At 44.4% G+C, this 72,089-nt stretch overlaps 2 long non-coding RNA genes across 4 annotated transcripts; both read right to left on the reverse strand.

The window, feature by feature from the left end:
• Positions 1-7,186: 7,186 nt before the first annotated feature.
• LOC141107253 (uncharacterized) lies at positions 7,187-42,950 on the reverse strand. 3 transcript variants are annotated; one of them, XR_012235839.1, is made up of 4 exons: positions 42,667-42,950; positions 42,043-42,144; positions 19,356-19,541; positions 7,187-8,029 (listed from the first exon to the last, which is right to left on the reverse strand). It is a non-coding gene; the product is annotated as an uncharacterized lncRNA (long non-coding RNA). The 3 variants fall into 3 exon arrangements; XR_012235841.1 differs by lacking the exon at positions 42,043-42,144; XR_012235840.1 differs by lacking the exons at positions 42,043-42,144; positions 42,667-42,950 and adding an exon at positions 25,456-25,596.
• Positions 42,951-44,329: 1,379 nt separating this feature from the next.
• LOC141108114 (uncharacterized) lies at positions 44,330-49,748 on the reverse strand. Its single transcript, XR_012236010.1, has 2 exons — positions 49,427-49,748; positions 44,330-45,653 (listed from the first exon to the last, which is right to left on the reverse strand). It is a non-coding gene; the product is annotated as an uncharacterized lncRNA (long non-coding RNA).
• Between the last annotated feature and the right edge of the window lie 22,341 nt (positions 49,749-72,089).

Genomic DNA, 72,089 nt, shown 5'->3' on the forward strand with positions numbered 1-72,089 from the left:
GTAAATCGTTAGTGAGTTTTAGTAAGGCAGTTTCCGTGGAATGCTGCGAGCAAAAGCCAGACTGTAAGGGGTCAAGAAGGTTATTTTCACTGAGGTAAGAGCTAAGACGGTTGTAGACTAGAAGTTTAGAGGTGAATGGGAGCAATGAGATGGGTCTTAAGTTGTTCAGGTTGGTGGGGCCCATTGAGGGCTTTTTAAGTATGGGAGTGATCTGCGCATTATTTAGAGGGGAGGCGAAGGCACCGCTAGAGAGGGAGAGATTGAAGATGCGAGTGAGGGAGCATAGGATAGAAGAAGAGGGTGATCTTAGTAGTTGTGAGGGAACAGGATCCAAGGGACAATTGGTTAGCTGGGCATCTGAGAAGTTTTGTAACCTCTTCAGTAGTAGCCAATTCAAAAAAAGGAGAGTGTTGAATGTGCTGTTAGGCAAGGTATGTTGGGTGGGGAAGATGTACGCACAGTGGAGGTCTCACGAATTGCATCAATCTTGTCTGTGAAGTGATTGGAAAGCTCTTGGGCAGTGAGTGAGTTAGTGGGTAGAGGGGGTGGGAGACGAAGCAGAGAGTTAAAGGTTGAGGAGAGCCGACAGGGACTGGATGACAAAGTATTAATAAGAGAGACAAAGTAGGCTTGTTTGGCAGCATGGAGGCAGGAATTGTATTTTAGAAGGGCAGATTTATATAGGGTGAAGTCTTGCAGGCATTTGGTTTTACACCACAGTCATTCAAGAGCATGGCAATGTCTCTTGAGATTTCTAGTGTTGTCAGTTTGCCAGGGTTGTAACGGTCAGGGCCTCATTCTGCGTGTGGTTAGAGGAGCAAGTGTATCTAGTGATGATGAGAGTGAACTGTTGTAGACAGAGGTAGCCAGGTCAGGACAGGGCAGGGGAGAGATTATGTCATATAGGTGGTCAGTAGCAGAATAGAGAAGAGAAGGGTTAAAGTGGCAAAGGTTCCTACAAGTAATTGTTTGCTGCTTGGAGGAATGGGTGGTTGGAGGCAAGAATACAGTGAAACTTATGAGGTTGTGATCAGAGAGAGGAAAGGGGGTGTTGGTGAGGTTGCCAGGATTGCACAGATTGGAGAATACAAGGTCAAGGGTATTACAATTAGAGTGAGTGGAAGTATGTGTCCATTGGGTTAGGTCAAAATATGAGGTTAAGTTGAGAAGTTGAGCTGTAATTGGGCTGTTATCATTGACAGGAATGTTGCCGTCACCAAGAATGACAGTAGGTATTTCAGAGGAGAGAAAGTAGGGTAGCCAGGCAGCAAAGTCAACAAGAAAGTGCGATATCGGTCCACGAGGCCAATAAATTGCTGCAATCCTCAGAGAAATAGGAAAAAACAGACAAATACAGTGGATCTCGAAGGAAGAGAGGGATAGAGGGGGAGGGATAGGAAGGACTTGGAAGGTGCTTTGTGGGGATAGGAGGAATCCAACTCTACCTCCTTTCTGTCTGTTGGGTCTGGGTGAGTGAGTCCAATGGAGACCACCATGGGAGAGGGCAGCAGGAGAAGCTGAGTCAAAATTTTGAAGCCAGGTTTCGGTTATGGCAAGTATGTTAAAGCCATGAGAGATGAAGAGGACACATGGATAAAAACTATGCCAATATTCTTTTAACTAAAAAAATATAACATTATGCAGGGCTTTTTTTCAGCGGGAACACAGGGAACACAGTTCCGGCACCTCTAGCACTGAATGTATGTAAGGGCAAGAGGTGCTGGGGTGTGCTGGAGGGTCCATTGCTTCTGGTTGCTGGGGTACCTATTGTTGCTGGTGGCGATCTATCTGATGTTGCTGGGGACAATCGTTGCTAGAAAGGATCTACTATTGAATGAGGGGTCTATTGCTGCTGGCTGCTGGAGGCTCTATTGATGCTGGCTATTGGGAGTCTATTGTTGCTGGGGGAATCTATTGTTGCTGGGGCCATTCATTGTTGCTAACTACAGGGGTCAGGGGATCTATTTTACTGCCTTTCTTGTCATCATTAACAAATTCCGTACAAATTACTTAGCACCACAAAATGATAGTTGGTTCTGTATTCTCTAAAAGGAGCATTACTGGTAGAAGGGTAGGGGTGGAACCAAGAAATGGTGTTCAAAATTGGGTAGGAGGTGGAAAAAAGAGGAGGCTCGGAATGGGGGAGCTCCTGTGCTTATTCGCTGAGAAAAAAAAAAAAATCAGCAGCTACAAATACTCACCTGTCCAGGCATCCAACGGTGTCCTCCCCTGACCCGATTCTTGAATCGGCTCTCGGTTGCTGACAATGCCATCTGGCTAAGGGAAATCATCAGTGAAGCCCTGAGTGCGCAAATCGTGTTGTGCTCTGTGAATGGGCTGGCTGCGGGGGAAGGGTGGAAGAACTTTCGGGTGATTTCGCTGTGGTGAACTGAGCCAGAAGTGGGAGCGGGTACCTGTAAAAACCAGGTACCCGTTCCCCCCTCCCCCCTGAAAGGTGCCTGTGGCAGCGGAGGGGGCAGACAAGCGAAGCTTCCTCTTTTGGGTGGAGCTCCGCTTTAATCTGTATATTTAGCTGTTTGCCTGGAATTTAAAGCACTTCAGCATCAAGTATCTGTGCCTACTCATACTACTTATTGGCATAAGAATCCAAACCCTTGTTACTCATTTCACTTATGCTTTGTAACTTTACATTATGAGCTCTGCTGATACAGCAGAGCAAATGATTGCCATTACATGCAGCAACGTGGGTTCATTCACTGCAGCCTGCATGATAAAATGTGTGTGCTGGTGTACGTTGTGTGGTGTGATGGTGGTGTGATGTGTTACAACTTGCTACTTTTTAAAAAAAAATGGATTTAAGTGTCACAAAATGGCACTTCCTCAAACTATATGCACTGTGCTATGTTAAAATACATACATGCTCCATTTTTTTTTTTTTTTTTTCAGCACACACCACCGCAGATGTATATGGTGAGAACATGGCACGTAGAAAACAATAAGTAAAAAAAATTCTTCCTTGCATTGAGCCTGCGTTGATCCATGTAGATTATTGCAGCTCAACTGTCATTGTGTAAGCAAGCCTTGAACTAACTGTCCATTGGCATGTAGGGACAAGCAAGGAGCATTCATGTCTAAAGGAATGCTAGGGGTGTCTTGTACAGCACAACACTGATGGTCTCAATCAGAGAGGGAGGGTATTCTAGAGAGTTGGAATATGGCGGCAGAAGCAGTGGGAGGTGCACACGTGTGGTTTGTGTGTAGTGCCTAAATAAAAGGGAGCACTTCCAAGATAACAAGCCCAATGTGATCACATCTACAGGGCTATTTATTATGTAAAAAGGCAGAGATGTGTGTAATATGCACAGAAATCTGTATTTTTGTACATTTATCGAAAACCTGAGTGAAACACATAATATGCCTGTAGCAGGTCAGCGCCTCCGAAAGCACAGAATCCAGTATGTCACAAGCAATAATAATAGCCAGAAAACTAGCATTTTTAGAAGTAATTCAGCAGAAGCAGCTCCTGTATTTCAATCATGACTGATTTTCATTGATATTTGTTTTTGATGAGCAGTGAGTGATTGCATGCATGAGATAAACTAGCTATGCCATTGTAACATGTAGAAGGGTGACACGGCCCATCCACACTCCTCCCCTACTCTATAGACAGAGGGGGGCCCTGCACATCACCCCACCACAATGCCCGAATCAGCTATGACTGCTCTTCCTATTGGGCAAGATCATTTTCCTGAATCCCTCCTCCTCTAGTGACTTCATGATGACTGGAACTGCTTGTCACTTCTTTAAATTGTGACAGAATATGTCCTCGCACTGGGATCATTCTGTATGCTATTCAGTCCCAACAGAGGACGCTGAGCTTCAGGATTCGATCATCAGTCATATATATGTATATCACTCCTATGATTTACTAGTTACAATGGTGTCATCCCCTATGCTATTAACCGCTTACTTTCTTTGTGCTTTTAAAGCAAGGAATTCAAAAAAGATAAATATAACTTTTACATTTTCTGGTTTATGGTTTTACGTGCTAAGACAGCTTTCAACAAATAGGAGCAGGGATGCAAAACTGTAAGGGGTTGATTTACTAAAGGCAAATAGACTGTGCATGTTGTACAGTGCAGTTGCACTCTGTAAGTGCAGTTGCTACAGAGCTTAGTAAATGGGCAGAAGCTCAGCTGACTTCCATCATCCAATCATGTGCAAGCAAAAAAGCCGTTTTTTTATTTTCCTTGCACGTGATTGGGTATTCTTTGCAAAGTGAAGTTTTGCTTTATTAACTAAGCTCTGGTGCAACTGCTCTTGCAGAGTTCAACTGCACTTTGCAAAGTGCACAGTCTATTTTAGTAAATCAACCCCTATGAGTCTATGCACACTGGATTAAAAATGGCTGCTTCTACAGGAGTTTTGTGTTTTTCCTGTAGAAGCAGCTCAATGTTACCCTATTGGGTTGATTTATTAAAGCCGAATTGACTGTGCACTTTGCAGTTGCACTCTGTAAAAGCAGTTGCTCCAGAGCTTAGTAAATGAGCAGACGCTCTGCTGACTTTCATCATCCAACCATGTGCAAACAAAAATGCTGTTTTTTTATTTTCCTTGTACGTGATTGGGTCTTTGAAAAGTGAAGCCTTACCTCATTTACTAAGCTCTGGAGCAATTGCACTTGCAAAGTGCACAGTCTAATTGCCTTCAGTAAAAAAAAAAAAACACAATGGGGTTGATTTACTAAAGGCCAATAGACTGTGCACCTTGGAAAGTGCAATTGCACTCTGCAAGTGCAGTTGCTCCAGAGCTTAGTAAATGAGGTAAATCTTCACTTTGTAAAGAATACCCAATCACATGCAAGGAAAAAAAAAAAAAAAAAACAGCATTTTTGCTTGCACGTGATTGGTTGATGAAAGTCAGCAGAGCTTCTGCTCATTTACAAAGCTCTGGAGCAACTGCACTTTTCAAAGTGCACAGTCTTTTTGCCTTTAGTAAATCAACCCCAGTGTCTTAATAGAACAAACATGCAATGGGGGTTATTTACGAAAGGCAAATCCACTTTGCACTACAAGTGCACTTGGAGCAGCATTTTAGCTTGCACATGATTGGATGATACAATCAGCAGAGCTTCCCCTCATTTCAGATCTACCCCTCAGATTTACAGTGACTGCACTTCCAAGTGCACTTGTAGTGCAAAGTGGATTTGCCTTTCGTAAATAACCCTCAATAGAATCCCAACTGTAGCTGGGTCTAGCAATGATATACAGTATGCCAGTGCTGCCTGAAACAAAGTGACACTACTCATATTTTTTTATAAAAAATAAATGAAATATATGTCTAAACATAAGCAGAATCTACCTTCAGCTCTCTCTTCCAACTCCCAAGTTCCCAAGTTCTGTTCTAGGGTGGCTACATCGGTTCTCTATGCCCCCTTGTGTATGTAAATGTAGCTACCTAACCCTCACCTACTTGCCCCTGAGATTCAGCTCTATGGGAAATATAGTACACATAAAGCAGAGTGACCAGAAAAAAACGACACTGCTCGCTCTACTCTAGTAGCAGTGAGGTGTATCAGTACCGAATAGGGAGAGTGCACAGGACAAAACAGAAGCCTAAAAACAATGGTAGGAGACCAGTGTTGCCAACCGTCAGTATTTTTACAGTAAATGCCAGTGACAAGTTGCTGGTAAAAAATATAGCTGTGACTGCTACAGTGTGTTTGGGCAGCGCCAGCGGATCTGGTGGAGGAAGTGCCTAAATGTGTTGGGTGATGTCATGGTGCAAGGGAGCCGAGAGGAGTGGCTGGAGCCTCGTCTGCGGGACAGGAGCAAGGCAAGCCGGAAGCGGGACTGTCAGTGCTGTTTGGACTGATGGGACCACCTAGCATGGATAGAGACTGTCACTGTGACTCAGGAGTGGACGTAACATGTCGGTGAGGTGTCACCATCATCTGTGCTGCTACACACTGCTGTCAGTGTCACTATGAGAGTCATTTCATGTGTGTGTGGGTCCTCTCCTTGAACTACTTACCTACTATATCAAAAATAAAATAAATATGTTTTTTGCTTTATTATCTACATTAAATCACATTGCTAATAGCATATTGTGCCTGTTTGTAATTCTAAATACTGAAATGTGTTCTTAAACCCGTAATTTTGTAACTTTTGGAAATGCCAGTAAAAACTTGGATGTGCCAGAACATTTTGGGTGACGTGTAAGTAAACTTCAATCTGGTAGGTTGACAACACTGTAGGAGACTTAAAAAAAAAAAAAAGCTATGTCCAGAGCCGAGTAGACTTGATATTTTAGAACAATCAATGTTAAAAAATGTTTGCGTTTAGTATCACTTTAAAGTGGCAAAACAATACTGTAGACCAGGTGTCTGGCAGCCCTCCAGCTGTTGCTAAACTACAAGTTCCATGAGGCATTGCAGGGCTGACAGTTACAAGCATGACTCCCACAGGCAGAGGTATGATGGCACTTGTAGTTTTGCAACAGCTGGAGGGCTGCCAGTTTGAGGCCCCTGCTGTAGACCTATCAGTCATACAGATCATTTGGTTCACATTCATCCCAAAGCAGTACCTTCCTGTTTTCTTCCTTTTCTTGTCAATTTCCATTACTTTTAGGAAGTCTCCCCTTCCAAAAAATACAGGTCATCAAAACTAAATTAACAGCAAAGACACACAGGGGTTGATTTACTACAGGCAATTAGACTGTGCACTTTGCAAACTGCAGTTGCACTCTTCAAGTGCTGTTGCTCCAGAGCTTAGCAAATGAGGTAAAGCTTCACTTTGAAAAGAGTACCTGATCACATGCAAGGAAAAAAAAACAGCATATTTGCTTGTACATGATTGGATAATGGAAGTCAGCAGAGCTTCTGCTCATTTACTAAGCTCTGGAGCAACTGCACCTGCAGAGTGCAACTGCACTTTGCACAGTCTATTTGCCTTTAGTAAATTAACCTCACTGTGTGCATATATATATATATATATATATATATATATATATATATATATATATATATATACATATATATATATATATATATATACACACACACACACACACACACACATACATATGAGTTATGATGGCCATACACATTTAGATTTTTTTTTTTTTTTTATCTGCTTGATTTTATTAAAACAAACAATCGAATAGCCATGATGTTGTATTTTTACTCATAAACAGACATGAAAGAGAGTAGCAAAAGAGATCCAAATAGCGTAATTCCGTTTATTAAAATAATTTGGAAAATTAAAAACAGTTACACTCACTTTTACATGGAGGAATGCAAGCAAAATACCGAATCAGCGTTAGCGTTTGTCTCTCCGGCCGTAAATGAAGTCACGATCTGCTGTCATCTGACTCGTTTCGCCCCTCCCACAGGTCGTTAGCAAAGGCCTTCCCTTTTATTGCTCTTTTATATGGGCGCTGTAAACTGCTGCACAGCTAGAATGAGCGCCTTGTTTAGGTGAAAGGAGCTGCGTGCAGACAGATCATGTTTCCGTATAGGCAAAGCTGCTTGTGCTAATGTTACAGGCATGCAGGGGGGGTTAGAATTTGATCTTCAAACCTTGACAGAAACTTTTTTCCTTATTCAGAGTCACATCTCTAGAACAGGTTGGGGACCCCCAGTATAGACAACATTAGAGCTTGCAGAAAAGATCCATTTATGTTGCATATAAAGCTTTACAAATCCTTGACCAAACACCGTATGCAATTATTGAAGTGAATCTAATGCCAAGACTCTTTTTTTCAGCTTTGGAGAGATTTTACTGAGAAATTTGTAACACACAAGGATTAAGGGAATCGTTAACTTTGCATCTCATTTAATATAAATGCAGACCATACCATCTGTCCACATTGGAGTTCCTATAAATCTTTATTACAGAAGTAGATATTTTTACACAAGTTTTGGATCTGTGCCTGCATTCATCAACTATTTTCAGCCCATTTATTTAAAACAATGCAGTTTTGCAGAATCTAGTTATTCAAACTGGTTGCTTCCCTGTAGCATTTTGTCTTTTGCTTCTGTATATGTTCTTCAGTATGAGCGCCTAAGCTGCAATAATAAAAAAAAAAAACTTTATACACTCATTCATTATGGCCAATATACCCATATTACAACTTTTTAAAGATGAGTAAGAAACTTTTACCACCAATGTCCTTGGACAGTATATATATTTACACTGTAGATATCTGCAAGGGTCAACATCAGCGAAAGAAGGACACTGGAAAACCACTTTTTCTTTTCAGAGCAACAGGTTTGCTTGAAAGTATATGTAAATCAATCATTTTTTTTTCTGATTTGGATAGAATAGGGAAGGGTTAAAACCCTTGTCTTTTTTTGAATCTATGTTGCATTGGGGTGATTTCCCTACACTTCCTGTCCTGTAGACGACAGGAGGTGAGAGGAAATCTCTCCAAGGTGAAAGAAATGCTATCTTAGACAGTTGTCACTGTAATATCTAGATTCTGTAATTTACTATCTTTTTTGTCTTTTTTTGACTCAAAACATTATTATTTTTTCCTTACTTAGGGATAACAAGCCCCCCACAAATGTTCTGTATTAGATCTGATCCAACATTGAGACCCTTCCCCCAACCTCACATACTGTAGCTGCACTTAAGTCTGACTTTTGGTGGGAAACAGGGAAGGAGTCAAGTGTTTCCCAATACCCAGAGGTACTAGGTTTTTGCTCAGTGGAGATCATAGCGCTAAGCAGTTGTGCCACCCTTCCTCCACCCAATGGACAAAGTACAGAAGCGCATTAACCCCTTCCTGCCGCCACCTCCCAGCCCTTTAAGAGGTTCTTAATGCCATGAGGCAGAGGCGGGCATTCTGATCATGACCGCTGTGATTGTCTTTCACATCGGTCACATGATCGGAAAGTTCCCGATCGCAAGTGGACATCGGGAGCTTTCTGGTGCCCGCAGTACTGCGCTGGAAGCACACAGGGCACACTCTCTTAGCACAGAAATGTTTACATTTGGGGCACATATAAGCGGTCTCTTGGCGTTAAAGCCCACTCGCTGAAATGCGGCATATATGCATAGGGCCAGTAGGAAGAGGTTAATAACAAAAGGTCAAAACTAGGCTGAGGTGCATAGATAGAGACAAGACCCAGTCCCTAATACAGTACATTTCTACATAAAAAACAAATGCCCATGGGTTGTTTAATGGGTCACTTCAAAATAAAGTACCAAAGTTACAAAAATATATAAAACATTTTTTACATCTTTATTTTATTATTTATTTGAAAAATAAAGATGTAAAATAATTTTTTATAGAATTTTGGTACTTTATTTTGTTTTCAGATATTTTTGTAACTGTGGTACTTTATTTTGATGCGACCCCTTAAAAGTTCAGTGGGAATTTGTTTTTTTATGTAGTTAATAACAAAAGGGCATATATTTGAACCTTTATAGTAGAGTATAAGTGTATGCCTTTATTTTTAGTAAATTACGGTAAAGTGCACATGCACAACTCTCCTGGCATGCATGTGTACCCATTTAAACACTCACGCCCATGAGGAGCAAACACATAGATCCATGGAAATGCATGTGGCTATCACTAAATGTGCTGGAGTGTTCATATCAAGGGTGTCAAATTCAATTTCATCTTGGGACGCATCAGCAGTATGGTTGCCCTCAAAGGGTCTGTTGTATCTGGGGTGCGGTACGTACCCAGTACAGAGTTTAGAATTACGCTACGTACGGAGTGCGTTATGTGCAGAGTTCAGGACTGGGTTATGTAGAGAGTGAAGGGTTTAAGGTTGCGCTATGTGCAGAGCAAGGTTCAGAGGTGCGCTATGTGCAAAGTGCAGGGTTCAGAGGTGCGCTATGTGCAGAGTGCAGGGTTAAGGGGTGCGTTATGTGCAGAGTGCAGGGTTAAGGGGTGCGTTATGTGCAGAGTGCAGGGTTCAGAGGTGTGCTATGTGCAGAGTTCAGGGGTATGCTATGTGATGAGTGCAGGGTTTAGGAGTGCACTACATACAGAGTGCAGAGTTTAAGGGTGTGCTGTGTACAGAGTTTAGGGGTGCACTATGTGCAGTTTGCAACCTCAACCCCCCCCTCAAAGTTTCCTCACATCTCTCTCTCTCTCTTACCTGGCTTTGCTCTAGTACCACTCTGTGTAGGCAGCTCTTCCTCAGTCTTGCAGGGAGATATCTCTCTCTCTCAGATTCTGGAGATTTGTCCCCACCGTGCCCCACCGTGTGTACAGGGATCTGTTAGTAGAATGCTTCTGTGTTTACAAGTGACAGCGGGAACGGAGGGTGAGAGTTGGAATGGCGTGAATAGAGCTCTGCCATGTTCTGGCTGCAAATCTGGGTGAGAGGAGAGGGCAACATGACAAGGCCTGCTGGGCGGCATTGGGTCCGTGAGCCTTGTGTTTGACGTATGTGGTTCATAGAATTGCACAGACAAGTGCATTGTAACCCTTCTGTGGCCAGACTTTTACAAAAGGGACATGGTCATAGTAAATTTGTTTGTAGAGGAACACCGACTCCCAGATAGCATTCATAATGGCTTTGTGTCAATATATTTTACCTGTTTTTAACCTGGCATCACACATTTTTTTTATGCTAAATAAGGGTGTGTGTTCACAGATTCATGTTTGCTTCAAGCCTGTTTTACATTTCTATACAAGTCTATGAGAAGGCAAAACCTGCTTAAAGCAGATCAAATGCAAGCCAGAAGGAAATTAACTGCTGGTCAAATGCACTTGACAAAGTATTTTGATCTCAGAAGTGTCTGGAACTGATGTCAAATGAATGCTATGGGCTCAAAGCCCATTGTCAGAGGTCCTAATGCATGCTAAGTGTGCTAGTGTAAAATTCATAGCTATACTTACCTCCTACAGAAATCACAAAAACACCACAAACAATACCTTCATCTTACTGAAGAGGGAATGACCCTTTAAAAATAAGGGTAGCCGAGTGCCTTGAGTATAGGGTTAAAATGTACACATTCAAATAGAGTTCAAATCACTATAGGTTTAGTTATGTTACTCGTCCTGTTTACCATGTCAAATGTGGAAATAAAATGGGTTTATGTTATTCAAAGTGCTGTGGAAAATGGAACACAGGGAAAGTAGAAATTTAAACTGCCCCTATTTTATACAACACAATATAACAGAAACACTGGTATGTAATCACATACTTTATTAAGATTGAACTCAGGGCATTTATAAAAATTCACCATGCAGGGCCCCCTTCCGCTGCATTGCAAGGGGAAACTGGTCATTTTGACTAGGGGGGGGGGGGAGGGGGGGAGCGCAATAGGCTGTGATACCTTATTCTATACTGGCAGGTTTCCTTCCCACTGTACAACAGGTCACCAAAAGCTGCTTCCCATCACCACTCTTCCTGTCACAGCCTCTCCAATATCATCACATACAATGCAGGATTGAGGAGGTAAAGGGACCACCCACATAGGTTGGAGAGCAGTGAAGAACAAATTCCTGAAGTTTGACTTAGAAGCATACTGTATGTATAGCCAACACCTCCCTGGTGGATAAGACTTACAACCCCTGTCTGGTTTTATTTTTTTCTTTCTGTGTTTACTTTATTCCACACTCTGGCAGGCTTCTTCCCTGCTATACATCTGGTCCCCAAAAGTTTATTTTTGACACCCCTCCCGTCACAGCCTCTCAGACATCTTTTATGTACTGAATTATGCTTGCGGATGTGAAGGGACTACCCACATACTAGGAGGATTTGGCTATACATACACTTCACATGCCAGTATATTCCCCGCATTAAAAGAGAAGTTTGACATTTTTTCAAGAATCATACTAATCTAGGTGCTTGCAGCATTGGTCTGATGCTGCATCTGTCTCCCGCCGACAGATAATCGAGTGATCAAAGACCACTGATTGCTCAGTTCTCAGAGCTCTGTGAGCAGAGAGCTGGTGGCTGTTAGGCATGGGCTCGCTGCTCTGCTCCCCCACTCCCCCTTACTCACTGGAGCACTGGGCTGCGGAGGTGGCAGGGATGGCTGGTCCAGGCTCTCAGCAGCTCGCTGAGAAGCTGACCCAGGTGCCGCTCCAGGATTGTGGGTGGGTCCTTGGACCAGCTCTGCGACCAGAGCGTCAGCCCGCTGTCTGCTGAAAATGGGTCACAGGAGTGAAAAACAAACTGCACTCCTGTGATCCACAGGAGAAGTACAGCCAAAATAGCTTTGGCTGTACTTCTCCTTTAAGCTAAATTGACTCAGCCCCACTTTTCTACAGGGCATTTCTTTCATTTTTTGCACATGTTAAAGCAGAAGTACAGCCAAAGCTGGTTTAGCTGTACTTCTCCTGTGGATCACAGGAGTGTAATTCATTCTGCACTCATGTGATCCATGTGATGTTGGCTGACGTCACAGAGTCGCTCCAGGCTGTGGAAAGATCGCATCTAATAGACCCCCAATGTCTCCCCTGCCCTCTAATGCACCTATTCAAACACAGATCATGTTTAAATAGCTGCATCTTCTGCTACATTAGCTGAGGAATGACAGCTCTGGCCCCGGAAGTGATGTAATACATATCACTTATGGGGTTAGTAGTTGCAGGAGAGATCAGGAAATTTTCCTACTATCACTGGGGAAGTAGTTTCCTGCATGCCCATTCTTCCTGGTGGGGACGAACACCTCTTTGAGAACCCCGTAAAAGTGAGGGGGCAGCTAGAACTGTGAGCTTGAGTAAACCACTTGTCTACCCTGCCGTTTATAAATGTACCTTGGTAGACAGGTGGTTAAGCATGCCCCTCCTGCATCCCGCAATGCAATTGCCTCAATTCACAAAGCTTTAACACAAGAATGCAAATCTTTATAATAAGCCAGGTGATTGAAATCTTCTAATGTCATTGGACTCATAGCAAAAAATGACTGCCACTTTTTGTAACAATGTCTGGTTATTCTGGTTGTTAGCTTTGTGAACTGACTTCAGTATGTCACCAAGTTATCTAATTTGCACTGTGAAGAGTCAGACATGCATAAACTGTATCTAAAACCAAAATTAATTTTTTTGTTCCCGTTTTGAAAAGAGCGGTAAAGGGGTTTGAACCCTATAGAGTTTTTCTCACTGTGTCCCACTTGGGGTGATTCACCCTCTCTATTTGTCCCTGTGAGCATTGTCACCAGGACTGAAAGTGACGGGAATTCCAAAACTTTAAGTTGACATCACAACAAAAATACAGAGAAAATCTTCCAATGGGGACACTGGTTCCCTGCTGTCTAAAAGGTAATTTCCACAATTTTGGGGAGATTTGCTGTCATGTCCTGTTGTGTCTATAGGACAGGAAATGATGGGAATTCTCCCCAATGGGACACAGAAGGCAAAAATCCTGACAGACACTTGAACACTTCTTTACTCTATCCAAAGTAATTAAAAAAAAGTTTAGGCTTTATACTATACTTTAAGTATCTACTTGTAGAAAAGTTGGTATTTGCATACTACATCAGGCACAGGTGCTTCTAGGGCTTGCTGAAATGTTTGCTTGCTGTTTGATATCAGAGCTAGTTATTATGTCATGACTAAATATTTGCTTTACAGCTAAAATCCAGGCAGTCAGCCAAATGCATGTCCTCTCCTGAAATTTACACAGCCCTGCCAGACAGCACATTCAGGGTGTTGACTGGAATTTGCTCTGCTGCAGTAAAGAAATAGAGCTCTCTGCACCCAGCATGTGACTGGACTTTTCAGGAACACCACCAAATAATAGTTCATCTCTCTGCTCTCTCCACCTGTCAGCAGGTTCCTTTTTAGCTGGTAAGTAACTGTTGTACAATTCATTGGGCCACACAGCAAAATTTTGTGGGTAACCCCCAGTGAACTCTCTCTGACACCTGGCAATGTCAAGTGGCACAACAGTGTAATTGATCCTAACATAAAGTTGGGCAGGCCATTCATTATGCAATTTTCTTTCCTTCAACCATGGGTTAAAAAAAAAAGAAAATAGCTTGATTCCTCTTTCAGCATAGTCAGGGAGGTTTCCCTGCTGTCAGAATACACTGATCCCTGTTGGCCACTGGCAGTGTTTGAATAAAAAAACCATGACAGGCTGGTTCATCTTTGTATGTACATATACTGTATGTATGTGTGTATCATATATACCGTATTTATTGGCGTATAACACGCACATTCATTTTAAGAGGGAAGTTTCAGGAAAAAATCTTACATTTTAAATAAGGAACTTTGAAGCAAAATAAAGGTCAGTGCCCATCTGGAGCCTCACCAGTGCCATCAATGCTGCCTGATCAATGCCCATCTGCAGCCTCACCATTGCCATCAATTCAGCAGCCTCACCATTTCCATCAATGCAGCAGCTTCATCAATGCCTTCAATGCAGCAGCCTCACCATTGCCATCAGTGCTGCCTGATCGATGCCCATCTACAGCCTAGAGGGGACAGGGAGGGGGGTGCTATGAGCGCCGACAGATTACATACAGTGAGAATCTCCTATGATAGACAGAACAGTGGTCCAATGGCGGCCCAGGAGATGGGACTTCCTATTACAGAGGCCGCCAAGTAAATAGGAGATTCTCACTGTATGTAATCTGACGGCGCTCATCCCGCTCCCCTCCCTGTCCCCTCCGAGGCAGCTAAAATTGAAGTATTGGCGTATAACACGCACACACTATTTGCACACGATTTTCATGGTGAAAAAGTGAGTGTTATATGCCAATAAATACAGTATATATTTTATTGATTATTAATTATTAAAATGGGTTACCTTGGTACAGAGTACCAGAATATATTGTATGTAAACACAATATATATATATATATATATATATATATATATAATATCATTTTTCTGCAATATAATATTTTGGCCCACTGCGTACTTCATTTAAAGTCCCACTTTTTTGCTTTTTGTCCTGGTTGTACTAAAGTTGATCAATAGATCGACTTCAGTAAAATAAGCCTGCCCATACTGTAGATGGATCAAAATTTGGCCAGTTTCTGCTGCACCGGACGAATTTCGATCCATATATGGCTGGCTTAAGTCTAAATCAAAGACAGGCAGCATTTCCAACTCTTTCACCCCAGCCAGCAAGTTTGGAACATTGTGATTTAGTAGTCTGTAAAAAAATAAAAAGCTTATAATAATAATATTTTAATTTTATATTACATAATTGCCATTGCTCCTATGCACAATAAGTGTATACAAATAATCCACACTTCTATAACTTTTTATCAGAATTGCAAAGCTCAAAAGTATTTTTTTTTTTTTTTTAAGCTATGAAGACACTCTGGGAATATACAGCCCAAAGAATACTATGTTAAACTGGCAATCGCACAAAGATTTATTTTGTTCAACCACGGGACTCCATTCATGATACACAGCACAAATTAAGTCTCCATTCACACTTGTACAACTTGTCATGTGACTTTGGACAGAACGAGTCGCATGACAAGTTGCAGCCATTCCTTTCAATGGCACCTGTTCATATTGGTGCGACTCAAAGTGGTTGTAAACCCTTTACAACCACTTTTTGCTACAGGTAAGCCTATAGTAAGGCTTAACTGTAGCTACCCTGGATATCTCCTAAACATGCATGGTTTAGGAGATATCCTCTGTATCTGCATGTGCCGACATCAACGGCACATGCACACTGAAGCAACGGCCCATTATGCCTTTGTCTTACAGGTTTTGTTTTTTTTGTTTGTGTGGGTTTACAACCACTTTAACCACTTGCTTACTGGGCACTTAAATCCCCCTCCTGCCCAGACCAATTTTCAGCTTTCAGCGCTGATGCACTTTGAATGACAATTGCGTGGTCATACAACACTTACATTTTTATCATTTTTTTTTCCCCACAAATAGAGATTTCTTTTGGTGGTATTTAATCACAGCTAGGATTTTTATTTTTTGCTAAATAAACAAAAAAAGATGGAAAATGTGAAAAAAAATGTTAATAGTTTGTTATAAAATTTTGCAAACAGGTAATTTTTCTCCTTCACTATTATGCGCTGATGAGACGGCACTGGTGGGCACTGACAGGCCGCACTGATGGGCATAGATAGGCACAGTTAAGGCGGCACTGATAAGCACAGTTAAGGCAGCACTGATGGCTACTGATGGGCCCTGATAGGTGGCACTGCTGCCTATTGCTAGGTAGCACTGGCAGAGGGCACAGGTGGGCACTGATGATCTGGCGGCGCTTGCTGTGATCGGGACTGATGTCCCTCTCACAGCCACCGGTGATTGTTTTGTTTTTTTCTCCTCACGCTGTCAGCGCGAGGAGAAAAAATAGCCGATTACCGGCTCTGTTGATGTAACATGATCAGCTGTCATTGGCTGACAGCTGATCATGTGGTAAGGGGTCGGGATCGACCCCTTACTCCGATCTGTGATCAGGCGAATCTCACAGACTCGCCGATCACAGAGCGCGCCGCGCGCACTCTGCAGGGGGCGCGCAGGCCGCTTGTGCACAGGGCAACGTCAATGGCCGAAGTCCCGGCAAAGCAGGTCCGTGCTGTAGCCGTCATTCGGCTATAGCGCGGATCTCTAGTGGTTAAAGTCCCAGTGATTTTGAAAAAATCCACAAGTGTTTTTTTTAACCACTACTATTCCCTTGTGTTGGCTTTTGAAATGTACAAATGCAGCAATTTAGAAATTAGATGAAAGTTTTAGCACTGGGAAACACTTTTTGAAAGATAAAAAGTGCATTTTATATACAACTATATAGATCAAACCAAAATGAGGGACAAATGAGGAGGAAAGAGGGACAGAGGGACTTTGCTCAAAGTCAGGGACAGTTCCTCAAAGTCAGTGGACAGTTGGGAGTTATGTCCATAGAGTCTTTTATAACCCTCAAAAATTGTTCTCTTGGGGTCGTCAACCTTCACCTAATTGCCCTCATTGTAATATGTATACGGTATGTTAATTAATATGTTATGACACTGTCCTAAACCATTTCCATTAGAAAGATATATATCAAATTTTATCCAAACTTTGTTTAATTCAGACTCCTGATCCTAAACTTGCCCCACTGGGTATATTTCCAGAGGGTTGGCCATTATTTTCTCAGACAATTTTATTTACCCCTTTGTTATTTCTTGCCCGTAAGTTGATTTCTATGCTATCTTCTAACTCGCCAACTTGTGTTGTGGTGGTGCATAGCGGTAAATGCTGTGCTGGATAGACAGTGACTTAATTTAAAAGCACAGGGGTTGTATGCATCATTTAATAATATCTGGTCTTCTTGGAGATATATATATATATATATTCCACTAGTGTGGATAATCTCTTTGCTTCTGTCGATAGTGTTGCTGCACTATGATGGGTCTATGGTATGGAATTTAATTGAATCACTGATTGTTCTGTAAGGTTAAACATTTCTCAGTAACTGCTATATACCAGAACAAATTATTGTTATTTTTAAATATATTTATTGGAAATAATTATTTTATTTATTTTTTGTTCTGTATAGGTATTTGTGATGCGCATTGTTTGTATATGTGCAAGAAAAAACAACAACTTTAAACTCAATAAAAAAGTATTTGATTGAAAAATATAAAGTTGCATCAAAGTCTCACTGTAAATTGTGTGGCTTTGGAGTTGCATTAGTGTGAATGGAGCCTAAGGAATATCCCCTGCAGACTGTTGTATTCTGACAGCCGGCACCTGAGGCTGTCAGAATACTGGACGATGACTGCATCTGATTGGATGTAGTCACTGTTCGGCTGACTACCGATTTCCATCCGGCTCCTTTGATAAAAGCTATTTGAACACCAGGCAGGTGGTGTCGACAGGAGCATCCATGGCTTGAATTTTTGCTGATTTAGCAGGGATGAGCCAAAATGTGAGCCTCATGGCAGCCTTTAGGCATACAGCAATAATATCAAAGTGCTGGCCAGAAACTCTAAAGACAATAGATCTGCTCAAAGGTAGTGGGGAGGCAAAGGTGATTGTTGACTAGCAACAGCATGAGCCTGAGCATCTGACCTCAGCTCTTTTGGAGTAGAGGCATCGTATAACCTACCTAGTGGGGACCCTTGTAGGGAGATGTTAGGCTGCAATTTGTCCACTCATCTGAAGTTGGCACTGTGTTGCTTCTTCAGGCTGGCAAGCCATTGGGGCTAATTTGTCCCCAATAATGGGCTCATGGCAGACATCTTGTGAAAGCTGGCATTTCCTATTGAGTACCAAAATCCAGCAAGATTTGGGCAGCCATCTTGACACAAGTGCTTAAATAACAATTTCTCTGTTGTTCAGTGTTTTTGCAGTGTGGGAGTAGGTCATGGATCAAGCCCTACTTGTAAGAGAAAGTGTTGAAGCAGTATTAAGTAGGGGTACCTGACAAGGAGGGAAAGAGTGGGGTTTCCCTTACAGGGCATCTCTTCCTCCAGCTTCTTGGAACTGTCCCTCAGCCAGATAAAATGCAAAGCATTTGGGGATCTCAGGGTGACCCAGTAATCTGGATTCCTCCTCCAAGGAAAGTGCCCCTCTCCTCATTCTGTGGTCTATAATCTTATATTATATTGTTTTTGAAAAAGTGCCTTGTTGATGGATAGTACCTTTCTGCTGGTAGACGTGTGTAACAAGCAATATATGCAGTGCCAAATCTCTAAACTATTTTATTTCTGTGATCATTACATTTCTACCTTAAACAGGGGCATTTAAACATCAACATGTGTTGACTCCTAATTCTTAGGTATGCTGCTTGGGCCCTGCTCACACACTTCCCACCATTGGGTCCTTGATGGCTCATGTGTATGTAGCACACCTGTTTGCCTTAAAGTGCTCACCCCAACTGATCTACTGTACAGGGGATTAGAAGAGGCTGACACCAAGTCAGATTCATGTACTTAAAGAAGATCTTTGTCCATGCCATAAAAATTACAACAAAGGTGCCTTTAGAAATGTTAATGACAATCTACAAGCATATACTGTACATATAGATAATTGCAGGTTTTTTATTTTTTGCATACTTTATTTTTCTTTTCCTTCTAATTCTTCTCAAAGATGCCATTTTTGTTAAGAGCAGATCGATCCATCTCCCTTTACTTCCTTCAACTCTGCCTAGAACTCTGGGGTCTGCCTCCTTGAACATGTACATGAACTTCTCAGGATGCATCTGTGAGGTCAGGGTTACATAACCAGTGCCTCACTCAACCAGGAAGTGGAAAAACAGCAACTATGTTTAAATAATGAATGTAAGATAATTTAATTTCAGCATGCAAAACTTCATGCTGATGTGATTTTTAGTGAAAGCTAGAAAAGGTCAGCTTTAAGCTGGAAGCATTTAAAAATTACATTAAATGATTTTAAATAAATACTTAACAGGTAATTCCACTTCCGTGGGGAAAACGAATAGCAAATGAAAAAAATAATACTATAGCATATACAATTGCGACACAAGTCATATTATATTGAATGTTATTAAAAATTACCTTTCATTTTCAATCTGCAGTCGCTGTAATTTTCTGAAAATGCAATGCAATATGGCTACCTGGAGTTATTCTGTACACAGAATGTGTACTGACCACTCCCCAGAAACATCATTTCCTGCTTGTGTGATTGGCTCACCAATTTTCCCAGAAGTCTGCCTAAGATATAAGTCAGATTTCAGGCATCCCCTACAACAAAATGTTATTTTTGGTGAGATACTTCCAATAGGAACACATGTAAAGGTATGCAGATCCTGCAGTTTTCCTCATTAGAGCACTACAGCTGTAGCAGCTGACTGATAATTATAAAACCGCTCCCATTAAACCCAGAGGCACAGAGGAACAAACACGGCGGCACCGTTTCTTCAGACTAACAAAAGGTAGGAATCTTCAACAAAGGTTGTTATAATCTTTCACCCAGAGGGGAATGTTTTTTCTCAGCAGAGTTACTCTCAAAAGAGTTACGCTTTAATCAGTCTGTGTTTTATATATGCATATAGATACACTTTAAAGAGGAGCTCCAGGCTCCTGTAGAAAAAATTTAAAGCCAGCAGGTACAAATACTGTAGCTGCTGACTTTTAATATTAGGACACTTATTGTACCTGTCCAGGAATTTAGCGGTGTCTTCATTGGGTGCTGCCGCCGCCATCTCCACTAAGGGAAACTGGTAGTGAAGCCGTGTGGCTTCACAGATGGTTCCCTATTGCACATGCGTGAAGTCTGCTGCACTCTCTGATTGGGCCGGCTGCGGGAGAAGGAGGAGGGGGGCTGAACTTCCAGCTGAGTTTGCCGCTGCCAGGTACCTGCTTCCCCTCCCCCCCAAAAGCTGCCAAAATGTGGCAGCTTCCCCTTTTAGGTGGAGCTCCACTTTAAGTAATATATAAATTATATAAATACTGTATATACATGTTAACATACTTTCACGTTTTCAACTTGCATGTTTACATGACAAATAAATTAGTTGTTGAGATATCAGTCATGTCATATTTTCTTCATGTTAGAAAAGTTTATTAAAGCGGTGACAGAAAAAGACAGAAAAATTAAAAGTCAGCAGCTACACATACTGTAGCTGCTGACTTTTAATATTAGGACACTTACCTATCCTGGAATCCAGCGATATCGGTACCCCAGCCAATGTTTCCACTGGCTCTCGGGTGCTGCCACCGCCATAGCCTGTAGGGGAAACTGGCAGTGAAGCCTTGAGGCACTTTTCCTTCCGGCTTCACAGCTGATTCCCTATTGAGCATGCACAAAGCACGCTGCGCTTTCTGAATGGCCCAGTGGCGGAGGAGGAGGAGGGGAGCCGAACTTCTGACGTACCTAGCCGAAGCGAGGTCCAACGGAGGTGGGGACAGGTACCTGTCAAAAACAGGTACCCGCTCCCCCCCCCCCGAAAAGTGCCAAATGTGGCACCGGAGAGGGGGAGAAGACACTCTTGGGAGGGGGAGAAGGCACTTTTGGGTGCAACTCCGCTTTATAGAGTAAACTTGTTATCAGATCATTGGTTGATATTTTCTTTCTATTCTTACTCCCTGCTGTGTATTATGTAACAAAAATAAGGAAAATTGTTGTCCATACTTACCGTAATTTTCCTTTCCTGGATCCTCCCCATGTCAGCCTACTATGGGTCAGCTCCGCCCCCTCTGACCCCTCCAGCACCACCTCTTTTCTAGCCCATAAAGGGCGGCTGGCTGCCCACACCAGTGTTAAAAAAAAAAAAAAACGCACCTTGCGACGGAAAAACTGGGTGGGAATCCTCCGGCTGACAAGGGGAGGATCCAGAAAAGGTAAATTACGGTAAGTATGGACAATAATTTTCCTTATTCCTGGACCTCTCCATGTCAGCCTACTATGGGATGTACCAAGCAATATTAAGAAGGGAGGGAAGACAAAAAAAATAAGCCAAACCCTCAATGCAATGCTACTCAAAATTTTTAATGGGCAACAGCCGCCGTAATACTGTAGAGCCAAATGTTTCCTCAGGCGGACAAGCCATATTAAGCTTGTAATGCCTAATAAAAAAAAAGGTGTTGGGCACGCTCCAGCTTGCTGCTCTGCAAACGATCTCAGGGGCGACCTTCGCGTATGCCCAGAATGCTGCCATACCCCTCGTCGAATGTGCTTTGATCTCTGAAGGAGAAGGAAGGCCCGGCGTTTTGTATGCAATATGCATGGTCTTGACAAACCAGGAAGACCCAACTCTGGATGTTGCTGGCATTCCCTTTTTAGGCCCCATTGGAAAAACCTACAGCTGATCTTGTTTGCCAAAGCCTTTAGTCCATTTCAGGTGGATTGAAACCGCAGAGACCAGATCTAACCTACTCCACTCATCAGCTGTATCCGCCGGAAAGGCTGGAAGAAAGACCTCCCAGTTCATACGAAATTATGTGTCCACCTTAGGTAGAAATCTCAGTATCGGCCTAAGGACTACCTTGTCTGGGAGCACCAAACAATATGGTTCTTTAGATGAGAAGGCGCACAACTCGGAGTCTCTTCTGGCTGAGGCCACGGCTAGTAAAAAACAAAACTGTTAAAAGAAATAATGAACAAGAGAAAGCTTGATCAAAACGGAGGAACCAGCAATGTTCCCAAGACTAGTGTTAAGTCCTCTTTTGGAAAAAACGATTTCAATGGAGGTCTGATTTCTATGGCTGCACCTAAAATAAATAAATAAATAAATAAATAAAAATCAGATCACCAACGGATGTAGAGCATATCTTGTACACGACATAGCCGACAAGGCAGGGATTTGACCCTTCAGGGAATTATAAGCTAACCCTTGGAGACTACTGGCATTGGTCGACACCACTATTGGTTCTGAGGCCTTCAACGGAACTCCGCTGGAAAGATTGCGAGCTACTGACCACCAACCAGGGACCAGATTATCGGAATTGGCAGATGATCCCACTGAAGAAGTTGCATTGAAACCTCCTTCTGCGCCACCTGACCCACAGGACTACTGGACCTGTGGCTGATAAAACCCCCAGATACTGCATGGATTCCTTCAGCATCATAGAAGGCCTGGCCATCACTGCTTTGTCTGAGACTGGATCCCCTGGACCTTCCTCTGAGGAAGAGAAACACGACCCCGATCCGTGTTGAATTGTACTCTCAAATACTCCAACATTTCGGTCAGATGCATCTGGCTCTTCCGAAAGTTGATCAACCAACCGAAACGAGTTATTGTTTTGCAGGTGAATTCACATGAACTAGAAGGAGCTCATTTGACAGACCCAGAAGTTGCATGTCATCTAGAAATATTTGCACTCCCTTGATCCTGAGAGTCGCAACAACAGCAGACAGTAGCTTTAAAAAACGAGTCGTGCAGAAACCGAATGGAAGAGATTAAAAAATGAAAATAAAAGCCTTTCACGGAAGGCCTGAGAAAGCGATGGTGAGATGAGTCTATAGAGATACGAAGATACGCATCCGCCAGATCAATGGAAACCATCCATCCAGTCTCCTGACTCCACAACCGAAACGATCGTTTCCAATGACTCCATTTTGAATGGTGGAACCTTCATGTAGGAATTCAGGACTTTGAGGTTAAAAACTGGTCTGAAACCCCCTGAAGCCTCTGGGTCAAAAACAGAGGGGGAACATACTGTTTGACCCAATTCATGCCTTGGAACCGGATGGATGCCCCTTGCTGCTAACAGCTCCCCTATATATCCTTGCAAACATTGCCTCCTTTCCAAATCCGTAGGAAGTCCAGTTTCTATGAACAAGGTCTGAGGGGGCCTTGTTCTGAACTTGAGACGATAACGTGATCGAATGATGGCTACAATCTAGGCATCATGTCATTTGTCCGCCCAAACCCCCCCTGAATTGGGCTAGTCTTGCTCCTACTTGAGAGGGTTAAGCGGAGACAGCTTCAGAAGGACTTATTTGAAGCCTTAGTATCTGTCCCCACTACTGCGATTTGTTGTGCGAATTGACACAAGCAAAGTCGCATGACAAGTCAAAACCCATGTATTTCAATGGTCCCCATTCTAATTGGTGTGACTTAGGTCACAGCGACTCCAAAAAAGGTTTTTTGCACTACTTTGTTCCCACATCTGTGCGATTTGTTCTAACATGGTTTTCACAGGTCGAATGATATCGCATCACAAATCGCACAGCAAAGTTGCAAAGTAAATCTCGCGATTCTGGGGATGCAGCAGTAGAAACAGCCCCAGGAGTTTTGCTGGCCCTGGGCTTGGAAGGTTTCTGAAAGGTTGAACCAGCTCCTCTCCACTGTCTGAAAAACTGTCTGTAAGCCCTGGCCTCTCTGAATCCTTCTTTGGATCTCTTGTTAAACCGAAAGGGCTGTTGTGTCTTAAAGAGCCATTATCTTTGCTGTCATCTTGACCTGGTCAACAGCCACAACTCTACAGCAGTCTGCAAGGAGAAGAACTGCCACTTCCCAGACTTTCATCCAAACATCCATCCACCAGCTCCGCTACCCACACTCTAAGGCTGGATTCACACCCATGCACCTCCAGTGCACTCCGCAGAACTGCACCACAGAACGTGTCCCACAGGAGACCATGATAAACGGACAGTAGTGCAAATCCACAAATCCGCAAAAAGCACCAAAAAACGCACAGGTGCGAACCCAGCCCAAGTGCTGCTGCCACAGGAGTAAGTGCTACCGCTGGTCTGCAGGCTGCTGTCCAAACTATACCACCTTTTAGGTCTGCATTTACTTTGCGACCCATAGGATTCCTAAACGAGACCAAATACTCCAACGGAAGCGTAATGTAGCGGGCAAATATACGTAATGAAGCATCCACCTTAGGCGTAGTGTCCCAAGGGGTACAGCTTTGATACACCATTATGCACATTAAGCTTCTCCTCAGGCCCCCCCCCCCCCTCCACTCATCAATTACTCTTTTTAATTTCAGAAATGAAATGGGAAGGAGGGTAACGATCTCTTTAAATATGGGTAGTATCTTTACTGTTTATTTGGAAGCGAAAATTCTTTCCTTAAAGCGGAGTTCCACACAAAAATGGAACTTCTGCTTTTCGGACCCCCCCCGCCTCCGGTGTCACATTTGGCACCTTTCAGGGGGGAGGGGGGGTGCAGATACCTGTCTAAGACAGGTATTTGCACCCACTTCCGGCATAGACTCCCATGGGAGTCTACGCCTCTTCCCGTCCCCACCTCGAAACACACAGCTCCCAGGAGAGAGCGGGGACCACTTGGGACGCGCAGCGTGACTCGCGCATGTGCAGTAGGGAACCGGGAAGTGAAGCCGCAACAATTCACTTCCTGATTCCCCCACCTAGGATGGCGGCGGCAGCTGCCGAGAACCGAGCGGTTTCTCTGCGTCGCCTGCCGACATCGCTGGACCCTGGGACAGGTAAGTGGCCATGTATTAAAAGTCAGCAGCTGCAGTATTTGTAGCTGCTGGCTTTTAATATTTTTTTTTTTTGGCGGTGTGGGTGGACCCCCGCTTTAACAGCCTCCACCAAGGGGTGAACCAGTGCAAAAATCAAACGTATGCGATTCTGAGACCATCTCAGCCTCAGATGGATCCGAATCGCTATCGACTTCAGAGTTAAAACGCACTGAAAACACATGATCTGAATCTGCAGATGGTGAAGATACAGCAGGATGAGAAGGATTCCTTGAAACACTCTTTAACCCTTCCTTGACAGCGTGCTTAATGTAGGATTTAACCTGGCGTGCTTTCACATCATTGTCCTGAGCCGTCTGATGTCTTGACCTCTCTTGGCTTGGGTCCAAGCGACTAAAGTGAGGTAAGAGCGAGGGAGATCTGGAATGCTGTGACAACAGGCATCTATCCAGCTGCATGCGACTTTGCAATTTGTCATGTCTAGTCCCTTCTTTACTCTTTTGAGGCTGGAATGCTGATTTGGAACCTCTTTGCGGGAGTTTATCTCGCAGTGGGCCCTTCTCTCTGTAAAACACAGGAGGATGTGCTCTCTTTTTAAAAATAAATAAATACAATTAAAATAAATTTCTCCATCCAAATCTTCGGTGCTTAAGGCAGCTAGGCAGGCAGGCATAATTCCCCAGTCCTAGAAGGTACAGGATAATAAAAATACTCTGACAGACAAGTAAATACAGCAGAAAGTACCTGGAAGGAAGCTTACCAGCGCAGAGCAGAGAAGCAGATTGACCAGCTGGAGGCTGAGATTAGCCTAGAGGACAGAATCAGCAATCAGCAGTGAGCATTCTGGTGTTTGCTAGACAACCCAAAGACTAAGCTACCTCTGACCTCACCTGCACAACTCTGAGCTTCCTGAAAGGAGTACATGTGGAGGAGGTGAACACCAGCGAGCCTAACCATGAACACACAAAAACATGGACGGAGAGAGTGCCAGCACCTGCCTAACGAAGGTATTTACAGTCATTTATACTGCCAGTGACCTTTGCCAGTAATACACAGTCATTTATACTGTACCATACAATCCCAGCACCATGGGAACCCACCTCCTCAGGAGATTTACAGCCTATATGGGGGGGGTCTTCTGAATCGGGAGAGGCTGAACCTGACAGGATGGATGGAGAAGAGAAAAAAAAAAATTAAAAATAAACTTTAAAAGGCATCCGGAGCAAGGACGAAAAAAGAACACTGGTGTGGGCAGCCAGCCGCCCTTTATGAGCTAGAAAAGAGGTGGTCCTGGAGGGGTCAGAGGGGGCGGAGCTGACCCATAGTAGGCTGACATGGGGAGGTCCAGGAAAGTAAAATATATTATACACAATATATGTATAAAAAATAAAATGTACATATAGTGCCTTGAAAAAGTATTCATACCCCTTGAAATTTTCCACATGTTGTCATGTTATAACCAAAAACGTAAATGTATTTTATTGGGATTTTATGTGATAGACCAACACAAAATAGCACATAATTGTGAAGTGGAATGAAAATGATAAATGGTTTTCAACATTTTCTACAAATAAATATCTGAATATTTGCAAACTAGAAATCTGACATGCTGGTGGTACAATCAGCCTGCTCATAGATGGATCAAATCTCTTATGTCTGCAGCCAGTCTTATCCAGGTGGTTGTTCAATTTTTAAATGCCCTTTAGCCCTTTACACAGTGTACACCAGGGAATTATGTGTTTACAGAGACAGTTGCGCATTTACAATGAAGAGGCGTGGAGTAGTCATTGTGGGGAAATCAATTCTGCAAATATAAACAGATAGCTAGTATGATTACTCTGTATCAAGAAACATTTACAAACAACAAACCTCTGTCAGGATCGTCCGTGAATTTCACATGCAGGCGAGCTGGGAACGTCAAAAGAGAAATGACGCTGGTCTGTGAAGCATACATTTTACAAAAGAAACAGGGAGCTCTGACAATGTATTATTTGTTGTACATCTTCCCAATGTATACTGTTAAATAATTGGCGCAAGACCCTGATCTGGTATCAGTTTCATCTTACTAAACCCAAGATAATATTCGTGTGCTTGTAAACAAACTGTAAACCCTAGGCCCCTTTCACACATGCTGTCCAACCAGGTCCGCCTGTGTTTTTCAGGCCGACCTGATTGGACACTCCATTCACCTCTATGGAGCGACGGATATCAGCAGTGACATGTTCGCTGACATCCGCCGCTATCTGATCCAGTTCACCAAATCCAGATGGATGGAGGTCCTATTTTCCATCCGCCTGGAGGATCGATTTAGATGGAATCGGATGAAAACGGACAGGTGGTCGTTTTTTTCTTGGATCTCCCCATAGAGGAGAACAGGAATCTGACAGGTCCATCTCTGCACAGTGAGCGGAGACAGACCTGTCATCCGCCTGCTCAGTGGGGATCAGCGTATCGATCCCTGATGAGCAAGCGGAGTTTGTCAAAACTGCCGTAAAACTAAGTAAAACAAATGCAATCAAAACTCAATAAGATCGAACAGACAGCAGCATCTAAATCACTGAGTAGGATGTGTAACAAGCTCCAACCAAACAATAAAAAGTATGCTATCTTTGTGCTAGGTATAAGTTAATAAATTACATAAGAAACACAATAAAAGTGCATTAAACATATGATGAACTCATCCTAAATTGACATATTTGTGCAAATAAAGTCTATATAAAATGTGCGTGTGTTGGGAGGGGCCTCACACGTGAAGATTCAATTACCCTGGTGGGTGTGTCCTTTACTGGGTGGGTCTAGGTGGGTGTGTTAGAAATCTTAGCTAGGTTATTTAAAGGCCTGAATTTGTGGTGGGTATTTGGCCTAGGAAAAGGAATCTTTCTTTGCAGTGTGTATAGTGGGTTACAAATAGATATGTTTTTGTGTGGTGAGGGGTGGCACATAATTCATGACCCACACCCCAAAGTCTGTTGTTAGATGATTACTTCTAAATCTCACATGTTAGACTTACAACTGCTTTGTAATGGTTTAGATGAGAAGGAAGGTTCCTGCTAATTCATTCCTGCTATGTGTGTCAATGTAGTTTGTACGCTGCCTTTTTGGCTTTTGTATTAATTTTGTCTGTTTTTGCTTATGATAATCCTGACATTTAACTTTTTAGGGGTTTGGGGTGAGGATCTCTGATCACTAAAAAGGTTTGTCATGGTTGTTGTTAGCCTGATTTGTATCCCTGCTTTTCTAATGTGATTTGTTTAATTACTTAACAGGTTCCCTACCGGCTCACGCACATATACTGCGGCAAAATGGCTCACCTGGGGGAAATCCCGTATGGGTACGTCCTTCCCCTTTTCAGCCACCAAAGGGCACAAGTGCCAGCACGGGGATTTGTGTGTGTAAACACACAAATCCCTGTGCTGTCAGAGGAGAGGAGACATGTCGTTTGTTCCTAGTAAGTAGGAGGGAACACACGTTTAACCCCTTGATCGCCCCCTAGTGTTAACCCCCCTGCCATTGACATTTTCACAGTAATCAGTGCATTTTTATAGCACTGATCGCTGTATAATTGTCAATGGTCCCAAAAAATGTGTCAAGTGTCCAATCTGTCCGTCGTAATGTCACAGATCGCAAAAATCGCAGATCACTGCCATTACTGGTAAAAAAATAAATAATAAAAATGCCATAAATATTTCCCATAGTTTGTAGACACTATAACTTTTGTGCAAACCAAAAATATGTAGAAGAATATATCGGGCTAAACTGATGAACATTTTTTTTTTCTATTTAAATTTGGGGGATATTTATTATAGCAAAAAGTAAAAAATTGTTTTTTTTTTTTCAAAATTGTTGCTCTTTTTTTTGTTTGTAGCGCAAAAAAAAAAACCCCAAAAAACGCAGAGGTGATCAAATACCACCAAAAGAAAGCTTGATTTGTGGGGAAAAAAGGACACAAAATTTTGTTTGGGTACAGCATTGCACGACTGCGCAGTTGTCAGTTAAACGCAGTGCCAAATTGTAAAAAGTGCTCTGGTCAGGAAGGGGGTAAAATCTTCCGGGGCTGAAGTGGTTAAGGACCAGACCTATTTTTCAAACTTGTTGTTTAGAAGTTAAAACCAGGTTTTTTTGTTTGCCAGAAAATTATTAGAACCCCCAAACATTATGTATTTTTTTCAGACACCCTAGAGCAGTGATGGCGAACCTTGGCACCCCAGATGTGTTAGAACTACATTTCCCATGATGCGCAACTACACTGTAAAGTGCATGAGCATCATGGGAAATGTAGTTCCAAAACATCTGGGGTGCCAAGGTTCACTATCACTGCCCTAGAGAATAAAATGGCGGTCGTTGCGATACTTTTTGTCACACCGTATTTGCACAGCGGTCTTACAAGTGAAATTTTTGTGGGAAAAAATACACTTTTTTAAATAAAAAAATAAAACAATAAAGTTAGCCCAATTTTTTTCCATTTTGTGAAAGATAATGTTACGCCGAGTATATTGATACCCAACATGTCATGCTTCAAAATTGCGCCTGCTCGTGGAATGGCGACAAACGTTGACCCTTAAAATTCTCCAGAGGCGACGTTTACAAATTTCTACAGGTTACAAGTTTTGAGTTACAGAAAAGGTCTTGGGCTAGAATTATTGCTCTCGCTCTAATTATCGCAGCGATACCTCACATGTGTGGTTTGAATACTGTTTTCATATGCGGGTGCAACTTAAGTATGTGTTCGCTTCTGTGCGTGAGCTCGACAGGACGCTTTACTTTTTTTTTTCTTATTTTTACTTTTTATTTTTACACTGTCTTTAAAAAAAAAAAAATGGGTCACTTTTATTCCTATTACAAAGAATGTAAACATCCCTTGTAATAGAAAAAAAAGCATGCAAGGACCTCTTTAATGTGAGATCTGAGGTCAAAAAGACCTCAGATCTCATATTTACACATAAAAGCAATAAAAAAAAACTTCCCCACTAAGACCATTGGGCAGAAGTGACGTTTGATGTTGCTTCTGCCATCCAATGGTATGGAGCCGAGTGGGGCCCATCTTTCCCTCACTCGGCTCCATGTCTCAGAGAGGAGAGGACCTGATCAGCTCCGCCGCTGCCGCCGGCTCCAGTAAGTGGGGGAGACCACCGGGGAGCGGCAGGAGGAGGCACTTCTCCCACCGCCGATAAAAGTGATCTTACGGCGAAGACCACTTTTATCTGAAAGCGGACTGCCCGCTGTTTAAAGAGATACTGGGGTTATGGCAGCTATCTGCTGCAATAACAGCGGTATTCAACGTCAAACAGCTGAAGTACAATAACGGAGGGCGGTCAGTAAGTAGTTAATGTGTCTAATTTTTTGTGTCCTACCCTTGTAGATTGTAAGTTCATTTGAGCAGAGCCCTTTTAACTATATTGTCAAATGCTGGAGCATCATTTCCATGCCTTTTATTTTTTGGTCAAAAGTGCATTAACCACTTAACAACCGGCCTATAGCCAAATGACGGCTACAGGGCGGTTGTTTAACTCTGGGAGGACGTCCAGGGACGTCCTCCCAGAATTCTGCTCTCGCGCGCCCCCTAGGGCGCGCACTCGAGAGCATCCGTGATCGCCGGGTCCACAGGACCCGGCGCATCACAGATCCCGGTAAATGGCCGCTGATCGCGGCCGTTTACCATGTGATCGCTCCGTCAAATGACGGAGCGATCACATGTAAACAAACCGGCGTCATCTGATGACGCCGGTTCCTCTCCTCCCCCTCTCCTCCCCTCCTGTGTACCGATCGGTACACAGTGACCGAAGAGGCGGATGGATGGATGGCTGCAGCGTTGTGGGCTGCATCTGTAGTGCCCACAGCGCTGCACAGAGACATCCAGCCATCCATCCATCCATGCTCAGCCATCCCTACTACTCTGCATGCCCTGCAATGCTGTGCAATACTCTGCAATACCCCGCAATACTCTGCCATACCCTGGAATACCCCGCAATACTCTGCCATACCCTGCCATACCCCGCAATACTCTGCCATACCCCGCAATACTCTGCCATACCCTGCAATACCCCGCAATACTCTGCCATACCCCGCAATACACTGCCATACCCTGGAATACCCCACAATACTCTGCCATACCCTGGAATACCCCACAATACTCTGCCATACTCTGCCATACCCCGCAATACTCTGCCATACCCTGGAATACCCCACAATACTCTGCCATACCCTGGAATACCCCACAATACTCTGCCATACCCTGCAATACCCCGCAATACTCTGCCATACCCCGCAATACTCTGCCATACCCTGGAATACCCCACAATACTCTTCCATACCCTGGAATACCCCACAATACTCTGCCATACCCTGCGATACTCTGCCATACCCTGCGATACTCTGCCATACCCCGCAATACTCTGCCATACCCTGCAATACCCCGCAATACTCTGCCATACCCTGGAATACCCCGCAATACTCTGCCATACCCTGCAATACCCTGAAATATCCCGCAATACCCAGCCATACTCTGCAATACTCAGTGATACCCAGCCATACTCTGCCATACCCAGCCATGCTCTGCAATACCCCACAAAAATCTGCAATACTCTGCCATAACCCGCAATACTCTGCCATACCCAGCCATACTCTGCAATACCCAGCCATACTCTGCAATACTCGGTGATACCCAGCCATACTCTGCAATACCCAGCCATACTCTGCAATACTCGGTGATACCCAGCCATACTCTGCAATACTCGGTGATACCCAGCCATACTCTGCAATACCCAGCCATACTCTGCAATACTCGGTGATACCCAGCCATACTCTGCCATACCCAGTCATACTCGGCGATACTCTGCAATACCCAGCCATGCTCAGCCGTACCCAGCCTCTGTATGTGGCCAGGCTGTGGAAGTCTCACACATGTGGTATCGCCGTACTCAGGAATAGTAGGAGAATCTATTTTGGGGGGTCATTTTTGGTATGTACATGTTATGTGTTAGAAATATTGTATAAATGGACAACTTTGTGTTAAAAAAAAAAAAAAGCGTTTTAACCACTTCCCGCCTTCCGTCATACGACGTCCTTGACTTTGTGCGGGGATATCTGAATGATGGGTGCAGCTACAGGCATCATTCAGATATCATCTTTTTCAGCCGGCGATTCCCTACACCATAAGAATGATCGTAGCGGCTGTTACACTGCTTGATCGTTCTTACGGGAGGCGAGAGGGGACGCCCCCCCCTCCCGCCGCCCTCCGGTGCTTCTACCGACTGCCGCTATGATCGAAGCCAGGATCTTTTTTTTTTTTTTTTTTTTTATTTCAGGAACAGCCTAGAGGTGAGATGTGGGGTCTTATTGACCCCATATCTCACTGTAAAGAGGACCTGTCATGCCATATTCCTATTACAAGGGATGTTTACATTCCTTGTAATAGGAATAAAAGTGATCAAAAATTTTTTTTTTTGGAAAAAAGTGTCAAACTAAAATAAATAAAGTAAAATGAACAATAAAAAAAAATAAATTTTTTTTAAAGCGCCCCTGTCCGTGTGCTCGCATGCAGAAGCGAACGCATACGTAAGTCCCGCCCACATATGAAAACGGTGTTCAAACCACACATGTGAGGTATCGCTGCGATCGGTAGAGCGAGAGCAATAATTTTGGCCCTAGACCTCCTCTGTAACTCAAAATTTGTAACCAGTAAAAAATTTTAAAGCGTCGCCTATGGGGATTTTTAAGTGGTGAAGTTTGCGCCATTCCACAAGCGTGTGCAATTTTGAAAGGTGACATGTTAGGTATCTATTAACTCGGCGTAACTTCATCTTTCATATTATGCAAAAACATTGGGCTAACCTTACTGTTTTGTTTTTTTTTAAAGCAAAAAACAGTTTTTTTTCCAAAAAAAACGCGTTCCAAAAATTGCTGCGCAAATATCGTGCGAGATAAAAAGTTGCAATGACCGCTATTGTATTCTCTAGGGTCTTTGCTAAAAAAACATATATAATGTTTTGGGGTTCTATGTAATTTTCTAGCAAATAAATGATGATTTTTACATGTAGGAGAGAAATGTCAGAATTGGCCTGGGTGCTCCAGAACGCCTGAAGGTGCTCCCTGCATGTTGGGCCTCTGTATGTGGCCACGCTGTGTAAAAGTCTCAGACATGTGGTATCGCCATACTCGGGAATAATAGCAGAATGTGTTTTGGGGTGTAATTTGTGGTATGCATATGCTGTGTGTGAGAAATAACCTGCTAATATGACAATTTTGTGAAAAAAAAAAAAAGAAAAAAAAAAAACTTGATTTTGCAAAGAATTGTGGGAAAAAATGACAACTTCAAAAAACTCATCATGCATCTTTCTAAATACCTTGAAATGTCTTCTTTCCAAAAAGGGGTCATTTGGGGGGTATTTGTACTTTTCTGGCATGTTAGGGCCTCAAGAAATGAGATAGGCCGTCAGTACTTCAGGTGTGATCAATTTTCAGATATTGGTACCATAGCTTGTGGACGCTATAACTTTCACAAAGACCAAATAATATACACTAATTTGGGTTATTTTTACCAAAGATATGTAGCGGTATAAATTTGGGCCAAAATATATGAAGAAAAATTACTAATTTTCAAAATTTTATAACAGAAACGAAGAAAAATTTATTTTTTTACAGATTTTTCGGTCTTTTTTCTTTTATAGCGCAAAAAATAAAGAACCCAGCGGTGATTAAATACCACCAAAAGAAAGCTCTATTTGTGTGAAAAAAAGGACAAAAAATTCATATAGATACAGTGTTGTCATTCAAAATGTGAGAGCACCAAAAGCTGAAAATTGGTCTGGTTATTCAGGGGGTTTAAGTGCCCAGTGGTCAAGTGGTTAATGTAACAAATGTTTATACTAATGTTGAAATAAAAAGTTGATTGTTTTTTGCTTTATGTTTGACTTTTGCAGACTCGAAATACATATTTTAGAAGTGCAAACTATTCAAACTCCTTCAAATCTGTATTAAATCTAGTTGCATACAAAAGTATTTGGTTGTGCACACATGTTTTTCCTTGATTAGAAAGTGTAATGGGGGGATCCCTGTTCCAAAGCTGAATTTCAGGGCTCTAATAATTATTTTGTGGACTAGGTAAGGCATGAAATATGGCAACTAAATGTGCATTCTCTAAGCACCAAATTAAGAAAAAAATACCTTCGGGTCTGGCATAGATTTTAAGGGGAACTTCATGCTAAAATTGTAAACAAAATTGGCGTGGGGTCCCCCCAAAATCCATACCAGCCCCTTATCCGGGCATGCAGCCTGGAGGTCAGGATGGGGGGGGGGGGGACGAGCGAGTGCCTCCCTTCCTTCTGAACCATACCAGGCCACATACCCTTAACATGGGGGGGGCTTTGGGGTCCCCCCAAAGCACCTTGTCCTCATGTTGATGGGGACAAGGGCCTCTTCCCGACAACCCTGGCTAGTGATTGTCAGGATCTGTGGGCGGGGGGCTTATCAGAATCTGAAAGCCCCCTTTAACAAGGGGGCCCCCAAATCCCAGCTTCCCCTATGAAACTGGGGACTACCCATTCACCCCAAAAACCAGTGAAATGAAAAAAAACAAGAGGCGGTTTTTGACAAGTCCTTTATTGTAAAATAGCTCTGAGCTGTGTCGTCTCGTGCCACCATCTTCTCCTGCCACCATTTTTGCATGCCACTGTCTTCCCCTGCTGCTGTGTTCTTCCTCGCCACCGGTTACTTGCTAAAAAAAAAAAGAACACAAGGGGTGGGCTTTCCGGGTGACATCATCGGATGGCCACACCCCATGGCTAGATAAGAGATGCCAGACAGCGGGCGACAATACAACAGAGGAAGACAGCAACAGAAGAAGAGCTTTTTTTTTTAAATTTAGCGGGTAAACCGCGGCGAGGAAGAGCAGACAGCGGCCTGAGGGACGGTGGCAGGAGAAGACGGCTCGGGGAGAAGATAGCTCAGAGCTATTTTACAATTAAGGACTTGTCAAAAACCGGCTCTTGTTTTCTTTTTACATTTCACTGCTTTTTTGGATGAATGGGTAGGGGTACGATGTACCCGATTCCCATTCACATGGGGGGCGGGATTTGGAGGCCCCCTTGTAAAGGTGCCCAAGGTTGTCGGGAAGAGGCCCTTGTCCCCATTGATGAGCAGAGCTCCCCCCGCCCTAAAGCACCACCCCCACATTGAGGAGATGCGGTCTGGTATGGTTCAGGAGTGGGGGGGCACTCGCTCATCCCCTCCCTTTCCTGAACTCCAGGCTGCATGCTTGGATAAGGGTCTGGTATGGATTTTGAGGGGTGGCCCATGTAATTTTTTAAATTAAATTTTGGCGTGGGGGGTGGTCCCCTCTGAATCCATACTAGACCTGAAGGGCCTGGTATGGACCTGGGGGGGGACCCCACACCATTTTTAAATGTATTTATTTTTTTTGCCCGGTATTTCTTTTTATTTTCTTACATTCAGCTGTCAGATGATGACTCATCGGTTGTTAAGGACGCGGCGGCTGGTTTCCTGGCCCCTTTCTTAGCAACCAGCTATATACTGTGAAAATAAAAACTGCAAAGGTTACATCTTAATCAGCAGCATATGCTGACAATAGCCGAATAATAATGAGCCAGCAATAATATAATGAGCCAATAATAATGAACTAGCAAGCACTGGTTCATTATTCTGAGCACAAGTCACTTTACCACTTTGTAAGCAATCCCCCCCCCCCCCCCAATTTTTTAACTAAGCACTTTTTTGTCTATGCACTTTATTATGTATGATGTGATATATTGGACAAATTTCTCATCACTTATACATTTTTGCAAATATTAATATTATTCATGTGTTAGACGCTATTTACATGGGACAAATCACTCATTGAAAAATCAGTCCCTCTATATATTGTCACTACCTTTTAATTACCAGAGGTTGTAACACCACACAGACACTACAAGTTCATCACCGATTAGTCATTAGAACAGCGCCGCATCCAATCCTCTCTCTGAATGCCTAATAGCCAATGCCACATGAGCATGGTTGTTACCATAATATTAATGCCTCAAATGCAAAACATTATTGTATCAAATTAAAAGAATCAATCATTAGTACATGTATTTCCTATGTATGATTGTTGTCAACTCAGTAGCGTAGTGGTGTGCCCTGCTGAAGATTGAAGCTGATTGGTTACTATGCACAGGCAGCTGCACCAAATTTTACACTCTCCAGTTTTAGTAAATCAACCCCACTGCCTCCTCAGCCTCCCCTAAGGATATGCAATACTTAAAAAAAAATGACTTTCCAAATACTTAAGGCAGCTAGGAGACTTCTGAACTTATTTACCATCCTGAACACGCATGCTGTAGTGTATACGGTTATGGAAATTAGGAGGATGGAACATCTGGCTGACTAACTCTGGGATAGATTGAAAATATTTTCTCAAACGTGGGCATGATGGAATCAGTCACCCTACGGCCTCCACGCTACTCTCCTTTAATACTTCTGATACTTTACATTTAAATGTAAAACACGATACAGTATTTAAACTGGTGCACAGCAGTGTGGTGCAAATCACATGCGATGTCTGACATCATGCTGGTGTGAACCGGCACTAAAACTACTTAGGGCAGTTGGCAATCGCCTAAAGTGGTTGTAAATCTCAGAAATATGAACAAAGCATATCCCCCTATAGTGTGTACTTGTCTCAATTAAGAGCACTACGTATCATTTCTGTCTGCTGCATCGTTTCTCTGCTATCATCATGAGTCACTTCTGACATGTTTTCCTGACACCAAGTGAAAAAAAGGTGACAGGGGAGGGAGCTCCAGCTGAGTGACAGCCTCAGCTCTGTTCCTGTGTGCTGCGTGAAGGGGGTGTGTCCCATTCACTCCAATCAGCTGTCAGAGCTCTCTCCTCACTGAACTCTGCAGTGTGTAATTTCAGCTCTCCACTCCCTGCTTTCTGTCTTCACAGACAGCTTTATAAATTGCACTTTGAACAGATGTAGAGATGAGAAGACTGCAGATTAACAGGTACAACATATATAGGAGGATTTGTTTCATCTCTGTGTATCACCTGAGGCATGTCACTTCATGGGGGTTTATGTAAAGGTTTACAACCACTCTAACTACTTGCTGACTGCCCTATAGTACTTTAACTGCTAAAAGGCGGCAGCTGTGGGCAGAATCACATAAATAAACGTCATTCTGCATTTCTGCCTGTAGGGGGCGCAAGCACATTTAGCATAGGAGAATTTAGTTTCATTCTACGGTTAGTATATAAATTGTTGGCCTCACTTTTTCAGCACATGTAAAGCTGTCCACTGTTTACTCCTGATTGATAGCACTGTGTGTGACCCAGATGCATAACCCTCCCTCTACTCATATTCTTTCCAGGAGGATTATCCTGTATTTAAAGCAATCTCTTGGCTCTCATCCTTACATGTCTCTACTGGAGATTTATAATCTGTTAAATCCTTTCAAACATACCTTGTTTGGCAACCTTTTTTTTAACTCTCCTGCTAAAAGGGCTGTAATGTTCCTTTTTTTTCCCCTTTCTTTACACGTGCATTTGATGCTGTTATGCCCCGTATACACGAACGGAATTTCCGTCAAAAAAAGTGTGATGGGAGCTTTTGGTCGGATATTCCGACCGTGTGTATGCTCCATCCAACTTTTTCTGTCTGAATTTCCACAGCAAAAGATTGAGATCTGGTTCTCTATTTTTCCGACGGAAAAAGTTGTTGACGGAAATTCCGTTCGTCTGTATGCAATTCCGACGCGCAAAAAAACATGCATGCTCGGAAACAATTCGATGCATGCTCAGAAGCATTGAACTTCATTTTCTCGGCTCGTTGTAGTGTTGACGGTCGAAAGTTCAGAGAACTTTTGTGTGACCATGTGTATGCAAGCCAAGCTTGAGCTGAATTCCGTCGGAAAAACCATCTAAGATTTTTCAGACGGAAATTCCGCTCATGTGTACGGAGCATAAGTGTAGTGTAATAGCAGTGTAATAAGAGGACCTCCCATTTGTACTAATAGACCTATCAGTGCAAATGGGAGGTCCTCTTATTACACATTACATCGCAAAGAAAAACCTTGGGATTTTGAAGGTGCCATCAAAACAAAAAACTGAATGTCCTAAAAACAGCAGGTTTTTTTTTTTTTTTTGTGCAATTCATCCATATAAAACATTAAAAGAGATTTTTACAAAATTCTGCCTACATGGCAACATGCTGGAATAAAATTTCCACCAATGGTCATGCAGTCTCTTGATCCCAACATGTTTCGCCAATATGCAAAGTACAAAAATGTGGTTTTAAGGACATTCTGTTTTTTGTTTTGATGACATCTTCAAAATCCCAAGGTTATTCTTTGCGATGTAACATTTTTCAAGGGATGTGGTGCCCTTGATCCCTAGACACATTATTGTTTCTCTTTTTTTGATTCCTCCTATTACACAGTTACCTGGTGGCCCAATATTCAAAGGAATGGGATCACAATGGGAATGGGACAACATGCAAGGCATAGTAAGGCAGTGTTATCAACTTTATACAGGAAGTGCCAGGGGCTGAAATACATGTATGCATTTATTTTTATTTTATTTTTGTTCATTTTACAGGCCTGGAGACAGAGATTATGATTATTATACAGGATTTACAGTATATAGCGCCAACAGGTTACGCAGCGCTTTAGGATATAAAAGGGAGACAGTACAGTTACAATACAATAAAATACAGGAGAGTTAAGAGGACCCTGCTTATAAGAGCTTATAGTCTAATAGGGTGGTGCAAGTGGTACAGAAGGTTTTAACTGTGGGGGATGAGCTGATGGAAGTGATAAAAGATTAGTTGGAGGCATGATAGGCTTCCATGAAGAGATGAGTTTTCAGAGATCTCCTAAAGGCAGCCAGAGTAGGAGATAGCTGGACAGATTGAGGTCGAGAGTTCCAGAGGATGGGAGAGGCTCTGGAGAAGTCCTGGAGATGAGCATGGGAGGAGGAGACAAGGGAGCTTGAGAACAGGAGGTCTTGACAGGAGAAGAGAGGATGGTTTGGGTGCTATTTGGAGACAAGATGGGTGATGTAGCTTGGGGCAGAGTTGTGAATGGCTTTGTATGTTAGTATTTTGGGCGATCGGAAGCCAGTGAAGGGATTGGCGGAGAGGGGTGGCAGACACCTAGCTGTTGGTAAAGAAGGTGAGTCTGACAGCAGCATTCATGACGTGAGATGAGCTCCAGAACAGAGAATTCAGGGTAAATTCAGGCATATTTTTAGGAGGTGGAAGGGTTTAGGTATGCTTATAGAGAACCCTTGTGTTTGGATATATTTTTGGCACAAAAAATGTAAACATTAGTTAAAAAAAATAAATAAGGTAAATGCAAAATATTGCATATAATTTCTTCATATTTGCCACTTGCAGTCAGAAAATACTGCTCATGGCAAGCCTTAGATAGAAGCTGCTGTGCTAGTCCTAAATGACTCAGAGGAGGGACATAATAACTGGTGAATTAAAACAGTCTACCATAAAGGTGGTGCCTTCTTATTGCAAAGCCTAGTATGTCTTTTAAACATACTACCATGTTTACAATCTGTGATAAATGTTTTAATTGTAAAATATGTGAAATAAAAATTAGGCGCACTGTCTGATGTAAGTCCGGGCCACTCCTTGCCAACTATTTTGTGGCTGTCCTCTTGGCCTGTTGGGGCCGATGATTGTATCGAGGCTCAAAGAGACCTCTCTTATCAGTACACCTTGAATCAATCCCTAGGACAGAAGAAAAAATGGTCACCCTACTTTGAGGGGTATCTAAGTGACAGAACATTGTTTTATATATTTTGTAGATTAGAAAGTGGTTTGATTGTGCAGCCAGTATCTGACTACCTTATAACTAGAGAGATACTAGAGTAGTTTCCTCTTTTTGGAGAAGGGAGTGGGGTTAACAGGGAGAAGAGAAAGGCAGTTGATCACCATGATAGGGGCAATAATGAGTGGGCATTGCTGACTTATTGTGGAGACATCCCCTGGGCATGAGATCATCCAGCTGAAAGCAGTTGGATTGTTTATCTGCCATCTCATCTGTTTAACTGTCTGTTAATAGCTTCATGTTCTTTACAATTTTTAGACAGCAATAAAATGTTGATTTTCACTGTTTGTCCATAACTGCATTTTTTATTTTTATCTTTTAAAGGTCAACCCCATCCAATATATTTACATAGTTAGTAGGTTGAAAAAAGACCATCTAGTTCAACTAATTAAAAAAAAAAAATAAAAATGAATAAAAAAATCATACAATCCCATATACACAATCTATACCCACAGTTGATCCAGAGGAAGGCGAAAAACTAGGGCTGCGGAAATTAACGATTAATTCCTCAATTAATCGTTCATTATTTTGATCGATCAAAATTCTTTTGATCAGTACTCACCTCTCCGCTGGCTTCCGGGTCTTCAGGGAGTTCCGTCGGAGATCCGGTGATGTCACGGACATCGACGTCACCGGACTCCTCCCACCTTCCCCAGTTATTGAAAATGGTAAAGTAATGGAATACAGCAGGCGCCTGACCGATCCAATCATGGCCTGAAAGGCTTCGACCGAGTGGGCATGTCCACGAATTGCAGAGGTGTGGCTGTGAGCCGGTTTTGTGATTGGCCGGACACGCCCCATGCTGATGATACGTGACCCTTGCTGGGAATAAACAAGCATTGGAAGGCATTACGAAGGTGAGTGTGTTGTCTGTACTGGACAGGTCAATTGTTGAGGAGGAATTGTGGTGATTTAAAGTGTATATATATATATATATATATATATACAGCTTGAATCTGTATTTTAGTTTTAGATTAGGTGATGAAGAGAGAAAACACCTCTTGGTTTAGGCTTTGCCTCGTGCATCCCAGTGTGGAGCTTTCATTTCACTTCCTGCCCCAGAGACACAACGGGAAGTGAAATGGCATTCCCATTTTAGATGGTTGTCAACAGGACTGGTATACCCATTGGAGGCATTACCCAGATAGCAAGCAATTGAGCTGCAAGTTTGAAAATGTCTTGTTAAAGTGGAGGTCCACCGTAAAAACAAATTCAACATTAAAAGACTCCTTAAAATTTTTTTAAAAAGTTTTAAAAGTGGTAAGTCATGGATTGTGGAAACTAACTAGTGTCGGGTGATTGTATATGCCTGTAGTGTATACCACATTTACCACTGACTAATGCAGAGTTGCAATGCAAGGAGATCAGCTAAAAGTAGTTGGATCTGTATGTGCGTTATAATTAATCGAAATTAGTCAATTAATCGATAAAAAAAAATCGATTAATCGAACACGCAAATTTTAATCAGTAACAGCCCTACGAAAAACCCCAGCAAAGCATGATCCAATTTGCTACAGCAGGGGAAAAATCCTTCCAGATCCCCCGAGAGGCAAACAGATTTTCCCTGGATCAACTTTACCTATAAATGTTAGCACTAAATGTGCATTTAGGAATGAATCCAGGCCTTTTTTTAAAGCAATCTTTAGATCGCCAGAACCACCTCTGGAGGGAGTCTATACCACATTTTCACAGCTCTTACTGTGAAGAAACCTTTCCGTTTTTGGAGATTAAATCTCTTTTCCTCTAGACGTAAAGAGTACCCCCTTGTCCTCTGTGATGACCTTAAAGTGAATAACCCAACACCAAGTTCACTATATGGACCCCTTATGTATTTGTACATGTTGATCATATCCCCCCCCCTTAATCTCCTCAGGAGAGAATAAAGAGTGAATAAATTCAGTTCCTCTAATCTTTCCTCATAGCTAAGCTCCTCCATGCCTCTTATCAGTTTGGTTGCCCTTCTCTGCTCTTTCTCCATTTCCCTGATATCCTTTTTGAGAACTGGTGCCCAAAAATGAACCCAGATGAGGTCTTACTAATCATTTTTACAGGGGCAAAATTATCTCTCTCTCTCTGGAGTCCAAACATCTCTTAATACAAGAAAGGATTTTGCTCGCTTTGGAAACCACAGCTTGGCATTGCATTCTATTATTAAGCTTATGATCTACCAAAACCCCCAGATTCTTCTCCACTATGGATTCCCCCAGTTGTACTCCCCCTAGCGTGTATGATACATGCATATTCTTAGCCCCCCAAGTGCATAACTTTACATTTATCAACATTAAACCTAATTTGCCACTTAGTTGCCCAATTAAACAGTGCATTGAGGTTGGCTTGTAACTTGGAGACATTCTGTAAGAACGTTATTCCACTGCATAGCTTGGTGTCATCTGCAAACACTGAAATGGTACTTTTAATCCCAGACCCTATATAATTTATAAAGGTATTAAAAAGTAAGGGTCCCAACACTAAACCTTGGAGTACACCACTAACAACCTTATAACATACTGTACCTGTATACTTTCAAAGAAGACAGAAGAGTGAAACCTTTAATTGTCAAAAAGTTTCGGCAAAAAATCATGCCCTTGCTTGATCATGATCATACCTTTTTTATTCTTTCACATAGAAAAAAATAGAACAAAACAACTATAAGTACTTGATTAGAAAACCACATAAATGTATAGCTATTAAGTGAATCAGCAACACAATGAAATGCAAAATCAGGCTGCTTCTTATTTACCAAAGTGGCATTTTTTTTGTTTGTTTGGAACCCCCTGGCAGCCAACTGCGACAGATTTGAAAAGGTGTCAAATTAGCGCTTAAGATGAGACAAATTTAACTTGTGCAAAAAAAAGAAGTGGCCCGTGACAAGTTTTATTTTGGTTCACTTCAACTTTAAAGCGGTAAAGAGAGAAATGTATTAATCAAGCTTTAATCTTCAGAGACATTTGTCTTATACTCTTTCTCACTGTTCCTGTTTAACACTGTCCCTGCAAAAGAATTGATAAATGTCCACCATATTTTTGTGTACATACAGCTCCCATAAGTAAAAAAGAAAATCTAAATCAATTAAACACACTTAAAGTGAATGTAGAGGGATTTCAAAACAAACAAAAATAAAAAAATGTCATACTTACAGGATTTGTGCAATGGTTTTGCATGGAGCAGCCCTGAACCTCCAGGTCTGAGGTCTCCTGCTGGCTTGCTGGCTTGCACTTGTGTAAGCTCGATTCCAAGCCAGGCTGTGTGCGTCTACTGACTGCGTCTACCCCCGCTCCCTCCTCTCTGGATTTGATTGACAGTAGCAGGAGCCAATGAATCCCACTGCTGCTTCCATGTCCAGTGAGAAGAGAGAAAAAGAGCAGCTCTTGGGCACAGTGCTGGATTGAGAAAGGACTCAGGTAACTATTTTGGAGGGAGATGAGCATAGAATGTATTTAGGTAAAAAAAACTTTAAGCCTTTAGAACCACTTTAATTTTGTGTAATAATTCCATTAGGGTTCTGCAAATAGAAAACTAACACAAACATTTGACTAGTTTTTAAAAAAAGGCTTTTAAACTGGTGTTTGAGAAATGAAACAATCATTTTTATTGTTGTCTTAGCCAAGCCAAGTCAAGAGCAATACAAACACTTCTGGTAGTTAAACAGTACATGTATTCAGAAATGAGTACAGCATACCTAAAATGGTATTAGTGAATAAACAGGGGACAGAGCGACTTGTCTCCAAAACAATGACAGCCACTCCAGAATAGTGACAGTTGGGAGCTATGGTATAATGTGAATGGTGGCTTTGTTTATCTTTGACCCTGCTGACTGTGAGCTGTTTTCAAAGTAGTCATTATAGACAGAATAACCCCGTCATCATATTTGCAGTGTCATGAAGATTGCAGTGTGACCAGGCAAGTTCCCTTTCCAATCCTCCAATAACAAGATGGAACTTCACCAGCTATACAATACATGGTCCGTTTTCTCTCTGATCTAGTTTGTGGCTGAAATGATCAGCCAAGTTGGAGATTATAATTAATTCTGTAAACTAATACTAATATTGTTGATGTTAACGTTTTCAGTGATGCTCAATTAGAAGAGGACTGGGAACCTTTTGCTTGGGAGGCAAAAACAACCAAATGGCCCTTTCACTACAGAGATAGGTTTCTGTGGACTAAAGTAAGTGCATCATGCAAAGTGTGCTATTTTCCATGACCAGTGTAGTCAAAATGACCCCCATGAATTAACTGTTATGCACCTAAACTCCAACCCACTTTAATATCCATTTATAATAATTGAGTCCACACCTTGTTTTGGAGTATAAATGGCCATAACAGCTTTTATTAGACAAACCAACCAGATAACTCCACTATCAAATCAACATAAAACCCATACCATAACATTTTACCCCAGTCCGTTGGTCTCTGACGGCGACTCACCTTGTTTACCAAATATGTATACCAAAAATATATATACCACCACGCACTGCGGGTACCATTTTGAAAACCGTTAGGCCTCCCGCTGTAGCCGCTCGGAGACACCCCCTTTCCCGCAGTGCCACCATCTCCTTATTCCATCCACCATGATGGAATACACCGGAGGGGCTGATCTTGCCGATGAGCCCCCCACCCCTTTTGGATTACCAACTTCTTACTGCCACCGTCAGAGACCAACAAGCAACTCCGCCACCCTCTGTAAACACCCCTTATTTGCTGTTATGACGACCGTCTTCCACCTGGAATACAAAAAGAAAATCACAACAAACACCCAACATAAATTGTATACACTTCTGATTTTATATATATCTATATATAGGGAGGGAGGGTGGGAAAACTGCCTCCTCCTGTGTCTTCTTTCTCTCCACTGCCCCTTCCTGGCTCCACCTCTCCCCTTAAGTAATGCCACTCCCCCTTTTACAAGTTCCTATCTTCCACCACCCTTCCTAGACACTCCCATTCCCTATTTCTAATTAACCCCTCTTGTGTCTCCTTCTCCACACTGTCATGCCCGGCCCTCCTTTATCATTCCTTCCTCATTTTCACTCCGGGCCTCCCTTGACCAGTGTAGTCAAAATGACCCCCATGAATTAACTGTTATGCACCTAAACTCCAACCCACTTTAATATCCATTTATAATAATTGAGTCCACACCTTGTTTTGGAGTATAAATGGCCATAACAGCTTTTATTAGACAAACCAACCAGATAACTCCACTATCAAATCAACATAAAACCCATACCATAACATTTTACCCCAGTCCGTTGGTCTCTGACGGCGACTCACCTTGTTTACCAAATATGTATACCAAAAATATATATACCACCACGCACTGCGGGTACCATTTTGAAAACCGTTAGGCCTCCCGCTGTAGCCGCTCGGAGACACCCCCTTTCCCGCAGTGCCACCATCTCCTTATTCCATCCACCATGATGGAATACACCGGAGGGGCTGATCTTGCCGATGAGCCCCCCACCCCTTTTGGATTACCAACTTCTTACTGCCACCGTCAGAGACCAACAAGCAACTCCGCCACAGCCTGAAAGAGTGACCAACTTACTCTTGAAGGCACCTCCACACCCACAGGGCCCTTTGAATCCCTTCCTGCAAGCCCAGACTAGAGGTCAATCCCCCATCTGAAAGATGAACTCCATCCTTTATCCAATAGAGCCCAACATTGGTCTCTAATTCTAGATGCCCAATGACTAAACCTCCATTATTAACCACAACCTCCCCACCATTTTGTTTATGCATATGCGTGTTTTCTGAATGCTAGTCACTAATCTAGCCCGTCTCCAAACTGTCCGGGCAAATATGTCCGACCATAGCCGCAGAGTACCCGGAAAATCAGCCTTTAACTGCAGAAAATCAGCCTTGATGTCTGTGATCAGCTCCCTGACCGGACGTACCCCCCAAACCACTAACCCCTGCATGGATTACCAAAACATCGGGAGGTCTGTCCAAATTTCATATCATACCACTTCCCGAACTACTCTCTCCCACCTCATACCAGGCGTACCCAACCACCGCAAATAAGCTTCTTTCCGCGAAATGCCCAATCCCAGCACACATAGAAATGACCGAGGATCCAAATGAGGCGTGTGGAACCTCCATCTGAAAATGAGGCGTGTGGAACCTCCATCTGAAATGAGACGACAAAACATCCAAGGTAGCAATACTCCAGCATATCCCCACATACTGACAACCTCATTTAAAACACCCCGTAAATCCGGTTTACCTCCCCCTGTTCTCTTTCTTTAAAATTGTATTTTATTTATTTATTTATTTATTTATTTATTTATTTATTTTTTTTAAATGCGGAATCTCCTTGATTCCCACCTCCCGTTCCTCCACACCGCCGCCTCATCCTACCCACACCTGGCAGCTTCAGTAGCCGCCCCTATGTGGAAGGAGTGTGAAGCGTATTGTTCCCCCTCCAAGCCTGCCCTGAAAAGGCATTTGCTGAACACCGACATAAATTGGAATTTTTGATAAATAGGACCCATCTTTATGCCTTAGTCATAAAATGCCAGCGAAGATACCGCAGTAAAACAGTAAGACCTCATAGCTTGAGATACCTACTGAACACAACATCCCACATATGGCCCTCAGACTGGCAAACGTGACAGGCCGTCTCATAACCAATTTCATGTGACCCCTCCGGAAAACCCCCCCCTTTTTTTTTTTTTTTTTAAGCCTGTTTCACCCAAACTCTTTTGTTGCGTCCTCCTCCCCCATCAGTTGTAAAATCATGACAGGCCTGCCATCTTCCGCTCAATGGCAGAGACCAATCCCCCACGTTCCATGTTCCTAGACACAAAATACAAAACCCACAACCTTACCTCCGCCCTGTCCTTACCAATCCTGGCCTCCTGTACCATTAACAACCACTCCTTCCATACCTTAGTATAATGCGCCCGCGTGGCTACACTCACTGACTGCCGAATCCATCCCGCGGCGACTCCAATGCCAGCTCCCACATCCAATCTGTGTAAGGGACTCCCTCCTGCTCTGCGCCCGGGGTCAACTCTCTGAATCTGTCCCACTGAAAGCGAGACCGTGCATCAGCCAGTGTATTATACACTCCAGGTATGTGACCAGCATACAAGAAAATGTGCAATCCCAAGCACCTCAACACCAACCTACGCAATAGCCTTAGTACAGGTGGTGATGACGCCGACATGCGGTTGATCACCTGGACCACTCCCCTGTTGGCACAATTCAGTCCCGATTTCATATTCCTACAAGCCTCACCCCCAAAGTTCCAACGCCGGTACTACTGGAAAGAGTTCCAGTAACACCAGGTTACGCGAACCCTGCCTCCACCCATACTTGCGGCCAAGGACCCACACTCCACTGCCCTTGAAAAAAACGCCCCCATAACCCTTAGCCCCTACCGCGTCTGTAGTTAAATCCATGTCACCGGGCCCGACATCCACAACGATCTGCCGTTGTACGACTCCAGAAACTCATACCATACCTTCAAGTCCTCCCGGTGTTCCCTATTAAGCCCGACCAAATATGTAGGTGCCTTGACCCCTACCGTTGCTGCCGACAGCCGTCGACAGAACACCCTCCCCATTGGGATTATCGAAAGTCAACTTACCTAGTAACCACTGCAAAGCCCTCAACTGGACTTACCACAGTCTGTGGATCCCTCAAATTACTTTGTATAAGTTCTCCAACTTACCTCTGGGCAGGCGACATTCCACTGTTTCCACATCTACCACTATCCCCCCAACAAACTGAGTTCCGTCGTCGGGGCTTCTGTTTATCCTCTGCTAAAGGCACTCCAAAAACCTGCCCGCGAAGTGCTGCAACGTGGCTAGCAGAATCGCACACACGTCGGAGGCAGTAATGTATGACCGAATCTAGGCCCGACACATCCCTAACCACCCACTCCCGAAATGAGCTAAATGCTTCAAACATGGCACCATAAATGAAGCAACCCATAGGTAAGCATTTGTCTACATAAAACTGTTCTTGCCAATAACAACCCAACGGCCGGAAACTATCCGGATGCCCCGGAAGCAAACGGAAGGCGGATTCTATGTCCGACTTGCCATCAATGGCTCTTTTGCTATACTTCCTCACCCATCATACTGCCACGTTGAATGACGTGTAAGACCCAGTGCATGCTTCCGGATCGATAAAATCATTCACCAAACTCCCTTAGGAAATGACCAATGATGAATAAGTCGGAACTTGTTCGGTTCCTTCTTAGGCCCCACCCCCCAAGGTGAAACAACTAAATCCTGTATAGGTATTATCCACAAACGGCCCCCCATCCGACCCAAAGCCACTTCCTTCGCCAATTTTTTCCCCCCCACTAACCTTCTAATTTCTTGTCAGTGGTGGAACCACTGCCCATGAACATGGTATACGAAAACCTCCCCAAACCCCGTGACCAATAGCCTCATCGCTACCTAGTCCGGATACCTACTTAGAAAAGGCTTCTTCCTTCTCACCTTTCCGGCGTCGTCCCTTTCATGTGCAGGCTCGTTGTGACGCCTCCCTTTTTTTTTTTTTTTTTTTTTTTGAAGCACTCGTGCTTAAACTTACAGGACCCCCCAAATTTACAATTTGTAAATGTCCGCGGAATCAGCCTGTACCTCTTTTTTCTTCATCCCCCCTTCTTGGAATTATCCGGTTTTACCCTATCACCGGTTAAATTTTTCCAGCGGCAATAGGGAAAAATATCTCCACATATTCACCCTTGACAATATTATCCCGAACCTCCTGCTTTAAGTGTGTTCCCAGTGGACCCTCAAAGCACCCATATACCTCGCCCTTCGCCGCATCCGCAATACTCACCACCTCCACTCTGGCCGTTGTTGCCGCCCCCTCTGTAGCCCACCTTTTTTTCCTTGACCCGCTCCTTCTGCTGCCGCCCCCGAGGGGTCCGACACCCTCTGCACCCTTACCCTAGTCGCCATAGCACCTCTTTCCCCCCCGGTTACCGTTCCCTTCCAAGGGCCACCTGCGGCAGCTGTTCCTGTCCCAGTTCAAATCTACCCACCAAATTCTGCAATCCTTTCGATAAATCCTTCAATTGCGCCCCTGATCCAGAACTGGCCGGCCTTGGAGCCGCCAATTGCTGATCAGGCGCCCCCCCCCCCCCCTTTATCCCCACTGTACCCGCTGTTACGACCCCTAATAAGTCATGTAATGCCTTAGTCACAGATAAATCATTGCTGGACTCACCGGGCTGTCTGGGAGCACGCCCCCACCGCCTCCGATTGGTCTCTCCTGCTGGCACTTGTTGTTCTTCGCTGTCGGACACCTCACCTTCCGAGCGATCGTCCTGCTCCCTGACAGTTGGCGTTGTCAGCCCCCCGGGTGAAGAGGCCCCGGAAGCCGTGAAGATCTGATCATATAAGGGCCGACTCTCTCCTGCCGCTATACTTCTTCCTGAACCGCCACTGGGAGTCGCCCTGGCTGCACCGATCGGCCTGCTTGTGACCACCACCGCCATCCTTCTGTCCATGTGCCAGTCTGTTGGCTAAGCCCCGCCCACCCACAGCCTTGCTGACCACTCTAATCCCCCTCCGGTAGCCACTGTGTCCTCACTACTCCCCCCCTTAGCCCCCCTGCCTGTTCTGCCACCCCCCATGTGTTAAACCCTCACTCTGAGGCCTGTGAAACTCTGGCGGTGAAGCGGCGCCATAACGGCCCGTGGCCCCGCCCCCCGGAGTAGGCCTGCGGCGTGCAGACCGCCCGGGCCCTGAGTTATCCTGTCGCTGTGTCCGCTTCACTGGGGGCGCTGATCGGTCCCCCCGAGGGCTCCCTGTCTGCCGAGCAGGCTGCGATGGCGGCCCTGGTGAAAAACACGCCGGAGGCCGCGACCTCCGCACGTGATGGGTCTCTTCCACTGTCCACGATCCCTCCTCATCCAACATCAGTGCCCCGACTTGCCTCTTCAGCCAGTCCACTCCTCTCGTCGCCGTCGCAGCCCTCAGCCTCGCCAGGATGGTGTCCTGTCCTCCATGCTGATGCTGGAGGAGCAGTGAATAAAACTGCCTCCTCCTGTGTCTTCTTTCTCTCCACTGCCCCTTCCTGGCTCCACCTCTCCCCTTAAGTAATGCCACTCCCCCTTTTACAAGTTCCTATCTTCCACCACCCTTCCTAGACACTCCCATTCCCTATTTCTAATTAACCCCTCTTGTGTCTCCTTCTCCACACTGTCATGCCCGGCCCTCCTTTATCATTCCTTCCTCATTTTCACTCCGGGCCTCCCTGTATTGGTTGGTGGGCTTAGTAAAGGTGTGCATTCCTAAAGGACATGTTTTATTATGACACATCTTCCCATCTTTCAACATCAACTTTTTCTAGAGTCTTGGCATTAGGTCACACGATGTTTCTGTTGGTGAATCTCATCACAAGAACACAGACAGCAAAAAAATGTGATGGAGGACCAACCTCTTATCACTCCTAAAACTAAGAAAGTGACTAGAGATACACTTTAATTCCATTCATTTACAATATATTATTATTACTCTATTACTGCAAGTCTGACCTTATCTCTTTCTTCCGGAAATATCCAGAAAGGTTGTCAAAGTTCATAAAGCAGATCATTTTACAGGACACAGAGCTCTATGTAGCACTTCAAAGTGCTCTCCATTCAAACCCATTTTAACATTTGCACTGAAAGCACCAAGATTCCAAATTTGCAGATGTGCAGACCAACTTTATATGGTTGTTATATGAACCAACTAATTAAAGAGACCTGATTAAGGCTTTAGTTTGTAGCAAGAGATATACAAATAAACCGCCCCTGAATCTCTCTTACTCCACTGCGCCAAAGAAAAGTGCAAAGCTATATAAAAGATGTGTAAATGAATACAAAATGTGTGTACATACACAGTGTACAGTGAAAAAAGCTGCCACTTAAATAAATACGTAAACTGATCAGAATCCCAAAACTATACCTCTCATACGTGTACAGATAGAGATAGCGGCGCTAATATAAATTGTGTAAAATAATGAGTCAGAGCAGCATAATGCCTATGACCCTCTACTGAAATTTCATGATAAAAATAATATTTTTCATGACACTATTTATATTTTTATTTATAAGTAGAGGGTCATAGGCATTATGCTGCTCTGACCCATTATTTTACACAATTTATATTAGCGCCGCTATCTCTATCTGTACACGTATGAGAGGTATAGTTTTGGGATTCTGATCAGTTGATTAAGGCTTTAACCAAATTTGTAGCAGATAGAACAAAAGGTAGATTGGATGGATGGACCCATGGGCGTCCGCACCATAGGGCAAGGGGGGTCATTTGCCCCCCCCCTGGAATCTGTGTGTTAAAATCCTCCTTGAGTTGCAACGGCCGCCGCAGCCGCCTCCGCGGCAGCCGTGGTGTTTTTTTTTCAAAGCCTGGCTGCTGCTGGTGCTGTCTTTTCCGACTACATGCATCCGTGCGTGACCGTCCCTCCCTCCTCACCCCTGGCCGAGCATCAGATTGGCTCTGCCGCTCGAGCCTCTGCGCTCGCCGTTCTGCTTAATGTGACACTGACCCGCCTCAATTGGCTGCTGCCTCTGCCTGTGTAAAATATGTTGTTACTGCTATGCCGATTCGGCCGTCGCGGCTGCTCCCACAGGTCATAGCTGCGTGGCGTGCAGTGGCGGGGACGACAGGGAATACACTGCCTGAGTGACTGCCAGTGCCTGGACTATCCTGACCCTGAAGAACCACAGGTAACAGCAGTGCCTGTTTACCACTATGTACAATTTTTTTGTATTTCAATACAACTGGAACTGTTGTGGCCATATTTTGATCTTGATGGAAACATCTATACAGACTGTATTATACAGTCTGTATAGCTGTTTTCATCAAGATCAAAATATGGCCACAACACAATGGCGGCCCGTGCATTAAGGGCGCACGGGAGCGCCGCCCCGTCTCTCCTGCCACCCCTATCTATGGCCGCCGCTGCCACCCCCTACTCAGGCGCCCGGCCCCTTTTCGGGGGCAGGACGCCTGAATTACATCGGCGGGGGGTGTTTTTTAAGCACCTGATTAGAGCCATAGGCTCTAATAGGCGTCAAAAATGGTGACCTACAAGCGCCATGCTTGGCACTCGCAGGTCACTCAGCTGTGTTAGAAAAGCGAATGACTATTCACTTTCCTAACACTAAACCGCTTCTCCGCCAATCATGATGGGCACACTGGCAGCATATGATGGGCACACTGGCAACATATGATGGGCACACTGGCAGCGTTTGATGGGCACACTGGCAGCGTTTGATGGCACACTGGCAGCATTTGATGGCACACTGGCAGCATTTGATGGCACACTGGCAGCGTTTGATGGCACACTGGCAGCGTTTGATGGCACACTTGCAGCGTTTGATGGCACAGTGGCTGCGTTTGATGGCACAGTGGCTGCGTTTGATGGCACAGTGGCTGCGTTTGATGGCACACTGGCAGCGTTTGATGGCACACTGGCAGCGTTTGATGGCACACTGGCGTTTGGCACAGTGGCAGTGACTAAGCCCCTCCCTTCATGACATTGTCAAAAAGGGGCCGAGCATGGGTGTCCATAAAATTATGCCCCCCCCCCGAAAAAAGTTCTGCGGACGCCCATGGATGGACTGCAGTCATTTATCGGCCTCCTGGACCAGTGTCATGCTTTCTGGATGACTTCTCTGTATGGTTACCCTATTTTCTCTCCTCTGAAGTACCTGCCATCATCCTAGGTGACTTTAACATTTCAATCAATCTTAATAATGCAACCACTTCTCAACCTAACCTCCTCTTTTAACCTAACACAATGGACACAAACCACCACTCACTCCAACGGCAATACTCTCGACCTCGTATTCTCCCATCTCTGCACTCACTGCAACCTCTCTAACACCCTCTTCCCTCTCTCTGATCACAACCTTATCCATTTCACACTCTCCCTGTCTCCTACCTCCCATGCTGTCAACCTGCAAACCACTACCCGCAGAAACCTTCGCAACCTCAACTCTTCCCTTCTTCATTCTGCTACTGATGGCCTTTGCGACAAAATCGCACCCCTGTCCTGCCCTGACCTAACCACTTACATCTACAACAACATGCTGTCATCCTCCCTAGATGTACTTGCTCCTCTTTATACATACAGAACCAGGCCCCATCTGCCACAACCCTGGCAAACAGTGTGGACGACACCAGAAGTCTCAAGAGACGCAGCGGTGCAATTGAGTGAGCATGGCGTAAATCTAAATCCTTGCAAGTCTTTACCCTCTACAAATCTGCTCTTCTCAAATACAACTCCTGCCTCCGCTCTGCTAAACAAACCTACTACTAGGGATGAGCCGAACACCCCCCCCCCCATTTCGGTTTGCACCAGAACATGCGAACAGGCAAAAAATTTGTTTGGACACGCGAACACCGTTAAAGTCTATGGGACAGGAACATGAAAAAAATAAAAACGCTAATTTTAAAGGCTTATATGCAAGTTATTGCCATAAAAAGTGTTTGGGGACCTTGGTCCTGCCCCAGGAGACATGTATCAATGCAAAAAAAAGTTTTAAAAACGTCCGTTTTTCGGGAGCAGTGATTTTAATAATGCTTAAAGTGAAACAATAAAAATGATATATTCCTCTAAATACCGTGTCGGGGGGGTGCCTGTAAAGTAGCGCATCTTTCCCATGTTTATGTTTAAAGGAACAAATGTCATTTAAAACTGCTCATGACTGTAATGTATTGTCGGATCCCGGCAATATAGATAAAAATACCAAAAAAAATGGTGTGGATGTGACCCCCCAAAATCCATACCATTTAGGTCTGGTATGGATATTAACCACTTCAGCCCCGGAAGATTTGCCTGCTGAATGACCGGGCCATTTTTGCGATTTGGCACTGCGTCGCTTTAACTAACAATTGCGTGGTCGTGCGACGTACCCAAACAAAATTGACGTACTTTTTTTCCCCACAAATAGAGCTTTCTTTTGGTGGTATTTGATCGCCTCTACGGTTTTTATTTTTTGCGCTATAAACAAAAAAAGAGCAACAATTTTGAAAAAACACAATGGGGTTGATTTACTAAAGGCAAATCCACTCTGCACTACAAGTGCACTGCAAGTGCACTTGGAAGTGCAGTCGCTGTGAAACTGAGGGGAAGATCTGAAATGAGGGGAAGCTCTGCTGATTTTATCATCCAATCATGTACAAGCAAAAATGCTGTTTTTTATTTTCCTTGCATGCAAAGTGGATTTTCCTTTAGTAAATAACCCCCAATATCTTTTTACTTTTTGGTATAATAAGTATCCCCCAAAAATATATAAAAAAAAACCATTTTTTTCCTCAGTTTAGGCCGATATATATTCTTCTACATATTTTTGGTAAAAAACATTGCAATAAGCGTATATTGATTGGTTTGCGCAAAAGTTATAGCGTCTACAAAATAGGGGATAGTTTTATGGCATTTTTATTATTAATTTTTTTTTTACTAGTAATGGCGGCGATCTGCGATTTTTATCGGGACTGCGACATTATGGCGGACACATCAGACACTTTTGACACATCGGACACTTTTGAATCAGTGCTAAAAAAAATGCACTGATTACTGTAAAAATGTCACTGGCAGGGAAGGGGTTAACACTAGGGGGCGATCAAGGGGTTAACTGTGTTCCCTGTTTGTGTTTCTAACTGTAGGGGGAGGGGACTGACCTAGAGGAAGTGACGGAATGTGGTTCCTAGCTAATAGGAAGTCACGATCGGTCACGCCTCTCAGAACAGAACAGGGATTTGTGTGTTTACACACACTCGTCCCTGTTCTGCCTCTCATGCCTGCGATCATTCGTGGCCAGCGGTCAACGCGCAACGGCCACGAGCATCGGCACCCCCGCTGTGCAGCGGGCTTGGGCGCCTGCTATAACGATACCGCGAGCCGACGTAAAGCTATGACGGCTCGCGGGATCGTGCCTACCTGCCGCAGTAAAATGACGGTGGCTGGTCGGCAAGCGGTTAAGGGGAACCCCGCACCCAAATTTTTTAAAAAATAGCGTGGGGGTCCACCAGGCCCCCAGGCACTATATACACTGAACAGCAGTATATATACTATACGGCCTGCCCTATATACTCTGCAGAAAATTGGGCCTTAGGTGTTGGTGGTACCAGAACACTGTAAGCCCTCACAGTTACTCTTGTTAGGTGCAGGAACGGGCCCTGCTGTGAAATATTATATCAAAAATTGTAATTACATGCCCCTGTTAAATAGGGGCAGAAACATTGGGCCTTTGGTGGTGGTGGTGGTGGTGCCGCAACACTGTCAGCCCTCACAGTTACTCTTGTCGGGTGCAGGAACGGGCCCTGTGTTGAAATGTTATATCAAAAATTGTAATTACATACCCCTGTTAAACAGGGGCAGAAAAATTGGGCCTTGGGTGGTGGTGCCACAACGCTGTAACCCCTCACAGATACTCTTGTTGGGCGCAGGAACGGGCCCTACTGTGAAATATCATATCAAAAATTGTAATTACATGCCCCTGTTAAACAGAGGAAGAAAAATTGTGCCTTGGGTGGTGGTGGTGGTGCCACAACACTGTAACCCCTCACAGATACTCTTGTTGGGTGCAGGAACGGGCCCTGCTGTGAAATATTAGATTAAAAATAGTAATTACATGTTAAACAGGGTCAGAAAAATTGGGCCTTGGGTGGTGGTGGTGATGCCCTAAACCAAAAATATTGTTGGAAGCTAGCATCATCAAGATTAAGGAGGAATAGGATAGTCAGCATAGGCAGTCTTCAAGGCATCCCACATCCATAGCAAATTCAATCAGTTACATCAGCATCAGGTGCTTGATAGCTGCTGATCCAAGACTGATTGGGCATGGGCAAACGGTTCAGCCCGAGCATAAGTTCGGGCCGGACTTTCGTTGTTCAGACGTTCGGCAAACAGGGTCATTCGACTACTTGTTCGGCTCCCTGGAACCAACCACAATGCATTGCGGTGCTGAACAGAGCATTGCACAGAGATAGAACAGGGCTCTGTTCAGTGCTATTAGTTAGTGTGCTATACTGTGCTTTTTTTCTTCAATAGTCAGTGTAGAATATTAGATTAGTGTTTGTCTAGGGATAGTGTGAGTGTAGTGAGGAGTACCATCATTCAGCTTTGCATAGTGTGCAGCTAGAGTAGGGATAACTCAGATAGTTTCACTGTAATGTAGTGAGACCGTGTCATTCATACTTACATTAGTGTAGAGTATGGACAGCTCAGATAGTTTCAGTGTAGTGTAGTGAGACCGTGTCAGTAATCTTGACATTAGTGTATAGCTAGAGTAGAGACAGTTCGGATAGCGTTAGTGTAGTGACGGTTGAACACCGTCTATTTGATTGCGTTGCTGCCAGTTTAACGCCAGTTACTTCTGTGTGCGTTACTGCCAGTTTAATGCCATATAGTTTTGTGTGTGTTACTGCCAGTTCAACGCCATATAGTTCTTTGTGTGTTACTGCCAGTTTAACGCCATACAGTACTGTGTGCGTTACTACCAATTTAACGCCATATAGTTCTGTCTGTGTTACTACCAGTTTAACGCTATATAGTTTTGTGCGTTACTGCAGGTTAAACGCCATTTACTTCTGAGTGCGTTACTGCAAGTTTAACACCATTTACTTCTGTGTGCGTTACTGCAAGTTTAATGCCATTGTCAGGATACACATGCCAGCAGACAGAATAATCCCTCTAGAAGAACTCCTGGGCACAAGCTAAAACTGATCCCCTTTCGTGCTTGTAAGAATTGGGCATTGGCTAACAGATATGCGCATGCGCGAACGCACGCACAAACACAAGCTGTTGCGCATCCCCGTGCTCGCTGATGCTTGTGCGCACTTGTGGCTGAGGCTAGCGCCAAACAGACTACTTAAACCCAGCCAGTGCTCAGATCCAGTGCTGCCTTGTCTTCAGCCTTATGTGTATCTGGCATTCTGTGAACCTGTATCCTGCTTCCAGTTATCTACCCGGCTTGTCTTGACCATTCCCTGAACTCCACCTGCACCGACCATTCTTCTGTCCGCTCCTTTGGCTCCTGTTCCACTGATTCAGTTCCAGACTCGGCTCTACCCCCTCCTCCGCCTCCATGCTCTCCTCTGCAGAATTGTCCTATGAACATCAGGTACCCCCTAAGCTTTCAAAGGGCTATTCCATGAGTCAGGAGAAAAGGTGCCATGCAGTGCTTCAGCTGGTGTGTTTAGGGGACAGGAACCACACCAGAGCAGAGATTCAATGAGTCAATGAGTACCTGCGTGAATATGGCACAACGACAGGCTCAGGCCGCCTCGGCTTTTTTTCCCCACGTCAATGGCTGATCATTAAGGATGCATGCACTGTATTGTCACCATTTGAGGAGGCCACAAGGATGGTGAGCCGTGACAGTGCATGCATGAGTGACACAATTCCTGTGGTGTTCCTGCTAGAGCAGACTCTGCGTGGCATTATGGACAGGGCACTGGAGACAGAGCTGCAGGAGGAAGAGGAGGACTTCCTTTCCTCTCAAGGCTCACTTTATCCAGACACCATCATTCCTATGTCACAGTACACATAGGAGGAGAGAGGGGAGGAGGATGATGAGGAGGATGCTGGCAGTTTCATAAGCTTTGAAGAAGAGGAAGACATGCGTCAATCTGTAAGCGAATGCTTTTCAAACCCCAGGACCCTTGGGAGTAGTACAAGGCTGGGAGGAGGAAGTTCCAGATGCTGTCATCCTGAGTGACCCAGAGGAGTCTGCTTCTCCAGCCTCTGCAAATTTGAGGCGCATGGGCAACCTCATGCTTCAAAGCCTGCAAAAGGACCCAAGAATATGTGGCATAAAGGAGAAGGGTGATTACTGGTTGGCAACCCTCCTTGACCACCGTTATGAGGGGAAGGTCTCAGAACTCATCCCGTCCCCTCAGAGAGTGCAGAAGATAAAATCTCTTGAGGACACGTTAAAGAGGATTTTATTGAATGTTTCTCCTGACTCCAGTAGGTTACAGTGTCGTGGAAAACATAGTTTTGATTCTTCTGCTGGTCAAGAGAGGAATGTTGGAGAAGGCGTCCGCCTAAGTGAGGCATTTCAAAATTTTTTTAGTCCTCGCCGCCCAGGGCTGTCAGCTTCCACATCCTATGGGCAGCATCTGCATCACCTGGTGTGCGATTACCTCGGGGCCAAAACAGAGATGGAGAGCTTTCCAGCTGACGATCCACTGACTTACTGAGTCATGAGAATAGACCGCTAACCAGAACTTGCCCAGTATGCTATTGAGTTGTTGGGCTGCCCTGCATCCAGCGTGCTTTCAAAACGGGCATTCAGTGCTGCAGGAGTGTTTGTTACTGATCATAGAACGCGTCTGTCCACAGACTCCTTGGGTCGTTTGACTTTTATAAAAATTAATCATTCCTGGATTACCAGCTATGAAGCCCCTGATGCCGATGTCACTGATTAATGCCTCGTACACGCGGTCGGATTTTCCAATGGAAAATGTTCAACGGGAGCCTTTTGTCGGAAATTCCGACTGTGTGTAGGCTCCATCGGACATTTTCCATCAGAATTTCCGTTGCACAAAATTTGAGATCTGGTTCTCAAATTTTCTGACAACAAAATCCGTTCGTGTAAATTCCGATTGTGTGTACACAATTCCGACGCACAAAGTTCTACGCATGCTCGGAATCAAACAGAAGAGCCGCACTGGCTATTGAACTTCCTTTTTCTCAGCTCGTTGTACGTGTTGTACGTACGTGCGTTCTTGACATTCTGAATTTCCGACCAACTTTGTGTGACCATGTGTATGCAAGACAAGTTTGAGCCAACATCCGTCGGAAAAGAAAAATGGATTTTGTTGTCGGAATGTCCGATCGTGTGTACGAGGCATTAGTCTTTTTGGGATGTGGAATCTCTGCAGGACTTCGAGGCTGCCTAGCTTTGAGCGTGTTCAATCATTTCATCTAGAAGAATGTTTTTGGTATAGGTTTCATGGGCACAATTTACACTCAAAGACCAATTTTTCAGCACCTGTTTGACAGGTGCATATCTGCGATTTTTTTTTGCCTTCATCAAGAGAACCTCTATAGGGTTACGGTGGGAAGGCGCTACTGACAGAGTTACCGAAAGAGTAATTTTTCTGCACCTGTTTGATAGGTGCACATCATTGCAATTTTTTACAGCAAGGCCAATTCTTGCTTTCATCAAGATTACCTCTATAGGGTTATGGTCATAAGGAGCCACTGATACCCAAAGACCAATTTGTACGCACCTGTTACTTTGCAAAGTCAAAGTGACACCAGAATGTATCCAAAAAATCTCTAATCTTTGTACCCTGTGCACAACATTGTGGCCTCATCATACACATTGGCTCCCCAGCTGTTGGTGAGCAAAATAAAGGCAGCTTGCAAGGAAAATGTATTTTTTTTTGGCATTATAAATGCAGTTATTGCTGCAGCACATTCTAGACATGGTACAGATCTGCCACTTTACAGGTAGACTAAGGGGACCCCCCAGGCACTATATTGGAAGGAATTTTGCATTTTTATGTTTTCACTTTAAAAATAAAAAGATCACTGATTATTTAAAAATGACGTTTTTACGTTACAATACATGTCCCCCAGGGCAGGACCCGGACCCCTATAACCATTGTATGCCCACTTACTCGCATATAAGCCTTCAAAATGGGCACATTTAATTTTTGACGTTCAGGTCCCATTGACTTTAATGGGGTTCGTTATTCGAGTCCGAACTTTCGCAGTGTTTGAAAGTTCTGGTGCGAACCGAACAGGGGTCCGTTCGGCCCATCCCTAAGACTGATTAATTTTTATGAATGTGAGCCTATCAATGGAGTCTGTGGACAGGCGCACTCTTTGATCCGTTACAAACCCTCCAGCAGCACTGAATGTGCGTTCAGAAAGCACGCTGGATGCAGGACAGGCCAGTAGCTAAATTGCATATTGAGCAAGTTCTAGCCAGTGGTCCATCCTCAAGACCCAGTGGATGCTCTGTTGGAAAGGTCACCAAGTCTGCTCTTACCCCTAGATATTCCTGCACCATGTAATGCAGACGCTGGCGATGGTTGCTTATAGCGATCAGACCTTGGTGCTGAGGACTGAAAAATTGTTTAAAGGCATTGGTCAGCTGGCCACCTTCTCCACCGCTCTTCCTCTGACTGAACGAAGCCTCAGCAACATATTGTCCAGCACCAGGACATTGTAACCTCCCAGGGCCTGGTAAAGGAATTGCACAAACCCTGAGTTCTGCAACCTTACCCTTGTAATGTGGATCAAGAAGGGTTGCCAGCCAGTATTGATCCCTCTCCTTGATATCACGAATCCTAGGTTCCTTTCGCAGGCTTTACAGAACCAGGGAGGCCATGCAGCATAAGTTTGCAGAGGAATTCGATTCCTCTGGGTCACTAAGGATCACATGATCCGTAACTACCTCCTCTCAGCCACGTACAACTCCTTCTTTCCTCCGCCCACGTACAACTTCTGGGGACTGAAAACCATCCCTTAAAGACTGCTGTTGAGTGTTATCCTCTACAGTACCTGCCCGCGAGAATGTGTTTCCAGCGCGATCCCATCGCGCTGGTTCTTGGCGACAGAGTACTGTACATCTCGCGCTGGCTGCAATAGAAAAAACACATTTTTCGGCCCCCCCACCCCAAAGCACCTTGTCCCCATGTTGATGAGGACAAGGGCCTCTTCCCTAAAACCCTGGCCGCTGGTTGTCGGGGTCTGCGGGCGGGGGGCTTATCGGAATCACTGGCATGGCGAAAAGAGTCCAAGCTCCCCTGATCCTGTTCTGATGTTATACTTGCACATGTACTCATTGATGGCCCTCTGCTGTGTGTGCAGCCGCTGCAGCATTGCTAATGTTGAGTTCCACCTGGTGGGCATGTCACAAAAGAGGCGGTTGGTGGGCAGGTTGCATTCCCTTTGAATGTCAGCCAGCCGAGCACTGGCATTGTATGACTGGCAGAAATTACCACAGACTTTTCTGGCCTGCCTCAGGAGATCCTGTGGGCCTGGGTACCTGCTCAAGAACCGCTGCACCACCAAATTCAGGATGTGTGCCAAACATGGAACATGGGTCAAGAGTCCCTGTCGGAGGGCGGAAAGAAGGTTGGTGCCATTGTTGCATACAACCATTCCTGGCTGAAGCTGGCGTGGCGCCAAACACCTCTGAGCCTGCCCCTGCACAGCTGACAGAATCTTTGCCCCAGGGTGGCTCCTGTTCCCCTCAGACCAACTCAAGCACCGCATGGCATCTTTTAGCCTGACTGCTTGCGTAGCCCCTTGAACGCTTACCGAGCACCTCTAGTTTAGAGGACAAATCTGCAAAAGAGGCCATAGGGGAAGAAGAAGAGGAGGAGGGGGTGGAGGAGAGAGCTGTGGCAGAATCACCACTAGCATTTTGGAGACGTGGTGGCGGAACAAGCTCCAACAACACTGAACCCTGTCCTGCATCCTTCCCATCTGCCAGCAGAGTTACCCAGTGCATCATGATGGAAAGGTAATGTGCCTGCCCATGCCTGCTGGACCATGAGTCAGCGGTAATATGAACCATACTGCTGACCGCCCTGTCCAACGGGGCCAAAATATTGCCTTTCACATGCCGGTAGAGAGCCGGAATGGTACAGCACATTCCACAAATTCATGAAAGGGGCAGAGTCTACCAGCTGAAAAGGCAGCAGTTGCAGTGCTAGCAATTTGCCCAAGCGAGCATTTAGACGCTGAGCATATGGATGGCTGGGATCAAATTTCTTTTTATGGTTCAGCAACTGGTATAGGGAAATTTGCCTGCTAAAATCAGATGGTGGTGTACTGCTAGCAGATTGGCTGCAAGTACTTGGGACACTTATTTCTATACCTTCATTCCTCTCAGTGCAGGTTTTTGAGAGGACTGGAGGTATAGTAGTAGGGTTGGAGATCCCAGATGAGGCGCAAGGAGAAGTCTGCCTTTTTCTTTGATGTGGGTCTTTCAAGTGCTGTTGCCAATGGACTGCATGCAGGTCGTCATATGTCTGCCCAAGCGGCTGCTGTTCTGGCCACGCTTGATCCGCTTCAGACATAGGTTGCAAACAGCAACGGTGCGATCTGCTGCACACGTATCGAAAAAGGCCCACACCAAGGAACTTTTAAAAGTCAGTGGGGAGTCAGCAGCGTCCTGCACCTGCGGAGCTCTGTGGTGTGATTCAATAGGGTGGCTGCCCTTAAGCTGCCCCTAGAGGACATCCTGCCTCGTTGGAGTTGTGCCTCCTCCTCCACCTCTCTTCTCTCAGGCACCCAAGTACAGTCAGTGACCTCATCATCCCCTCCCTCCCCATCACTGGAGCAAACTTGGCAGTATGCTGCAGCTGGGGGAACACGACTGCCATTTTCTTGTCCTTCTTGGGCAACCCCTCTCTCTAGGCTCACGTTACTCCCTTCCTCAACCTGGGAACCAACATTGGAGCCTTAAAATCGCTGAGCATCCTCCAGCAGCATGTACCCAACACTGTGGTTGAATAATTCTGGGGACTCCTCCGTGCATGATGGTGGGGCTGCGGAAGGAGTGACTGAACAAGGAGCTGGTGGAATAGGCTGCTTTGGCAGCTGCGTTGGAAGGCAAACTACTCTGAGCCTGGGTGACAGAGGATGAGGAGAATGAGGATGGCTTTGTTCTCCACTCCACCAACTCTTCTGCATGTTCTGGCTTAATAACTTGGCCAGCAGCAAAAAAAAAAAAAAAAAAAAAAAAAGGACAAGCGTGCCCCACTGTCACCTGCAGAGGATGCACCATGTCCACGACCACCACTGTTGACTGTAGACATAGAGGCTGCTTGCTCTCTTTTAGTGGCCTGTGAGCGTTTGCCTCTCCTTGGTGGCCCTCCGAACATGATGTATTTTTTGTTTTGCAACACCACACTACACTGTATTAGATACTGTGTGCACCGCCTGAAGTGTATTAGAAACTGTAACACTCTGTATTAGATACTTTGTGTATACTTTGTCCGTCGAGATACAGGCTCTAATCGACTCATGTTCATTGAGGCTGCTTTATATCGAAGCACTCGATTCCGCTGCAGCTGTGTGACACTCCACTTGCCATTGAGGCTCTTGACAGGAGACCCCTACAGCCTGCCCATGTGACTCATGAGACGGTTCCATTGTCCATGGCCGTAGGGGCTCTTCACCATGAGATAATCCAATTCCAAGTTATTTCCTCAGCTAAGTTTCCACTGGTTATTGGTTATCCTTGGTTACAGAGGCACAACCCCTCTTTGGATTGGCTCTGTACTGAAGTTCTCTCCTGGTCTCCACAATGCAGTAAGACATGCTTCCAGAAGCTAGCCAAGGTCCTGTGCACCTCTTTACTCTCCTCCCTGCCGGAGGAGGCCCACTGGAAGGTGTCGTGGAGTCTTAATCTGAGCACACACGGAACAGGCAACTACAAAGGCAGTTACATCAGCACGTAGACTAGGCCACCAGAAATGTTGGGAAATGGCCCAAACGAGTTGATTCTTCCCAGGATGGCCAGCTGCCTTTGGAGATTGGTAAGTCTGGAGCACAGCAGTAAGGAGACTCTCTGGGACAAAGCAGCGGTCACAAGCTTTCTCAGGAGGAGCATGGACCTGAGCAGCAAGAATTTTGTCACCCAAAGGAGAAGTGAGACTGGTGCGAACCGTAGCCAGAATACGATCAGGAGGAATCACAGGAACCGGAACCGACTCCAACTTGGAAGTGGAGGAAAATTGTTGTGACAAGGCGTCAACCCTTACATTCTTAGTACCGGGTAAGAATGAGACTATGTAATTGAAACTTTACAAGAAAATAGCCCATCGTGCCCTTCTGGGAGAGAGGCGTTTAGCCTCAGACAAGAATGTGAGATTCTTATGGTCAGTAAGAATGAGAACCACCACAGTGGTACCTTCGAGGAGATGTCTCCATTCTTTCAGGGCTAAAATGATCACCAACAGCTCACTGTCACCAATCTCGTAATTGCACTCCGCAGGTGATAATTTCTTGTAAAAGTAGCCACAAGGATGCAAAGCGCTTTCAGAGTTAGGACGTTGAGATATCCAACATTCAACTTCCTCCCCTACCAAACACATCAGGTCCAACACCACACTCAGTACTCTCCTCCTTCTGCCCAATTACCACCGATGAAGTTGATAAACTCCTCTCCATGGCCCACCTCATCACCTGTCCCCTCACAATTACTACGACCACCTTCCCGCTCTATCCTAAACTCCCTAACCCACATCTTCAATCTCTCCCTCTCCTCCGGCACCTTTCCTTCCCCGCTCAAACATGCACTGGTTATCCCTATACTTAAAAAAACCTTCACTAGACCCCACCTGTTTGAATAACTTAAGACCCATCTCCCTGCTCCCGTTTGCCTCCAAGCTCATTGAATGCCTTGTCCATGAACTGAGTTGCTACCTCACGGACAACAACCTTCTCGACCCCCTACAGTCCGGCTTCCGCCCACAACATTCCATTGAAACTGCCCTACTAAAACTCACCAATAACCTCCTAATTGCTAAAACCAATGGCCATTACTCCATACTCATACTCTTAGACCTCTCTGCTGCCTTCAACACAGTTGACCACCTGCTCCTCTTCAGCAAACTACACTCCCTTGGCCTCCATGATTCTGCTTTATCCTGGTTCTCCTCCTACCTATCTCAGCGCACTTTCAGTGTCACTTACAACTCCATCTCCTCCGCTCTGCTTCCTCTTTCTGTTGGGGTACCCCAAGGCTCCGTCCTCCTATTTTCACTCTATACCTCTTCCCTGGGCCAGTTGATAACCTCCCATGGCTTCCAATACCACCTCTACGCCGTCGACACCCAGATCTATCTCTCCACTCCTCAACTCACCCCCAGCGATCTCCTCACGGATCTCAAACTTACTGAATGACATATCGGTATGGATGTCACACCACTTTCTCAAACTCAATCTTTCTAAAACTGAGCTTGTTATATTTCCTCCTTCCCGGTCCCCCCCCCATGACTTTACTATTAAGATCAACAGCACAACCATTGGTCCCTCCACACATACCAGGGTGCTGGGTGTAATCCTTGACTCTTTCCTCTCTTTCAGCCCCCACATCCAATCACTGGCTAAATCTTGCCACCTTAGCCTTCGCAGCATCTCCAGAATTCGACCCTTCCTGACTAAAAACACCACAAAGCAACTTATTCACTCCTTGGTTATTTCCCGCCTTGACTACTGCAACTCTCTCCTTAATGGCCTACCCTTACGCAGACTATCCCCCTTTCAGTCTATTATGAATGCTGCTGCCAGACTAATACACCTCACTAACCGATCCGTGACTGCTGCTCCTCTCTGCCAATCTCTTCACTGACTTCCCCTACCCCACCGTATAAAATTCAAAATACTAACCACAATGTACAAGGCCATCCACAACATCTCCCCCAGCTACATCACCAACCTAATCTGCAGATATTGCCCAAATCGTCCCCTCCGCTCCTCCCAGGACCTCCTGCTCTCTAGCACCCTTGTTATCTCCTCCCATGCTCGTCTTCAGGACTTCTCCTCTCCCATCCTCTGCAACTCCCTGCCCCGGTATGTCCTATCCTGCCCTAACCTCTCCACCTTTAGGAGATCCCTGAAAACGTATTTATTCAGAGAAGCCTATCCCACACCCACCTAAGAACTGTTCCCGAGCCACCCCCTTCAAATCACCCCCCCCCGCAGCTATTACCTCTTGTACCACCACCCCCTCCGTTTACAATGTAAGCTCTACAAGCAGGGCCCTCTTGTCCCTTCTGTATTGAATTGTACTGTAATTTTGCTGTCCCCCCTCTACCTTGTAAAGTGCTGCGTAAACCGTTGGCGCTAAATAAATCGCGTATAATAATGATAATAATAGATAAGTAAAAATACTATTTTTATTTGAACTTTTTTCTTTTCTTGCATTTCACGGAGTATACACAAGTTAGTGAAAGTGCATAGACTTTTTTTTTTAAGTAAAGCTGTTTTTTTTTTAAAGTCGGTGTTAGCATATTTTTTCGCTTTACTTTTTATCAGGTAAAGGGTGTACATTTTTAATTTACCAGGCAGAGTAGGGGTACCAACAAATTAGTCTAGGTCATTTTAGAATATCCATGCAGGAAAATTTATATTTTTTCTCTTTTCAAACTTCCTGTTACTTACCAAAAGCAATCAGAAATATGTGATAAATTTGTTTTTAATTGTGTCACTTTTCAGGAGGAATGAAACAGTTTTAGTGAGTTGTAAGGGTACCAACAAATCTGTCCATAGTTATAATGTCATACTTCAGCAAGATGATTTTACTTTCTTTTTCTCCCAGGGGATGCAGAGGTTAACACTTAACTGTATTCCTAAATAGTAACCGAACACTTTACTCCCTCGGTCCCAAACTTAAAGATTAATTTTGGTTAAGGACCAATTCTAAATATGCATATAGCATGGGATCACAGGCATCAGGCAATGACAAGCAAACATGCATAGACTAGAATAAAAAACAACCAACACCCAAATTTTAAATTACAAGATTAAAGGGAGGGGAGCTCCTTGCACTGTTTTTTTCTCTGGCGACTGGCAAAAACCCCCGGGAAGCAGCTCCTTAACCACTTCAATACCAGGCACTTAGACACCTTCCCACTCAGGCCAATTTTCAGCTTTCAGTGCTGTCGCAATTTGAATGACAATTGTGCGGTCATGCTACACTGTACCCAAACATTTTTTTTATCATTTTGTTCCCACAAATAGAGCTTTCTTTTGGTGGTATTTGATCACCTCTGCGTTTTTTATTTTTTGCGCAACACATAAAAAAAGACTGAAAATTTTGAAAAAAACATATTTCTGTAAAAAAAATTTTGGAAATAAGTACGTTTTCTTCTTCGATGACGGGCACTGATATGGCTGCACTGACGGGCACTGATACGGCGGCACTGATGGGCACCGATGAGGTGGCACTGATGAGGTGGCACTGATGGGCACTGATAGGCGGCACTGATGGGCACTGATAGGTGGCACTCATAGGTGGCACCGATGGGCACTCATAGGTGGCACTGATGGGCATTCGTAGGTGGCATTGATGGGTACTTATGGGTGGCACTGATGGGTACTTATGGGTGGCACTGATGGGTGGCACAGATGGGCACTGATGGGCACTGATAGGTGGGCACTGATGGGCACAGATAGGCACTGACAGGTGGCACCGATGGACACTGATGGGTGGCACTGATGACACTGATTGATGGCACTGATGCCCCTAAGGGTGGCATTGCTGGGCATCACTGCTATATAATGGTGCCAATCAGTGCCCATTTGTGGGCACTGATTGGCACAGATTGGGTACTGACTGGGCACATTGGGCACATGTGGATGGCCATGGGGCACATACCTGGCCATCCACATGTTGCCCCTTCCCTGGTGGTCCTAGTGGCGATCCCTGGTGGTCCAGTGTGGTGATCTGAGGGGGGGCTGCGCTGATAAACAATCAGCGCAGACCACCCTGTCAGGAGAGCCGATCGGCTCTCCTCTACTCGCGTCTGTCAGACGCGAGTGGGGAAAAGCCGATCAACGGCTCTTCCTATTGACATCGTGATCAGCCATGATTGGACACGGCTGATCATGTGGTAAAGACCCTCCGCCGGAGGCTCTTTACCAAGATCGGTGGAGCGGTGTGTCAGACTGACACACCGCTCCGCCGATCGCTGCAATGCGCGCGATGCGCGCCCCGCGGGCGCGTGGCGGCATGTTATCCTGCTGGACATCATATGACGCCCAGTCAGGATAACTGAACCACCGCCCGGCCGTCATCTGCTATGGGCCAGGCGGGAAGTGGTTAAAGGGGTTGTAAACCTTCATGTTTTTTTTTAGGATGCATTAAGGTGCATAAAAAACACCTGGCAGTGACCGGCCCCCCCAGCCCCCCCTCCCCATCTGTCTCTCTGCCCGGGGATCTTGTCTCTTGATTGGATAGATTGAAAGCAGCGCAGCCATTGGCTCCCGCTGCTGTCAATCAAATCCAATGACGCAGGCACTGGGGACGGGCCGAGTCTTACATTTGTCGGCTATGGATGCCGAATGCTGGACTCAGGAGCACGACCGCAAGGTAACCCCCTCAGGAGAGCACTTCTCCTAAGGGGTTATCTGATGTGGAGAGGAGCTGCGAGAGCCGCCGGGGGACCCCAGAAGATGAAGTTCGGAGCCACTCTGTGCAAAACGAGCTGCACAGTGTAGGTAAGTATGATAGGTTTGTTATTTAAAAAAAAACCCTAAATGACCTAATAACCTTCCAGAACCTTCTTAGTCACATGACCCTAACTGACCAATTAGAATGAGCCCCATTAAAAAACCTTATATTAATGTCTAAAATGCCGACACCTCGATCCCATGAGGTAAAGGGGGCCTAAAAAGGCTTCCCCTTTTTTCCCCCCATTCCTGCTGTGGAAGCTGAAAATCACTGTAGTAACCAATGCTACTGCTGTCATTGCAGCTGTTTTATGAGTCCTGATATGTCATCGTCCTGTCGAAGAGGAAACCGTGATGTCACTGCACCTCATCCAATCAGAGAATGCCTTTAGTTCATTGAACAAAATGCAAGTGGTTCTGTGAAAGGTGCCTGTGCTGAAACAGTGACCCCCTGTGTTTACTATGCAGCAGGGCAGCCACTTGCCAAGGGACTCGGGTATGGCATATGCATACTTACAAGCTAGAGCAGTGTAACTATGAAATTAAATACATACCTGGAGTTCAGCTTTAACCCAAACATAACCCATCTGATTCAGGCTGGGTTCACACTGTGTGCAGATGCGGCTCACAGCAGGAGTCCGGTGCAACCATGTTCTCCGCTTCAGGGACGAATCAGGTACAAATTTTTTGCCTGAATTTGGACCTGAAACTGAGCCAAAGATGCACAGGACCTCTGTGCAATGCGCTCCATAGCCGCCTCAGGGGTTGTGTGAACCGCTCCATAGAGAGTCAGGCACACTCTCCTGTCATGCGAATTGGATGCGGGGAAACCATCCATTTCACATCAGCGTGAACCAAGCCTCATACTTACCATTTTACCAATGTAATCTGTCATTTCTTTGCAGATATCAACACAAAAAGTGTTCCCTGAGATGCCAAAATCATTGCATAAAGGGACTTACAGATTTGACATTGTCACTGTTTTGCTTCACACTATTACATTTGACATACAAATGGAGTTATGGCTCTATTGATTGTGATTAAATGATAAAGTTCATAGTAACCAGTCAGGTTTCATCTTTCTTTTAAAACAAAGAATTTCTCAGACTTTGATAAGCAGAGCTGCAGCTCCAGATTTCTTTGTCCCAGTTTTGAAAGATCCTCGCCAACCAGGGGCGTACTGACCATTGAGCCACTCGGGCACTGCCCCAGGGCCCTGGGCCACTAGGGGGCACCATCAGGGTTGCCAGCCTTATTAAAACCAGGGACAGTATGGACCAGAGACAGCCAATAGAAACATGTCTGTGTATACTGTGTGTACATGTATGTGTATACTGTGTGTGTCTATACTATGTGACCCCATAATCTCTGATTGCCTGGGGGCCCCATAATCTCCTATTGCCCGGGGGCCCCATGAGTTGTCAGTCCGCCCCTGTCGCCAACTCAATTAAGGTCCAACAACTGCTGAAAGATCACATGCAAAAAAAATCCTCAGTTAGCACAAATGGACGGAATAATATTCAAGTAGTGTCGGCCATAGATGGAGCGAATTTCTTTCCTGCAACCACAGACAGTGTTACTTGCAATAATCACATGTAAAATCCGACAGGCTGGTTGTACCCATGTTGATCAATCAATCAACTTGGGTACATTCAACCTGCTCATACATGGTTTGAAACTTGGCTGGTTCCTCCTGAATCAGACAAGATTTGAACTGTCTATGGCTGGCTTAAGCTGGCTGGATAAATAATAAGGTGTGTTTTTTACATATTCCTAGTAAAGTCATACATGAACTGCTTTTCCAAGTTATATTCCATTTCCTTCGGTGTGATACAATAAATACTAACACACGACTGCGCAATAAATACAGATCATATGACTACTAAAAGCAAATGTGATTTATGTCACAGCAATTCACAGAATCTTTCTGTTTAACAAGTTCTACTGGGTATTCCTGTTTCCAGTTCCTTGTGGCTGCATTTTTGGGCCAGGAAATACAATCTGCCCTGTAGTCAAACAACTGTCATTCCCTTTCTGCATATCTCAGCAGGTTACATTTCAGAGCAGGGATTAAACACAATCTTAAACGGTTTACAAGCTTACAATTGCTATATGCTGTCATTTAGTAGGACCACCAACAGTATGTTACGTGGCCAGAACTATCAGGCTTTTCCTCTCTTTCAAATGAACCTGTACTGCTCCATATTGTTGGCGTGGTAGTGCATCATGACACAGCAGCAATAAAAATCTGCCAAGTGTTCTAATCCATCTCCTCTCTATCCAAAGCTAAAACAAATGTTTTGCCTTTAGTTATACTTTAAAGCCATAGGCAGATATGAAAAATGGCCATTTAATCAAGTTGTATATTTATAAACAAAGTAATTACAAGTATTTTAAATACAGCTACTGTAAATACCTGATTATGTCTTTAACCACTTGCCTACTGGGCACTTAAACCCCCTTCCCACCCAGACCAATTTTCAGCTTTCAGCGCTGTCACTCTTTGAATGACAATTGCGCGGTCATACTACACTGTACCCAAATTAATTTTTTATAATTTTTTTTCACACAAATAGAGCTTTCTTTTGGTGGTGTTTAATCACTGCTGGGTTTTTTATTTTTTGATTAAAAAAAAAAAAAGATTAAAAAAAAAAAAAAAAAGCTTCACAGTTTGTTATAAAATTTTGAAAGCAGGTAATTTTTCTCCTTCATTGATGTGCTCTGTTGAGGCTGCACTGATGGGCACTGATAAAGCGGCACTAATGGGCACTGATAGATGGCATTGAAAGCACTGATGAGGCGGCACTGATGGGCACTGATAGGTGGCACTGATGGTTGGCACTGATAGGCGGCCCTGAAGGGTACTGATGGGCACTGGTAGGCACTGATAGGTGACACTGATGATTGGCAGCACTGGTGGGCATTGATAGGTGGCACTGTCAGCACGGGTAGGTGACACAGTGGGCACTGATAGGTGGCACTGCTTGGCACAGATGAGGCAGCCGCTGACAGCGTGGGGAAAAAAAAAACACAGATAACCTATCTTCTGTTTACATCACGCGATCAGCTGTCATTGGCTGACAGCTGATCACGTGGTAAGGGTCCGGGATCAAAAACGTTAAAACCCGCTGGTGATCCACGTTTTTGAACGTTTATCAACATTTATCAGCGCTTATGAGCGTTTGGCGTTTTTTGTGGTCAGAAAAACGACTCCTAAACGTGATTTTATGGCGTTCAGAAAATAGCCCATAAACTCTACTGCTGATAAACATTCAAAAATGTCCATGTGTACATGGACACATAGGATAACAGAGAGGGGAGTTTATGGGCTGTTAAAAAAAAAACGCCCAAACTCCCAAAAACGACTGTTTATGAGCTTCAGTGTGCATGGAGCCTTACTCCAATCTGTGATCAGCTGAGTCTCATAGACTCGGTGATCACAGAGCTCGCCACACATGATCCTCAGGGACACGCAGACAGCGCATGCTCGGGAAGGCGTCTATGAACGCCCTCCCGGCAATTAAGGCCCACGCTATAGCCATCTTTCAGCTATAGCACGGGTGGCAAGAAGGTAAAGTAGCTTCCTATAATGTTTTGTACAGCAGTCTTTAAAATGGGTGAGATAAGACAGGCAGTGTGGGTCACTCAAGTTCTACTCAAGTTTAGCTAAATAAAAAAAAAAATCATACAGCTTTAGTTACATCACTTACCTGTAATTAAGTATGTCCCACCGTGTGCAGGCAGCTGGATCCTAGGGAAATCTTCACTGCATGGATGCCTGTCCTCTTCCTGTCTCTAAACTTCCGGTGCTGCAATGCTTAACAGCTTTGTGTCTTCAGGCAGAACAGCAGTACTGAAGCTCTGACGGGGACATGCCCCTTCTTCCCTTTCTTCTTTGAAAAAAGTTCTAACACGATCTCTAAATGGGGAAGAGTCTGATCTGTCACAAGAATCCCCATTTACAGGACAAGTCACAGGCAGTGTAATCAGTGAACTTTTCTCAATGGAGGAGAAGAAGTAGGGGGCGTTTCCCCATTGGAGCATATGTACTACTGTTTTGTCTGAAGACCCAAAGCTGTTAATTATTGCATCGCTGGGATTTCAGAAACAGGAAGAGGACAGGCATTTCTACAGTGATGATTTCTCCATGATCCAGCTGCCTGCACAATGTGGGACATAATTATTTACAGGTAATAGATGTGACTAAATCTCTTGGGAGTGTATTTTAGCTTAAAGAGGCTCTTCACCCTGTTTAAAAAAAATTAAAAGTTTATTATTAAAAAGACATTTACCTGTACAGGGGTCCAGCTCTGTCTACACCCTGGATGGTTCTTTGCCAGTCTTTGAAACCCCGGTGCCAGCATGTTAACTGTGGAAAGCCAGTTGTGACTCCTTGCGGCTTCACAGCTAGCTGCCCACTGCACATGCACCAGACATG

This window comes from Aquarana catesbeiana, linkage group LG09 (genome assembly GCF_042186555.1).
Source record: "Aquarana catesbeiana isolate 2022-GZ linkage group LG09, ASM4218655v1, whole genome shotgun sequence".
NCBI classification, from domain to species: domain Eukaryota; kingdom Metazoa; phylum Chordata; class Amphibia; order Anura; family Ranidae; genus Aquarana; species Aquarana catesbeiana.